Here is a 59446-nt window from a genome sequence, read left to right as displayed (position 1 = left end):
GCAAATGCCCTCGATCTTGGTTCCACTTGTCTCTTACCCATGACTTCAGTGGAAATTTCAGATTCAGGATCTGACACAGACTGATTCATGTCCTACACAGTTCTTACAAGTTCATAGAAATTTCTGTTCAATTAAAACCAAGTATTTGAGTTGATGATTGTAATTTTTATACAATGTTGTAATTTGTTTTTCAACAATTTTTTGATTAATGTTTTGTTTCCTTTACAATATTATACTTTAATGTATAATATTGTAAAGGAAACAAAACAGGAAACAAAACATCAATCAAAAAATTGCTCTCTTTTTTATTCGGGCTACTTACATTTATTTTGGGCTACCAAAAACTGAAGAGTCCCTGCCTGAAGGGCTACCAGGGATTTTGAAATTTTGCGAGCCCTGAGATATATTTATTTTTTTTAATTACTTTTGTTTCAGCAACATTAAATTTAAAAACTGTACTTTTGAGTTAAAATATATATTTATAATTTTAATAAATGACAAATTAAAAAGGCATGAACATTTTTTTGTATCGAAAAATTATCGAACTGTGACACCAAAGTATCGAACCGAACCGAACCGAACCGTGAATTTTGTGTATCGTTGCACCCCTAGTGTACAGGTAAGACCGTTTAAACGATTCTGTGGACAAGGCAGCAGCTTCCTAACACCACCTTCAGTCAGTGTATTTAGTGCAAGTGAATCTTCAAAATGTAAAAAATATTTTGGCCTTTTTTCGTTTCCTTCAGATTGCTTTTCATTTTGGAAAAATCTTCACCTGTAAACTGTAAATTGCGAATTCTAGAGCCTATTAAAAGTCAGCGAGTGTCAATAATATTAATGTGGTTATGTTAGTAATACACAGAGTGCTAATATAACAGCTTTAAGATGCATTTGTAGATATTATTACGTGTTTTGCCGTCTTTATGGTGCTAGCTTAAAGTTACGGTGTAAACGTTAGCTTATATTGGAGTAAAGCTGTTAATGTTTAAACGGTGTTAGCACAGAAATATTAGCTTCTGTCATGACTGATGAAGTTACTAGTTAATAAAGTTTCCAGTAAAGTGTTTAATCGCAGCCACAGATTGACAGCAAATATCTCGATTAGCTTCAGTGCATCTATAATAAATATGTGCAAGTTTCAGTGCTTCGTTTAAACTGTATGATACTTATACTGACCCAGGGTCCGTGTAAAATACAATCCTAGCTGTGTGAACAAAGCCTGGCTTCTTTAGTCCTGCATGACAAACCTCAGGATGCAGGCTATTATTACTCTTTCCTGCTGGCACACCTGTCACACCTGAGAGTCAGCTAGAAACGTACAGTGACGTGGACATCATGCAAAGACTGCCAGACTCTGTAATACTGCAAATGATCAGTGACTCAAGTTAACACTAAACTTTAAACGGCACCTCTGTGTCTCTGTGTGCTGAACATCTAGGATTGAGTCAGGCTGCATCAGCTGAAGCTGTTATTTGTATATATCAATATTTTTTTATTCAGGTGTGGGGAAAATACGTAAGACTGCAGTGAAGCGATGCACCAGATTAATCCCTGGCCAAAGGTATCGTACTCAAATCAGACTACTGATCCAGCCACATCAGCCTTTTGTGAGGTCTGTTTAAAGTAGACTTAAAGTGAACTGCAGGTTCCTGAGAGGTGGACTGTGAGCACAGAAACACATGTTCATACATACAGCTGCAGCAAACTTACATTAATTTTAAATAGATTTGTTACTCTGGTGTCTGTCTCTGTATTAGTCCTCTGACAGACTGGTGACCTGTCCAGGTGTGCTCTACCTATGACTACTGGGACAGGCTCTAGCTCCTGTAATAGAAATTTTCTGTTATTCTCATTTAAAGTATTTAAGTGCTTATGCATATGCTTAGTTGTGACACTGTTACTGTTCAGTGAAAGTTTCTAAAACTAGATGAACTTACTTCAGCGTCAGGAGTTTGAGAAAACAACTCCCTTTACAGGTGCTGATAAGGCCACAAAACAGCATAACCATTGATCCGTTGAAGTGTGGTAGGATCCGTTTGTAACTTCCTCCCTCTTCCTTGGAATGCATAAAGGAGTAGGAGCACCACTTCTGTGGCAGCGCTGACATGACTGAACTGTGATGTTTGATGTGTGTTGGCGCAGTAATAAATAGCTTGATCACAGCTCTTTCTGTGTTGCAGACTTTATTTAAAAAAATTCCACGACACCTCCCACCCTCCCACTGTGAACCTGAATTGAATATTCAGAAGACATTTGTTTAAATAGTTCTACAAATCTGAGCTGTTGGTGTGTCCTTGGATTGTGTGGTAATAATATTAGAGCCTGCAATCTTTCTTACTGAATCTCTACTATGAGTCATGTTACCTGTCATGTTATTCTATGTTTACCTGTCAGCCTGGACAAATGTGCTGTGTGAAGGAAATTAAATTAAATCAGATCTGAACTGCTGCTACTTTTTGTTATTTTAATTCTCTTCTCTGTTTTCCAGAACAGTTCTCCACAGTCGCTGTCCACATGGGTCAGTGGGACCAAGAAGCACTCTGCTAATGTGTGGACTCTGACCAGCAACATCCAGCAGGACCCAGACAGCATTTTCTATCTCCCAGCTGGAGTTTTTGTTTGTCTGTGTCTGGAGAATCAGATTTTTGTTGAGCTTCACACTTGCAGACCTAAGTCAGTTTGCAGAGATCCCTCCCACCCATGTCCTAGATTTCTTATCTGAAACAGTAATATTTCAGTGACTGCTGCTTGTACCACAGGTTAATACACGCTACTGATCCCTGATAGGAGAATCATCAATTTTGCCAGCAAAGAAGCCTGGTGGATGTTTGTTTACAGTCTGATGATGGGACATCATGCTCTGCATCTTTAAAGTTTGTCTCTTGATTATTATTCATACCCAGTAATGTGAAGTATGCTCATATCTACTATAACTGAACCAACCTGGTGCTCTTCATTTATGGAGGCTGTTGAGTCTGAATGTTGGATGTTGTGTATCTCGTGTTCTCTGGGCTTTGTTGTCCTCAGTCTTTTTGCAGAATCAGAAAACAAAACCAGGAGGCGCGTAAATGTTTCTTCTCCATGTTTCTTCAAATGTTTCTTCTGGATGATGATAAGACTGTGACACAGGATGCCACCTTTGGTCTTGTGATGAAGCAAAGCTCAGGAAGAAGTGGGATTAAATGGTACCCACATGTGTGCTGCTGAGAAGGATGTACAGGGGCACCTGCAGCCAAATCCAAGCTTCAGCTTAGTTGTAGTTGCAGAATGCTATAGGACTGAGACATCTAAGGCATCAAATGTTTGATTAAACGGATGAAAAAGAGAAGTTTCTTCCCTATAATTATCACTTCTTAAAATCTGTAGCAACTTCAAGTCTGTCAGCGTGCTGAGCATGCTCAGAATGTGACAATATATTTTTGTTCAATATTTAATTTCTTTCAGTTGCAATTGTTAAATGAAAAAAAATATATTCTTATAATTTAGCAAATGAATTTATCAAAAAAAAATATACATATATCTGTATTAGTTTTAATAAATTAATTTGACACCTGTATTGAAAATACCATATTGTATTCATACAGAATCAGTATGGTATCATTGTTTGTCTGTTCACTGATTGTTGAAACTAAGAGCTACTTTGATCTGTTTAGATCTAAAGTATCCAAAGTTGAGCTCTGATGTTTCTTCACCCCTGTGTGTGTGATATGTGATTTCCTACATGCTGGCAGAGCAGCAGTTTGTGCTCACAGATGGTGACGGTGTGGAGAGACGGTGGTGTTTCCTCAGAAGAACCAGCAGAGTCACTTGCTGACTGATGTTCGTCTGCACTGCACAGAGGAAATCAACTGACCGAGGTTTGTCCAGTGACGTGTTATGAATGTATATTTGTTTTATGCTTACAGATATGTTTTTCATGACAGAGGCTCTGCAGAGGTTAGACAAAGCAGAGAAAACATGTGCTTTACATTTTACTGTGATTTATTGAGATATTTGTTGCCTGATGTTCAGCAGGAATGGAGAAATAGAATCAAAGGGAGATGTTTTTGATGTTTTTGTAATGATGTAAGTAAATCTTCAATATTATTTATTTGCTTGGTTATATTAGGAGTGTTTCTGAGTGAGGGGGAGAGGAGTCATCATCCAGGTAAAGTGACGTAGATCAGTGGATACACTTGTCTCCCCTTTAAAGGAGACGATCCAAGTCATCCTTAAATGTTAGTGCTTTCAAATACACAAACATTTTTAAAGGACAAAAATGAACATCCAACTTTGACTGTAACACAAAATAAATCTTTGCATGTGTGTTTTCAAACTCTCAGATGGGCAGCATATCAGTCTTGGACTGTGTAACCTGCCGGAGCAGCACTGAATGACCACCGCACATAAGCATGTTCCTGCAACATTCAGCATCTGATCCTTCATCTGTGTGCTTCTGCTTTTGGTAAGTAGAGTTACCCAACTCCAGTAACTCTAAACACATGCCATCCATTTCTGACGGCCTGGTTACTTCCTGTCAGTTACTTTAGAAACCATGTGGTCACCTGACCTAACACTGTTTCTTCTTCTTCCCCTTAATGTTCAAGTGTCACATGTCAAACAGCTGGAGAGGAAACTACACCAGTGTACTGGGATGTTTCACCAACACGTGCCAAATGCTGTTCCTTCATGGTGACATCACCAGAGACAGCCCCACCCACCTCAGGACCTCGCCATTGATCATGATGATTATAATGATGACAGCAAGCGGAACTAAGACTGTAAAAATCCACGACCAGAATGTTTCTTTCTAATTATGAATGAATAGTGAGAGCCTCTTTCTGTGTTTTGTCTGTTTTGGTTGTTTTTTTTTTTTACCTCATTTGTTACTGACAAAGTTCACAAACTCACACAGTTTACATTCTGTATGTTTCCATCTTTACCAGCCACACTCTAACTGCATTTAAGAAAATAATCCTTAGAAATCGGCGTTTTTCTCTTTTGTAATTGATGATAATTCAGTGAATATACTGCGCTGCTTCTTTCTATTGCGTCACACATTGCTTTAAGTTTTTCAGTGTCCGGTTATTTTTTACTGCTGTTTGAATTCTCTGAATGTTTGACCCTGTAGACTGTTTGATGGACTGCTTGTCTTCCTGTTTGTAACCACCGCCTGTTTTTTAATAAAGATTTGGATTTCTGACTTCAACACAGCCTCTGCGTGTCCTCCCTTTGTGTCCTCTTCCTCTGTGAATGTGTTGCATGTGTCACAGATTCATTTTATTAACAGCTTTCCCACAGTGAGTTGCATCAGCATTCATTCACAGCACATTTCAGAAGGATTCAGATTAATACAGTGATCTTATAGTCAGAATGATCCTGACAGTGCCACTGTAAACTCTTTCATCAGGTAAACTTTAAAGTTCAGTATTTCAAAGCAGGAGTTATGAAGACTCATACTGGCATTAGGACTAATAATATGTACTTACAAAGTCAAAGTTTTTTAATTATGCTAGAATATTGGAAGACAATCAACTTTTAGTGTTTTCCACATATTAATTATTCTGAAATAGAGAAGGTGACCCTAACTGTACAGAAGCACTAAACAACTGACAATCTAACAGACATCATTGGCCTGAGCCGTCATGCACAGTGAGTCTGATCCTTTGCTGTGAGAGTCTGACAAGCATGTTTCTGGTCAGTTTGGAAGAAATAATATCACAATGTTGATCTTTTTTTCAATATTCCTTCTCTTTTACAACATAAACTGTGATCAAAGGTACTTATGTTCACAGCATGTAATAATACTGACAGTCCAGGGCATTGTGGTCTGTTGAGCTAGGGTTAGGGTTAGCAATTCAGACATATGTATTCAATATTAAACGTCTCTGACGTGGGCCACTGTCCACAGTGTTGGGAAATCCATACCAGGCTGGAATGAGTCAAGGTAGGTGAGCATCCACGAGAAGACACAGCAGATGCATCCTACTAATACTGACAGGACCAGGAGACTCCAGAAACCGAGCATCTTCTCTTCAGTGCCATCCTCTCCTGTCACCCTCTCTGCCCGCAGCTGAGTATGGAGTAGATAAGGGCGCAGAGAAACCCTTATTACTAATTTGTATTTTAATTCAATTTTCATGAAATATTCAAATTCAGTATTGGTCCTTTTATACTAATAACCACGTATCCACCCAGGCTCATGGTGGGGCAGGGCTCTGTCCTGGAATACTTGAGTACAAGGTAATGTACACCCTGACCAGGTATCCAGTCTGTCAGAATTGTTTTCAATATTTGGTGCAAAAACATGAGTGACAACAAAAATCCAACTAGGATTCTTGCATATGATGAATGAAGTCTGTCTTTGACTGTTGTCCAGCTGATCCATCAAACCCCCAGCAGGTGAACCTTATTCATGACATAACACCGCAACAATGTAAAAAATGAAACAGCAACAGTCTAAATGTAAAGTGCATTCTAAAGTCCTCTTCAATAAATCATATGCAAAGAGTCATTCAGGACTGTAAAACGTGAACTACAGAGTCTTCATCATTAAATCTCTGGTTGCTTCATTTTTCTATCCTATATCAGATATTTTAAAGGTTAGCTTAGGTAAAGTTCCATTCTCATGGTGAGGCAAAATGCTTTATGTGTGTGTGTGCGTGTCATGAACGGCTATAAAAGGCCTATAATTAAAGAACAAAGAGGGGTTTGAGTTCGAGTTGCGGCAGACTGTCACTACTTGTAAGTGGAACGCAGCCTTCCTGCGGCAGACAGCTAATAACAGGAATCGGACGCGGTCCACCCAAGTCCACAGCAACCACCATAGCAACCGCCTAGCATGACCTTAAAAACATATTCTGTCTTCATAACTATCAAAAACATGAAATGATTTGCAAAGTGTGAAAGTGTTACAGCTGCAGAGAGCTATGGCGGTATCTTTGGAAGCTGTTTACACAGCTAATAATATACGATGTAACCATGGAGACAGTCAGTCACGTGAGCTAGCGGTGCATGTTTACTACAGTGAATAAGGTGATTGTGTGCACAGCATCCACACTCTGCAGAGGGTAAAGACATTACTTCAATATTGTTTTATATTGATATATATTTGCCTTCTGTTGACCATCACCTCAGGTTCACCATTACAGTTTCAGCATACAGATGCACACTGTCTAAATATGAACACATTCAAAAACTCATGTCTCAGAAATAAGCACAGCTGTTCATGTTTGTCATTAGAGTTTTATTTGTAAGAAAATTATGAACTTCATATTGTGTATCAAATAAAAGAACATTTCACAACTCTGAGTCAACAGAAACAGGAAACAGAAATGTCTCTAATGTAGACATGTACAGTGTAGTGTAAGCATTAAAAGATCATAAAAGGAAACACTAACATTTATGTGAAACTAATTGTAATTAAAAAAAGGAACAGGAATCTGAAAACAACACTTTTTTGGTCTAAGTGATCAAAGTAGAAAACAGAACTGATGTTCAAAAACAAACCGTAGCTGCACTAATATTACACATCTCGATCGTTGTACTGAACAGACATGTTGCTTTTAAAACCACATGCAGTGTGTGACCATGACTGTTCACTGAGACCATGAACGCCACTTCGCTGAAAGCATTCTTCTTCTTCTTCTTCTTCTTCTTCTTCTTCTTCTAAATTGGAAGCAGAAGGAGCACGAGCTGCTTTGATCTACTGAAATGAAAAAGCAGAACATCTGAGCTGAAACCATTAAGACAGGAACAAATTCAATGCAGTGTCTCAAGTGCCTTAGCCTGTTACAACTGTTGATACAAGCTAAATACGGTTAACACACAGTATCAGGGAGCTCCAGTGTGGGAACTAGTGGCTTTAGGTTTGTAGTCATTTAACTTTCATCCATTCATTCATTTAATTCAGGAGGAAGAAATGCCAGGTTGGTGCAGGCTGGTTACATGCATTTGGTCCCATGCTGTCTTTAACTAAATGACTTGGTTCACTTTATGGCTGGGCTGTATGTGGGGTTATATCATGTTATTTGGGCAGGAGTACCTGTCCCCTGTTAGACTTAGAAAGTTTCTCCATAAGTAGAGTTTCTAACTCTTATAGCACATCTGTGGCTGACAGCTTTTTGGTGGCTCTTTTTACCCCACACTGGTTGTGAGTGTGTAAATAGCCCCACTAGTTCTTTTGGGTTGCAGTTAACTTGGGAGGAAGAGGTGGGTATGCCATGACTAGATGAATAACAATTATCTGGGATACATAAATTTCATAATGCATGCATATATCTCTATAAACCTGCCTGAGGGCTGCCATTTTTACATTCAGTTATTTCTTTGTTGAATCTAAATAATGAATGTGTTACAGTTAAAGTGGCACTGATCAGTGTAAATGGCTCATTGGGACACAGAAACCTTTAAATTAAACCCTATCACCTGATATCGAGTGTCAAACAATATCAAAGCTGTAAAAGATGTTTACAGTCAGAATTTATAAAACTATGATTGTAAATAAATTCAAACAAGTGAGCTTTTCTCTTTGTGCTGAACATCAACACTGTGATTTCTTAGTCTGTAAGCTTTACTTTAGTGCAACCAGTTGTAGAAGCTGCCACTCCAAATGTCTTTTGATAACAAGAAAAAAATACCTTTTCAGTACACGGCCTGAAGTTCTTCTCTGACATCTTCTGCAATCAGCTTTGTCTGCTGGTTTGAAGACAATAAACCACAAAAAAGATGATTTAGTCACTTTGTCTGTGTCATGCAGCTCGAACGTGTCGTGTAACGATGTTGAATAGCTGTCGTTATCCCTCTGCTGTGTCAGTAGGATTGTACTGTACAGCATCTCATTGATATGTGAGGAATGCTAATGTAACACGATAACAGACTTACATCATTAAAATATAAAGTGCAGGAGATATTTAGATATTTTTATATTTATATTACATTTTATAGCTTTTTTTTTTTTTTTTTTTTACCTTTTATTGTTCATTTTATTTTCACTTACTGAATACAGGACACACTTGACTGGGGGAAAGAAGGGTAGAAAGAAAGAGGGAAAGAGAAACAGCTGAGAAGAGGGACGGGGGAGAAGGGCAAAAGACAAAAACCAACAGAATGAGCAGAAAAAAAAAAAGAAGAAAAAAAAATGCATATATCAATCACCTGGGTCACCTGCTGAGAAAGAAAAAAGAAAACAAGCAGAAGAGAACAAGAGTAATAGAATAAACAACATCACAATGATATATGGGAATATGACAGTAAATACTAAATATTAAACATTATTGTGCAGCACATAAGATCAACAGAACACAGTGTGCTTTGAGGTAGGAGCCAAAAAGGGTGTAGTTTGTGGGTGTGATCACCCGTGTGTACGCCTGTGAGCATGGACGCGCTTGTTTTTTTTTTTTTTGTTTTTTTTAAAAGGTTCCTTCATGTAATGATCTGCTAGAGGGTGTGGGGGGGCCACAGCCCCGTCCTCCAGAGCATGAAGCAGGTATGGAGGAGATCAAAACTCCAGACATCCAGAGGCCCCCAGAACACAAGAGACCAAGGAAGACCAACAGAGGGGCAGCCACGCCACTGTCCCAGTAAGAGCTGAGGAGAGTCCCAGATGAGGGCTCACTCAGCAGCCGCGGAGCAGAAGCCAGGGGGAGTTGCAGTGACGCGCCCTTGAGCTCCGCCGGCAGCCAGCCGTGCCTGAGTGACCGAGCCCCAGGCCGAGAGGCCGGGGGCACCCCACCTCCGAAGTGGCCCGAGCAAGCCCCAGGCTCCAGGCCCCGATAAGCGGCCGCCAAGGAGTGAGCCGGTGTGTACCTGGACGCCCATCCCCGGACACAAAGAACCACCAACGCACCGATGTCTGAGGGAGTCCGCCACTGGCAGGGGAAGTGGTGGTAGGGGGAGATAGGTCTCCAAACCTTGGAGGGCCTAAGATGTCCCCAGAGAGGTGGCGCCTGACACCCAACCTGACATATAGACACAGAAATACAGGCACACACATATACAAACATCCATTCCCACCCTCATGCTCTCATATGCACTCACTCCACACTCAACCAACGTGGAGACAGACATAAAGAGACGCTGTACACACGATCACACTCCCCAAGCGTACTCTACACACCGGGTCTAGGTACCCTTGCCCCTGGAGGGGGGAACTGCGCCCAGACCCAGGTGGTGTTACCCTTTTCCCTGCGGTGGGGGGAGGCAGACCGCCCCGACTCCGCAGCAGCAGGGATATTTATATTACATTTTACATTTTATAGCTGACGGATATTACTAAATAGACAGAATTTACTAAATAGCTGGATGAATATGAAAAATATGTCTATAATAACAAATGACCATGAGAGCCAGTAGAATTAATTCAACTGGACACTCAAAAGACATCCTTAAATGCTCTTTAAGTGGCAGAACAAACGAACAAACAGTTAATCGCTTACTTGAGATGAAATCTAATCAGCTACTTTGAAAACAGCTAAGTGGTTCCTCCTTTAACAGGATGACGGCTCAGGGGTAAGGCCATCATGCAGTCCAGCAACCTTTATGGTTCTGCTTTGATTCACCAGGAACTATTAGGGAAACCTTCCAGCGCCTCCTGTGAAAGACACAGGCATAAACACACAAACATTTATTAACATGTTCCACAGTGTTCCAGTTTGATTTTCTCATCCTGTGGACAACAACGTACATGGATGCAGGTTTATTGTTAACTTTTGTAAGGTTTATTTAGTGAACATATCCAGCTGCAGCTCCACTGTGATCCTGAACTGGATAAGCACTTAAGAAAATGTGTCAATAAATGGACAAACATCAACTTACTATATTTATCCAAACAGACAGGACCAATAATGCTTCACTGAGTTAGAGACTTTAACAGACTCTTCTATGTAAGAATGTCTCGTGCTGCTAGACCTGCAAACTTGACAACAAAGGTTTTTCAGACTACATGTAGCTGTCCTCTATGTCAGCTCACACATTTACATTTATGTCATACTTATTTCTGCTTTCCCATTTTATAATTATTACTTACATTTTGATTAGATACCTTGAGTTTGTAAATGATCAGATTACATAATTGGAATACAATGTATCCAATTCAGGGTTGCGGGAGGATGAAGCCTATCCCAGCTGATACAGGACAAAGACAGGCTGCCAGTTTATCGCAGGGCTAACACAATATGTGTAACAGAAAATCCACTTAAATGTTTGATATTTCTTATAATAATCATAATTATGACTATTATTTAAAGGTTTCTTTATAAATACATTTTGATTTTTTATAACCCCTAAAATATAAACCTGAGCTGTTTCAGATTCTGACCTCTGACCTCACTGGAGCTCCCTCTTGGAAGTACATCTGCTTCTTGTCTACCCCCAGTGTTGACCGCCTGCCCTTGATATCACGTACTGTACCTGAGGAACAAAAAAGGACAAACACTTGCCTTCATTTAAGAAGTACATTCATACAGAGGTAATCTATGGAAACACACTAGTTCAACCTTTGGGAGGAATCAGTTCCTGTGAAACATTTCTGTAAATGAACATCATGTGGAGAATGAATGAAATGAGTTCTTCAGGTGACTCAGCAGTCCCACACTGACAAATGAAATCTAGTTAAACTATTAAGCATATTTGCTCTTCTGAAATCTGTGTTAAACAACAACAAACATAAATTAGTAACAAAAATACAGCTGAGTAGAGGCTTTACAAACCACCAGCAGCCATAATGCTAAATTTTAATCTTCAAATGTTTCTGAGCCGTCTTCAACCTGCTTTCAACACATTAAAGTCCCACAGTCAATGCAGCCTGACTCATTCCTAAATGTTCAGCACACAGAGACACAGAGGTGCCGTTTAAAGTTTAGTGTTAACCTGAGTCACTGATCATTTGCAGTATTACAGAGTCTGGCAGTCTGCTTCTAGCTGACTCTCAGGTGTGACAGGTGTGCCAGCAGGAAAGAGTAATAATAGCCTGCATCCTGAGGTTTTTCATGCAGGATTAAAGGAGCCAGGCTTTGTTCACACAGCTAGGATTGTATTTTACACTGACCCTGGGTCAGTTAAAGCAATGGCGACAGGGAATAGGTAGCTCGAGGACATTCAATAAAAATCAGGTATAATTATAGAATTATGAAAACAGTGTGAAATATGTAACGATTTACTTCTCCTTCACTATATGAGAATATTTTTCTTGGCAATACGAACAGCTGTACCTTGAATTTTTCAGTATGTAATCCAGCCACACATAAACCAGCGTAGTAAAAGTCTAAAGCCTGCTGGTATTATGAAGTAGTGTTTCTCAGTTTTGCGGCTACTGCAGTAAAGAGTTTGTAAAGGCTGCAACAGAGTATTCTGAGGAAAAAAGTATGTGATTTAAAATACAGGCACAATTTTTGTTTATTGAGGATATCAGTAAGCGACGTTAGTGATGGTGTTCCTCTCTCCTGGTGAGAAAATGATGTGCAGTAGCTGTAATGTCAGCAGTGCCTCTGTTTCCCTTATATGTCTTGTTTATTTCTGTCTGAACAGCATTTCCTGCCCATGTGATGGTGGATTTCCTGTTAACAATCCCTACACCCATTTCAAATAAAGCTCCAATGTTGCTGGTCTGAGAAAAAGAATCACTGGCTGCTATTTTAAGAAGAGAAAAACATGTTTAAATGAATTTTATCACTATGGTGCAATCAGGCACTTTCCGGAAAGCACAGATTTCTTTTCCATTGACTGCCTCCGTTGTTCAGTTTCTGTGTGGAAACTAATCTATAAACAAAAATGAAAGTATACTTTTGAGATAATGTAACATTAACACACAAAAAAGAATAAACAAACAGAAAATGAATCATGATAAGCATAATCGAGGAAGAGGCCCATCTTCTTGCAAAGATAACTCTGAGGCCCACTCCACACTGAAGTTCATACCAGAAAAGCCACCAGACCATATAAGGTCAGACATATCCAGGTTGTTTGGTTAATGCAGTGATGCAGTTTAAAGTTAATGATGTGATGACGAATGCTACAGCAGATCACGAGTGGGATTAGATCCCCTTTGTAAACACCCCACCCAGAAGATATCAAAGCCACTTTTCTGTATCTACTGTCTTTGAACATGAGCCCATCATCATCATCATCATCATCATCATCATCCTTTCAGCACCCTGCCCTCTAGTTCACCAACAATTCCCATATTAACTCCAGCTACACATACAAGAAAACCGACTTTAACCTTTGCTGATGTTAAAATTGTATTTGAACAATGAGGTTTGAGTAAATTCATTTATGTTAATAAAAGTCAAACCATTTAGCCACATAATGGTGTTTTACACTGCACCTTAAAAACCTTACAGTACTGACTGTATCCTTGTTGTTTGCTTCCAGCAGTTCTTGTAATTAGGTGTTACACTTCATTTTGGGCAGTGCTTAATGATAATGATACTTGTAGTGATAATAATTTCTTTTGGGATCAATAAAGTGTTCTGATAGTAATGGGTACCTTGAATAATTTCAATAAATGACCGATGACAGCCGTTCGTTGACCTCAGTGAATCGTTAATCCAGTTAGACACAGCTTTTCTTTGTGAGCTGGTGCATGTTACAGATAGTAATCTTTGCTCTTAGCTGACATCAGAGCCCGATGGTGTATTCTTTGATGTTTTTTGCTCATCACAAATGATTCCATCTGCTAACAACAACGAAGTCACCATCAAAATTGGTGTGCTCTGGCTTTCCTATATCTAAAGGATTTTCTACATGTTGGTCCTCGTGATAGGCTGATTAGATAATTGAATGAATAAACAGGCGTGTGCCTTTTCCTAAGAAATTGTATGTTTGCACAGCAATGCATATACATCATAGTTAGGACCCAACAGAAACTTACAGTGACATATCAGTGAAACTTTAAATACATATACTATATACAGTGGGGCAAAAAAGTATTTAGTCAGCCACCGATTGTGCAAGTTCCCCCACTTAAAATGATGACAGAGGTCAGTAATTTGCACCAGAGGTACACTTCAACTGTGAGAGACAGAATGTGAAAAAAAAATCCATGAATCCACATGGTAGGATTTGTAAAGAATTTATTCGTAAATCAGGGTGGAAAATAAGTATTTGGTCACCTCAAACAAGGAAAATCTCTGGCTCTCACAGACCTGTAACGTCTTCTGTAAGAAGCTTTTCTGTCCCCCACTCGTTACCTGTATGAATGGCACCTGTTTGAACTCATCATCTGTATAAAAGACACCTGTCCACAGCCTCAAACAGTCAGACTCCAAACGCCGCCATGGCCAAGACCAAAGAGCTTTCAAAGGACACCAGGAAAAGTATTGTAGACCTGCACCAGACTGGGAAGAGTGAATCTACAATAGGCAAGCAGCTTGGTGTGAAAAAATCAACTGTGGGAGCAATCATCAGAAAATGGAAAACATACAAGACCACTGATAATCTCCCTCGATCTGGGGCTCCACGCAAGATCTCATCCCGTGGGGTCAAAATGATCATGAAAACGGTGAGCAAAGATCCCAGAACCACACGGGGGGACCTGGTGAATGACCTGCAGAGAGCTGGGACCAAAGTAACAAAGGTCACCATCAGTAACACACTACAACGGCAGGGAATCAAATCCCGCAGTGCCAGACATGTTCCGCTGCTGAAGCCAGTGCATGTCCAGGCCCGTCTGAAGTTTGCCAGAGAGCACATGGATGATACAGCAGAGGATTGGGAGAATGTCATGTGGTCAGATGAAACCAAAGTAGAACTTTTTGGTATAAACTCAACTCGTTGTGTTTGGAGGAAGAAGAATACTGAGTTGCATCCCAAGAACACCATACCTACTGTGAAGCATGGGGGTGGAAACATCATGCTATGGGGCTGTTTTTCTGCCAAGGGGACAGGACGACTGATCCGTGTTAAGGACAGAATGAATGGGGCCATGTATCGTGAGATTTTGAGCCAAAACCTCCTTCCATCAGTGAGAACTTTGAAGATGAAACGAGGCTGGGTCTTCCAACATGACAATGATCCAAAACACACCGCCCGGGCAACAAAGGAGTGGCTCCGTAAGAAGCATTTGAAAGTCCTGGAGTGGCCTAGCCAGTCTCCAGACCTCAACCCCATAGAAAATCTGTGGCGGGAGTTGAAAGTCCGTGTTGCTCGGCGACAGCCCCAAAACATCACTGCTCTCGAGAAGATCTGCATGGAGGAATGGGCCAAAATACCAGCTACTGTGTGTGCAAACCTGGTAAAGACCTATAGTAAACGTTTGACCTCTGTTATTGCCAACAAAGGTTATGTTACAAAGTATTGAGTTGTATTTTTGTTTTTGGCCAAATACTTATTTTCCACCCTGATTTACGAATAAATTCTTTACAAATCTTACCATGTGGATTCATGGATTTTTTTTTTTTTCACATTCTGTCTCTCACAGTTGAAGTGTACCTCTGGTGCAAATTACTGACCTCTGTCATCGTTTTAAGTGGGGGAACTTGCATGATCAGTGACTGACTAAATACTTTTTTGCCCCACTGTATACTATATACTAGAGTAAACTAGATATAGTATATGTATTTATTCAGATTTATTTTAGAAGCCAGCACAAGAATTATTTACCATGACCTGTTCATCCCCTTTAGAACTCTACTTACAGCCATTAAAACATCAGCGTCTTTTGATCTCACTTTCTCATTAGCCCCCTCCCTTTGGTCGGTTGTTTGTGGTTAATTTCCTGTCACAGAGGAAGTGCCTCACCCAGCTGCCTGGCTCTTTATTGGCTCAAGCTCTGATGAACAGTGATTTTTGGGGGTGAGACAAAGTGACATGAGCACTCAGCCAGCACAGAAGATAGGCAGAGGGACTGGAATTTGGAGATTGAGACATGGGCACAAGAACTGGCTGAGGGGGTAGTGGTGCTTACAAAGTACTCATTCATACAGAGACAGATGAGTGCTGGACAGATTCACTGCAAGGGAGGAAATGGCTGCGTGTTGCAAGAGGTAAGTAAGCACAAAATGCAGACAAAGCAACTAAATGAGATTCAATAGAGCATGTTGGAAGAGCATATTCTCTGTTTTCTATTTTATTTTGTGTTTAAAGTGACTAATTACTGTAATTCTGAGTTCCATGTTTCCAATACAACTTACTGACAACATTTACTGTAATTACTGTTTTGGCTGTAGTGTGCAGACTTGACTTATTCTTTTATATTTCAAAGCACTGAAGCACTTTCCTTATATGTTTTGGGGGATTTTGGCAGTTGTGACATTATTATTTATCAAGTTTTGCAGTTTAATCTCACCATTACAATCTCCTGAAGTCCTGCATGCGTTCTTGGTCTGGTCACTCCCAATCCTTGTACCAGTGTCTTGACACCAGTGACGCTGGACGGGTTTTGGGGGGGCTGTGCTAAAGACTGTTCATCATTCCTATTGCCTGTGTTTTCATAACTAGTATAATTCTCATTTTGATGTTGTTTTTTCATTAGAATTCCGTCATCGTGATAAGTACCTTCCTAAATAAAATAGACGCCAATCTTGGCGCAAACATTTTTCTGTCATGATCTTTGTATTGTTGTATGCTTACTTGGTCAAGTGGGAGCAACACACATATCACAAATAAATAGCACAAATCTTCACGTATACAGACAATGTTCAATCCAAGGCGTTGTGTGGCACTCTGAGAAAACTGCTCAGAAATAGTGGTTGTGTCTCTTGCCCTCAGAAGATAATATATGTGGGAGATATAACTATACTGTATCATAATGACTTGTTTCACGGGGTATGAAAGATTTGGTGTAACGTCAACCCTAACCCAGTTAGAGAAAGTTCTCCACTGCCTGTCCAGTGGCACAGAGAGATTATCCATGATGAATAAAAGTATGTTTGTTGACCTTTCCACCACAGCTTCAAATGTGTATATTCATTTGATATCAAAAAACATTTAAAAAAAAGATTTACAATTTAAAAAAAGGAAAAATCTGTCTAAGGATGTGGAAAGACTGAAGTGTTTCCTAAGAAATAAATGATATTTATATGACATTAAGAATCACAACAACAACAAATAAAAGACTCATCAAACCAAAATATTTTTATTCTGTGGGGATGATCACATTTGATCAAAGGTAGCTCCATAAGCAAACACGTCACCACATTCTGATGCAAATGCTCTTCAGATTAACTCGTGTATGATAGTGCATGACATCACATTTTTCCAGCAATATCATGTCACATCTGGAGAGGATCTTTACTGTTTTGTGTCCTAAATTGTATTATGTTCAGAAGATTAGATGATGAATATCATGAATCTAGAATTAAAGTCAGGTCAGACTACAATCCCACACCTTTTCCCAAATTTAGTGTGCATCCTAAACGTTTCAAGCACTTGTGTTTACTTTTGTCACAGAAGAGTTATGAGAAAGCCAAACTCTTATTTTTCTGTTGCCAATTTTGGTACTGCAGTGTAGCAGTGTGTGGATCCATAAAACCTCAAGGCAAAATCTTTGCAGCTTTGCTGCAGCTCACACCAGAAAAGTCAAATACAGACATCTAGTGAAGTCATATACAAATAGCATGTGAAGAACCGCACTAGTGCAAGCTAAATTCAAAAAACTGTGTGAATAGTATTGTGGAGATCGAAATGTACACTGAGATTAAAAATGAGTGCAGTCCATACTGTGAGTAACCTACTGAAGTAGAGTTATATTGAAAGATGTGAGCCCATGGCATATTACCTTACAATCCCCATAGTAATCTCTTTAGCTTATATAGAACATCGTCATGGCTGGTATGGCAAATAGATTTAACGAACTCTTTTGTAATATTACTCACCATAAACTGCCAAAAAAGCATTCTGTTCACCTGGATTAGCGTTTTCAGTGGGAGAAATGTTTCTTCGCTCATCAAAGAGACTTCTTCAGTCTCAGCTGACTGCAGGTTCATAAAGTACTTACTTCAAAACCATGTTCTTATACACACAGACACTCACACTTGCTTCATTGAACATATACTCATACACTCCTGTACCACATGAGACCACCTCAACATACAGACTGGAGCAGGAAGCAAATCAGAAACCTTCCAATAAGTGGAAGACATCGACTTCCTCATTCTGCAGCAAGAAAACAGAAACATACAGATTGAACTCAAAAAATAGCTTTTACAAGCAGTCACAGATACATAGACTGATTTAGACAAATTTGAGTAATAAAAAGAGGGAGGAAAATGTCATGTCAGGAGACAGTTACTGGTGTATCTGGTGGAGAGGAGAATGAAATTGGTGGTGAGTGTGGGAAAATCAAACACTAATATCAACATCTTCTCTTGTGGACTCATAAGCAGGACTAGTAGTCCTGGAGCAGCTGGTGACAGTCTAGAAAGGCTCTGTACAACAATGGTGCTCAAGCAGTGTTGTCTGCAACAAGTGATAGAAAGAAACAGAGGAAAACTGACAGTGACAGCAACAGTATGGACAGAGGAAGGAAGAGGAGGAAGAATGGTGTTGAGTGTTGAATCAGAAAGCAAAGGAAGAGGAGTGGTACACAGCTAACTTACTGTGGTGGTGAGATCTGAGAAAGAGGGGTATGTGAAAAGATGGACCCAACAAAATTAACTGGAATTATCAGAGGACAATTGGGAGACGTAAAAATGCACATTCTGAGTTATGGAAATTTACTAATAGGCAGTAAATCTGAAATGGGGGTAAAGAAGGTTAAAAAATGTCAAAAGAGAGTAACTGGTGGAAAATCTACAAGTGAGAAACAAGTGAAGTAAATGAAGAAAATGCTTGGGAGAACATATAAAAAAAAGGGACTGCAGCTATGCTTTGAGGAGCAGGAACTATAATTTTGATATGACAAAACTGCTTATATGTACAGAGAATTTGCACCAAAGCCCATTAAATGTTTTAGCTCTTAAGAATTCAGACAGCTGTATGTAAAAGGAATCACAGGTGAGCTCATTGTGGAGGGGACAATAGAAGTGGCAAGTGTGCAGCAGGAGTTCCTCCAGAATCCTGCAGCCACAGAGGAAGCCACAATATAGCATTGTGGGGTTGCAAAGCAGTGAAAAGAGAGACAAAAGTACAGAAAATTAGAATTAAATTTACAAAAAAATTAAATAAAACTAGTGATAAATGCAACATATTGAATAAAACTGAAAGAATATAAATAATAGTGAACACTGCGGACCACCACTTCAGGATGACAGATTTAAAATGGGAGGAAATAAATGACAAACTTAAGATTCAGTCAAGCCGAGAAGCAATATGTATCAGATAGAGATGGCACGATACCACTTTTTTATGTCCGATACCGATACCGATATCATAAATTTGGATATCTGCCGATACCGATATGAATCCGATATAGTGTTTTTTAATCAACAAAACTGTTTTTTAAATATCTTGCTGCATTTTGTATAAGTTCATACTCAAGTTTAAAACAACAACTACACTAAAGCTATTCTGTTATACCTGTATGCAAAAAAAAATATTTCATAGTTCAGCAATACTGATCAATCTAATAAACTTAGACCTACACCATCCTCCCTATTCTGGTATTTTAAAGAGTACTTAGCGTAAATATTAAGCAACCTAACTAATAGGGTTCCAACTCCCAGCAACAACAAAAATAAATAAAGAAAAAATAGGGAACCACCCCTCACGCGCCACCTCATGATGCTTAATCGACGTAATCAACCTTAATTTGATGCAGTGTGAAAAAAAATGCACAGAAATCAATTATTTTTCAAGAAATATTAAATAGATTCAACATCTTTCTTCAACAAAATTGCAGACTGCACAGATGGTACCTTCCCAAAGGAAAAAGTACTATAGCTTACTAGGGTATATATATTAGACTTAATAGTCACTATATACAGTAATTGACTTCTATTCATTTTACATCAAATTAAAACTTTGTGTGTCAGATAATTATTTATTAAAAGCTAGACATTTTAAATGAGAATAAGAAAGAAAAGTATGTCTTTGTGCCCCCTTTTCCCAGTTAATGCCTATCGGCCCCCCTGGCTAAACTTTGCTAGATCCGCCCCTGCACAGTTACCAGCCGTCAGCTACATAGAAAAAGATCCTGGTGTAGAAAGTAATATTAAATACATTCTAACAACAGCTGATCAAGCTTAAACGTGCTGCTGTTGTTCACCCGCTGGTTTCCTCTTTCTGGTGCAAAGTGGGCCAAAAACAAAGACGGACTCGCGACAGAAAAGCCGATCAGCTGATCATTTAAGCAGTTTCACGATTGAAGTAGCAGCCGGAGAGCGAGAGGCAGTCGCTCGTTAAGCTTAATGCAGGAATGCTTTACAGACATTCAGAGATGGACTTACACACTTGCTTTACTTCTCTCGGGGATAACTTTGTCGGAGATGAAATGCCGGGTTGCTAGCGAAGCTCCAAATGCTATCCAGACCACAGGTCCCCATGCCACAGCCGCTCTATCACGTGATGCATACTGCTCCGACATGCTAACGTTCTGAGGTGAGTTATGGCGTGTTGCAAGTTTTGTGAGGTGCTTTCGTGATATTTAATGGATCGGATTACATTTTTTATTTTTCTCCGATATCCGATCCAGTCATTTAGGTCAGTATCGGACCGATACCGATACGTAATATCGGATCGGTCCATCTCTAGTATCAGATACTGTAATACTATTAACTACGCTCATTCTCCAATGGAATGCCAGAAGTTTCAATGCTAAGAGCCAGAAATTCAAGCAATTTATTTGAGATATGAAAGAAAAGTCCAAGATAATCCATATCCAGGCATCCTGGGTTAAATCTAATTCGGAATTCGTTCTATTTAACTATGCAACAGTTTACAGGGACAGAGAAGAAGGAGAAGGAGGAGGCTGTGCCACGCTTCTTAAGCAAGGCATCCCATATACAATACTCATATAGAATAGGGGAGTGCAAATGAGCAAGAATATGTTGTTAGAAATTGGGCTGAAAGACTATGTGATAATAAATTATTATAAGCCATGTGGACGGCTGTAGCTCAGGTGGTGGTGAGTATCCTTGGGCAAGATACTAACCCTAACATGTTGATCATCTCCAAATGTGTGTGGATGTTAATTAGGAAGCATTTAGAAACAGTAGAAAAAACTGCTGTTGTGAATGGGTGAATTGTCTAAAGCCCTTTGCATGCTTAAGATAAAGTAGAAAAGCACTTTATAAGTACCAGTCCATTTACCAAAATGTTGAAAAAAAAAATAATCCAGAGAAACAACAAAAACATGTCATGGTGGGGTTTACGTTCATATTTTACATTAAAAATGGTTAACCCACCTTGTCTATGGTCACTTTGCAGCACAGCTGTGTGACTCTATGGTTTTCATTTTGGAACACTGCATTAACACCCAATAATCCACCGCAATGAATATGAGGAAGAGAGGAGAAGATTAGTGACTTTATTTAAGAACAGCAAACAAAGCATTAAACTGTGGAATCTGTTAGTACACGGAAAGTAGGCAATCTTTAATTTGATTATGTTTGAACAACGGGATTAATGGTGGTGGCAGTAATGCACCTGTAAGTTGGGTGTGCCTACCGCATTTAAACTAGTAGTAGTTGAAGAAGAAGTGGAATCAAAAGGATCAGTGATGATTTATCAGTGTACACAGGTGAAATGGTTTCAATATTGTTAGCAGTCCACTGGATTGAAGAAACAAAACCACTAAGATCTGTGATATGTTCAGACTCGAACTCTTCACTGGCCAGTCTGCAAGACAGTCACTCAGAATGCAGACCTGGCATTCTGATAGAGATCCAGCAAACATTGTTCAGAATTGTTATGATGGGGCTTATGGTCACATTCTTATGGGTACCAGCGCATCATGGAGATAAAGGAAATGAAATGGCAGATAGGACAGCAAAAGTCGCAACAAGGAGACCGATAGTAGATATGGTTATTAGTGTGAGTAGGACGGAGCTCAAGAGTAGAATACGATACAAAATGATCGAAAGGTTGGCAGAAGCAATGGGAGGAAGAGAGGAAAGGGCGATGGTTTTATAAAATCCAAAGGAAGGTGGGGGAAATGAGAAGTACAGGCCGAAACAGGAGAGAGGAGACGATTATATCTCGACTGAGATTTGGACACACTGGTTTAAATACCACATTGTTTTTAATAGGTAAACACTGTACAGGGGAGTGTGACTGCAGTAGGGAACAGGAAACAATAGAACATGTTTTCTTGAATTGTCAGAGGTATGATATTGAATGCAGACAACTGATCAAAAAGCTGGACGATATGGAAGTGCAGTTGGACTTGATTGTTTTGTTTCGCACGACCTCTGTAAGTGAAAGTTATCGGGCTGCATTTTGGTTTTTAAGGCAGGCCCATTTGTTCGAGAGGCTTTGAAATTTTTTTTTTTTTTAACTTTTCATTTTTTTGTCATTTCGGTCCACACTCCACACCAGTTGGTGGCGGTAATGCGCTATTTTGCTGTTTGCCAACCGCCAGTAAACCCTATACAGAAGAAGAAGAAGAAGAAGACGTGGAAGCGGCAGAAGAAGACGATTACCACGGAGTTCAATGTAGCTGCGCAAGAAAACGGCAAAAACACTCTAAACCTCAATTCGGGTCTACTTCGACACGTCGAGACACACCTCGAGGTACAAAGTTTTTATTGTATATATAAGTTTGTCTCAGTCTAGCATGTATTTACCTTTCGTAAAAGTTAGTGAAATATTCTTTGAACTCGAGTCATCAATACCGCGGAAAAGTTCTGTCCCTGGTCGGTCGGGCGATTACTGTTCTTAATTCACGTATTCTTTGATTAAAATGAATTGAGCTAAAGTTTTTAAACGATATTAAAGAGTACCTTGGCAGAGGTATCTCATAGATGAGGGTCGTCGTAAATTTTGTTTTTTTGGAGGGGGGTTATAAAAAGTGTGTAAGGCGGTGTTTTGTTAGGTGGTGTAAGGAATGAATGGAATGGAACTATTAGAATCACTTGTTTGTTTCTGTTTCTCTTTCAAGCTGTTTCGAACCTGTTAACAACAACAGAGAGTTCGCAAAAGAATCGATTGGGCGGAACGTAGAGAACGTATACACAATCAAACGTCACTTGAATATTATCTAGAAAAAAAATTATTTAATTGAAACATGTAAATAAGCAGTCAATTCTATAGCTCCATGGGGTTTTTCCATGTCATTTTTGTCTCTTATGTTGAGCAAATTTGTTCCTTAGGGAAAAAAACAAAAAAAACTGAGTTACTAGCATAAGAAAGTACATGAGTATACATATTATAAGGAACAGCTCTTTATACTACCATCAAATAAGGAAAAGCACTGGGGGATAACTTCGCAATACGTCAGAATCAGAGAAACGTTACTAATTCCAGAGAGAATTTGTGCAGCACACATACATACAGTGCAGTGAAGTATGTTTAGTCTGGTTCAGTTTGTGTTGGTCTAACCCAAGTTGATGAACTAAACACTCTCATAGCACCAGAAATTAAAATAAAGCAAAAAAAACATGCATAACGACAGTCGATTGTAAGTGCTAGTTTCAATCATTGGATCATGAAGTCAGTTCCATGATAACTAGACGAAAATCAGCCACAATAAACAATTTGCTGATCAACTCTGTGGATAGATCAAGTTCACCAGGGAGGATATGAAAAATGGCAGACTGGCTTTGTTGGTCTGCAAAATTTTCCTCAGTAATGGAGGACATTTGAAAGTCACTGTGTATTTTAAACATATGGATTAGTATTTAAGGTTTGTTTTAGTTATATTATTAGTTGTATTATTATTACATTTTTGCATCTTGGAGCAAAGGAAAGGAGATTTAAAGATTAAAATATCAGAATTTCCTAATGCAGGACATTATCCAGTCATTTGATTTAAACTGCTGGACTGTCTTAAAGACATAAAGACCTGGATGGCTGCTAACTTTCTGCTTCTTAATTCAGATAAAACTGAGGTTGTTGTACTCTGCCCTGAAAATCTTAGAAATATGGTATCTAACCAGATTCTTACTCTGGATGGCATTACCTTGGCCTCCAGTAACACTGTGAGGAACCTTGGAGTCATTTTTGACCAGGACATGTCCTTCAATGCACATATTAAACAAATATGTAAGACTGCTTTCTTCCATTTGCACAACATCTCTAAAATGAGAAATATCCTGTCTCAGAGTGATGCTGAAAAACTAGTTCATGCATTTATTACTTCCAGGCTGCACTAATGTAATTCATTATTATCAGGATGTCCTAAAAACTCCCTTCAGTTAATCCAAAATGCTGCAGCAAGAGTCCTGACAGGGACTAGAAAGGGAGAGCAGATTTTACCTGTATTGGCTTCCCTTCATTGGCTCCCTGTTAAATCCAGAATTCAAAATCCTGCTCCTCACATACAAGGTCGTAAATAATCAGGCCCCATCTTAGAAACCCAAATCAGAAAAAGTTGGGACAGTATGGAAAATGCAAAAAAAGAAAGAAAGAAAGGAGTGATTTCTAAATTTGACTTATATGTCATTGCAGACAATATGAACACAAAATATTTCATGTTTTGTCTGGTCAACTTTATTTCATTTGTAAATAGACATCCTTTGCTGTCATTCAGACCTGCAACATATTCCGTAAAAGGTTGGGATAGGAGCAATGTAGTGCTAGCAATCAGGTGAATTTGTTAAATAATGACGTGATTTGAAACACGTGATGTCAACAGGTGATTGTAATTATGATTTGGTACAAAAAATTAAAAATTGTCTTTACATATTTCAATAATTTTCAAAAAAATTAATGTTCCTCAAATAAAGATAGAAAGAGATTTGGATAGTTTAACTTCAACAGTGCATAAGATAATTAAAAGATTGAAATTCCATCAATGTATTATTGTAGGGTCTACCTTAGAATATAAAGTGCCTTGAGGTAGGGCTGGGCGATATGGCCTAAAATCCATATCACGATATAATTTGAAGCATGTGCGGTAACGATATATATATCGCGATATATTATTTTCTTTTGTATAACGTATTCTACACACTAAGGCACGCTTAAAATCCTTTAATTCTCTCAAAAATCGACAGTGTGCCTGGTTCTGGGTGTGCTTACTGACCTCAAACAGATTTTATGTGGTACACGGCTCTCAAAAATCTGTCAAATGTTTGTCGGAGCATTACGGTTACCGTAGTCAGGAGCCTCGCGGAGTAATCTGGGTCCAAAACTCCATCTGCTTTCAGGTCCCAAAGTCAAACGAACACTGCAGCATCACTGAAAGTTAAAAACTGTCTAAATTCTTTCATCTTTAATAAAATGATCAGCGTTGCTGCTTTACCAGGTGCAACAATTAAGTTTAACATCCAGGCATCCATGAAAACAGAATTTATTCAATTCAACGGAGTTAGAAGTTAGCTAGCTAGTTTCCACCTAAACATGATGTGCCATGTTCTGACTGAGAGATATCTGAAAAAATTAAAACGTACAGCTCTGCTATCACTTCCAACATAAATGAAGACAGAAAACTAAACAGCAGTGACGTTTGTAGGGTTACTGAAGTTGGACTAGCTGGTATATAGTGATGTCCTAAGTCACAGGTGTCGAACTCCAGGCCTCGAGGGCCGGTGTCCTGCATGTTTTAGATGTGTCCTTGATCCAACACAGCTGATTTAAGATAAGATAAGATAAGATAAGATAACCTTTATTAGTCCCACACGTGGGAAATTTGTTTTGTCACAGCAGGAAGTGGACAGTGCAAAAGTTATGACGCAAAAATTAGAATACAATAAGAATAAATACAGTACACAGCTGTACAGAATAGAATAAAATAATATACTATATACAGTAGAATAAAATAGAATAAAAATATACAATAAGATAAAAAATAGAATACGAATGCTATATACAACTGAGTAAAAATACAACGATGCCAGAAAAGATTATTGCACTTAGTGTTATTGCACATGTGTGGATGTGTGTGTTTGTTCAGTTAAAGTTTAATGGCTTTAATTTAAATGGCTAAATTATCACCAACATGTCTTGAAGTTCTCCAGAAGCCTGTTAATGAACTAATAATTTGATTCAGGTGTGTTGAAACAGGGTGATATCTAAAACCTGCGGGACACCGGCCCTCGAGGCCTGGAGTTCGACACCCCTGTCCTAAGTGATTGCTAGCAAAACAGCTACATTGGCATAACATTAGCACAGTGAAGCTGAAGGATGAACGCTAACCTTTTTCCACTCAATAAAAGATAACGTGAGGGTTTCTGGTGGTTAGGGACAAATGCAATTGCATAACAGGATGCTATAAACGGACTAAACTTCAGTCAGGAAAACTACTGAGATAATCCATCCACAATACGAGGTTGGTCATTAATATACTGCAACAACATAGGAATAGAGCGGCTGCGAGAGAATTCGGCATTAGTGAATCAATGATAGGGAAGTGGAGGAAGCACAGTTTTTGGCTTTCCTCATATTCCAAAAGTGCTTCATCTTTTTGCTATTACTGTTGCCCAGCATAATTTGCAGATGATGTTGTTTGCAGCTGCTGCAATGCTTTCGACCAAAACAGGTGCAGCTTGATGATGACACCATCAACATGTGCTATTGCGGTAGAGCAGTATAGTAAAAATCTCTACCGTTGGTCAAATTTATATCGTTTCTATTATTTACCGTTTATACCGCCCACCCCTACCTTGAGGCGACTGTTGTTGTGATTTGGTGCTGTATAAATGCAGTTGAATTGAACTATTTCACACAGGGCCATGTAGGTTTGGATTTTTTTTCCCCTTAACCCTTTAGAGCCGGTCGGAGCGGGCACGCTTTGTTTTGTGTAACTATTTTTAAATCCCGGTAGCTCTGCAACCACGTAAGCTAGCGCAATAATTTTTTTTGCATATGAAACTGGAGGAGTTGTACTTACATCTTATGCCATCAGCTTGTCCTAGGTCACGGTTTCCTTCCACATAAAGCTTTGCAAAAACTGCATAAAAAGCACTTGCAGCAACAAAAACATAATATTACGGAAACACGCTTTGCCGATCCGTCAGCGCGAACTTTTGAATGTCCGCCATTACCTGCCCGAAACCGGAAGTGATGTCATTTTCGCGGAAATGTAGTTTTTTTTGGTTTTTTTTTTTTTTTTTACCATCAGGGCCTCAGGGTCTATACTGGTGTTTTTAAAAGTTATCTTTGACTTTATGACTTTCTGTGTCGTTTCTGGGATGCTTAGGACTCATATTGCACTGCTGGAAATAGTTTATTTTGATGCATATGCTGCTTTTTTGCAAATTTGTAGTATAATATTTATTTTCGTTTTTCCTGCAGTATATAAAAATTGGTGTATTCAAAAATAAAACTATGAAGACACTCAAAATAAATTTCCTGTGGTAGGAAACTATTTTGTGCAACTTTTTTGTATTTACAGTTTTGAGGGATAAGCCTCTTAAATTTCTCTAACTAGAAATATATGTTAAAAAAGCAAAAACGATTTTCAATTTTTTTGTAGTTTATTGCACGGTTTTGCAATTTATGTAATTACTATGCACTTAATGAATACATATTATTAAAATCTGGGCTATAATTGCTGTATTGATGTATAGCAACTTGAAATGCTCCCAAAAATGGCACCACACGATGTAAAAATATACTATAAGCTCTGGCGGACTTGGTTCTATGGTAGGTCTTAAAGGGTTAATAATAAACACCTTCATTTAGAAACTGCATTTTATGTTTACTTGTATCATCTTTTTCTAATATTTAAATTTGTTTGATGAAACATTTAAGTGTGACAAACATGCATAAAAAGAGGAAATTAGGGGGTCAAACACTTTTTCACTCTATTGTAGCTTATTTTTTGAGGATTTTATAACATGACTTAAGTTTTTTTTTTCTTCTGTAAACTGCAGTGATGTCAGACTCTGAAGGACGCCGCTCATCTGTGTCCTCCATCTCTTTGATTGAGATTAAGAGTGAGACTCATTTAGTGCTCCAAGCTTTTCTACATCGCTCCCTTTTAATTCCTCTGAAAGAGAGGCCTGGGAGGGTAGGAGGGGCCTACAACGATCACCACAAGTACAGGTAATATAACTCACTACTATTCTATTTTTTGCTTGTTTGTCTTTGTGTTTGTATCTTTTTTTTAAAAATTGTAGCTCAAGACACAACATTCTGGATAATAACTCACTGACTTGTGCCGTTTGTGACCTTTACCAGTGAGTAGCAATGATTAAAGGGTAGATAGTTTTAGGACTTACTACATTTTAATCAATCTAAAGGTTTAAGTAAGTAATTATTTTAAATATAGTAATTGAATATTTGCAATATTATTTATGTGACCATTTATTTTTAATGAATTGTCTTGTTTTCCCATGCTAGTTCCAACCCAAAACCAAAAACAAAGGATGAGCGGAATCCTCAGGTTGTCACTTCAGGAGATGAAAAAAAGACTGGATTCAAAGACCTCATAAAGCAACTGCCACATCGTAACAGCACACAACGTCCTGCCAAAGACCCTGAAGGCTCATTGGGCAGGAAGAGCAAAGCAAAACCTGCACACCTCAAAGACAAAAGCGAAGTAAGTGTGTTGTATTGTTTTGAGCTGGAACACATGAAAGACCATGAGTGATGTTGGACACAAACCTGTAGTGTAGTGTCTACATGGTATTGTTATACATTAGTACTATGATACATTAAGACCATGGAGGCTAGAAAAGAGTACTAAATGGGAAAAATTTATAATTTTCACTTCAGTGTCTGAGACTGGTTCTTTTTTTTTTTTTTTTTCCTTTTTTCTCATCATAATTATCAGTACTTAACTAAAATTTAATAGTTTAAATACTTCAACTGTTTCCACAGGATGACACCTCCTGTACATCAGAAGAGGATGAAAGTGAAAAGAAACTAAAGAAAAAGCTCAGCCAAAAAAACATCAAACAGAAGCTCTCCAAGATCTTCAGTTTAAGGTTACAGAAGGATAAGGACAAACAGGAGCGTCCGTCTCATCCGCAGCGACCTGACACATTACCAATTAACAAAAAACCGGAGCCTACACCAAATGTCATCTCTCCCAGTAAGCTCTCTGACTGTTACATTTTCCAAAAGAAGAAATATCAGTCGTATTTAATCACCTGGACACACAAAATTCGCTCGTCTTGTGTACATTTGTAATATTAAAGATGTATAAAAATTGCATAAATGTATTCATCTAAATGTAATTTTCACCTGTTGTGTGGTGAACTATTCATGCCGATTGATGTCAGCAATACTTCCTGACCATTTAATTTAGTAGGGCAAGGAATTTTTTTCCATTACAGCACCTTTTCATCTGACTTTTACTCAGGAACCTCTTCTCACTTTTTGCTAAAGAATTTTATTTGATGATCTTGTTGACAAAGATAATCTACATAAGGTTCTTGCACTCAAAGGAGGTAACTTCTATGGTACAACTTTTATTTGATATTAATATTTAAGATCATGGGGGACTTATATGGCAACTAAAAATGGATGAGATTGACATTTTTTTTTTTTTTAGTTGAATGAACTGAGTGAGGTGGGAGAGATAAGATTTAAATTATTTTGAAGGGTATCTCAGTGAGTCGAATAGAAGCTAGCCTGAGAAGGAGAATGCTGCAATGAGCTATAGTGCCAAAGGCAGCACTCACACTGAGGAGGAAGACAGTGGTTAATAAACCAGAGTCAGCCATTGCTTTCTTGGAAGATACTAGTGAACATAGTTCTCCTGCAATAACTCAAATTAAACACTTGACTGCATTTGAGTGGCAAAAGTCTTTTTATTGTTCATGGATATTTCATATACATTTGTCCATACAGATCACCCTCCTGAGTTCTACAGTAATGTGGCAGAGAAGCTGGAAAAGATTGCCCAGAAGTCTACCAGTATAAAGAGAAATAGTCCCAAAACACAGCCACCAACAGGTAATTGCATGCACAGCCACGCATATACATTAATTCACTTTAAAATGGTATATTGACCCAAACTAGAATTCACAGAACGGTAAAGTAACTAATAAATGTAAGTAAAATGTATTTATAAAGCAGATTTACCGTGTTTTCACACTTACAAGGTCCTGTAGGGTAGCAACTAACCACAAAATGAACATAAATTTTTCATGTTCTTCAATAGTGCAGAGCACCTTCTTTGTGTTTTACTTTGCTACCACCCCAGATGCATCAAAACGTTAAAAATGACAACAACCACCAGAGGACAGGAGGGGATGCATGAGTTAGACATGCAGCAAATGAGACATTAGTTTGTTAGCAAGGGAATATTAACAGGGACAAAGGTGGGTTTTGAGTCTAGACTCAGAAGCAAAGATGTGGGTCTCCTCCCCCCCCCCCCCATTTCAGGTGATAAGATCATTCAATACACATGGAGCAGTGACCACAAAGGCTGCATCACCTTTTTGTTTGAGGCATCAACTTGTATGTAAAGATCTGTAAAGAGCTTTGATTCTACAAAAGATCAGTGATATAAGCTGACCCCTGCCCATTAAGAGTCTTAAAAATAATGAGTAAGCTCTTAAATGAATTCTAATGTGGCAAGGACAAGACTGTAATGATGTGCCAGTCAGCAGTCTTGCTGAAAGGACAAAAGATTTCAAAGAGGTGATGACGCTTAGCTGGTTTTTGACAACGGAGCAAATTTGTTTGTCAGAGTAAAGCTCTGAGTCACAAAGTTATATTTTGCAAGAGATGTAAAATATAGGATACAATAATCTAACACGCTGGCAAAGGAGCTTGTATGGAGATTTGGATGGACAAAAGATGATGAAAATCTGTTTCGTTCTTGTTCAACTGGACGAAATTGCTATTCTTCCAGCCTTTTAATATATATTTTAGTGGAAGATATAACTCAAAGTCATCAGTGTACAAATGAAAGGAGATGTTATCTTCTAATAATATTACCAAGTGGAAGCAGATCCAAACAGAAGAAGATTGATCCTGAGATGAACAGTTACTGAAAAACTCTTCTTCTTAAGCTCTACATTGGCTCAAGAGCCAATGTAGAGCTGCACCCTTAATGCCAAGCCAGTCTGCAAGGGGTGGCAAAAAATTTTTATCCACAGAATAAAATGCATCACTGAGGTCCTGCAGACTCGGGGCTGCAATATCACTTTAATCTAATGTGACTGGTAAACTACTGGTCACTGTCAGCAAAACTGTTTCTGTACTATGAAAGGCTTTGATGCCCATCTAAAATGCTCCAGAAAGGCAGCACTTGTGACATGGTAGTTTAGAGCAAGGATAATGGTTTTTGGTCAGTTTGCATCCAAGTTTTGTTTGTTTAAGTATTTTTATTTTATTTATTTATTTGACCTGGACTACAGCATGCTTAAAATATGCAGCAATATTTTCCAAGGTTAGGCGTATTGTTAGGTATTAATTATAACTTGGAAACTAGGACTGAGTGTATCAAATTAGTTACCTATGCTGTAACACAGGAAACATCATAGAAGGGGCTCCTGTGAAATGTTACATGAAAAAGTATTTGCCCCTTGCCTGATTTTGTTTTTTTGCATATGATTGTGTCCAAAAAATAAATATAAAATATAGTCATTTTTTTATTATTTCCTTTATGGGGAAAAAAGCTGCCCAAATCTCCTTGGCACTATTTGAAACCTCCCCCCTTGTCAACTCATGAATTAACTGTGATTAACCACGTTTTTGGAAATGGTGAGTTTAATTTCACTAGCCACACCCAGAACTTACTCATCACTGCCAGACCTGAAATAGAACCTGATAAGATAAAACCAGCACATCATTCCACAATAAAAAGAAACTCAAGAACAAATGACTTGAACTTGGTTCAGGTCACTAACATCAGAATAGGTATATCTATAATCCAGTTTTGAGTTCCCTCCCAGACGCCTTAACGCCCACTCACATCTTGGGCCATCTGACCTCAGGAAATCGCATGATAAGGTGGGGCTAGGTTTCACAATGAGCTCACCTGAAAACCCTGGCTGATTGGGACCCACACCCGTTTTCACACCTTCGCTCAGGCGATTAGAGGATCATCAGGGGGTCCTTTTGTCCCTCTTTGAGGGGATACTCCCACTGGGTTTAAATCTGGGACTCTCCGCCATTTAACCTTAGAACTGAAGAAGCTTCTCGGATGAGAGGTGAAACGTCTTCAAGCAACTTAAAGAAGTCCAGATGCTTTTCTTTGCAAGCTCCTTTGACTACGGTGACCTGGATGACTGAGAACCTTCACAGACATCAGAATAGGTTACAAAGCCATTTCTAAGGCTTTGGGACTCTGGACTGTCTCTCAGCTAAAGAAACCTTATTGAATTGGTTGAAGGTGACTGATAACACCGGAAAAACACTTGAGCAACTGGTGATTGATTAAAAAAAATTGATAGATCAGAAATACATGCAGTACATTATGTGAAGTTAGAAAAACTGATCAAGAACTATAATATCTTCATCTTCAGTAAAGCTGATGTTTCTTTCTCAGCAGTATGTGATAAAGAAACAATAGTGCAGGAACTTGTCAAGGTGCTCTCTTCGGAAGGAGACTCTATCAATACTGTGGTAAGTAGTGGTTCATTATACTGTCTGTAAAGGTCCTTTATTCATTTGTCAAATGTTTTGGGAATAATAATAATAATAATAATAATAATTACAATAAATTAATCAATTCAGGTAAACATAAAGCTGAAGACGGTGTAAATTTTCCTCATGTGTTTGCGTGCGCACTCAAAGCAAATGTGCATCATTTAACAGATCCAATCGGACCGTTTTCTTCGCTCCAGTTTGACCCGTCTTTCATATGCATCGTTTTCCAAACTCCTGGATGCTGTGAGCAGCAGTCATGTAGCTGAAACTCTTTCTCAGCAACCAACAGCCAGTCCTACACTGCAACGGATGGCTGTCAGCATGGAAGTATCACGGCGAATAGTGACAGCCACGGGAACTCAGCGGATGCAAGGCTATGCAGAGTGCTACATGGAGAACTTCGCCCCATGGCTGAAAAGCAATGGAGGATGGGTAAGTGATTTCATTTTTGCATTGACTGTGATTATGTTTTTTACAGACGGGCCTCGGCTGTTATGAACTCTAATTTTTCCTCTGTATAATTAATCATACAGACTTTTTCATCTGCAGGAGAATGCAGTAACTTTGGATGCGCATCTAGAATATGACTGAGCAGTTTTGTTTTTTTTGGGTTTTTTTTCAACTAAACACCAACTGCTGGACCTGACGGGAAAGTGAAGAGGAATAGAGAAACCTTCTCTGCTTTAATATGTGACTTACTTTTTCTTCCATGGCCTTATGTAAACACTCAGTAATTCTTGAAGCCTTTTGAATTCTGCTGACATTAGAAAGACTCTCCAGGTTTTTGATTTGCACAAGTCATTTGTTGTTACTAATATAGATTATTTTATAAAAAAAAAAGGCCTGTCAGTTAAATTGAGAATACCTCTAACATCAGTTTTCTGTTCTGTAGTGACTGGGCAATTTTTGCCTTCTTCCTTTCTGTTCAGTGAATTGGTAAAAACTCCTACTTGTTTCTGTGTCCTTAAGACTGAGTCTAAACACTTTATTTGTATTAAAAAAACCTGTAAATACCACCAGCCACCCAGTACCCTTTTAAGATTGAATCTCACTGAAAAATCTAATTAACAATCACCCTTATAGTTTAGTTTCACAACTATCCAGTGAGCTAAAGCAGACCAAGATTTTATGTCTTCTTTAGTCAATTTCCAAATATTTACATTTGCATTTTATTCTAAAGTTTGATTTGTTAGTTCCTGCACTGCATGCCTTACTACTGGTATTGTTCTTTCTGTGGATCTAATTTACATGGGATCACAAGATGTGGATTTGTGTATGTTAGCAAAAGCTATATAGAGAGAGTATAATGTTTAGAGATTAGTGACTGATATTTCTATTGCTATCGTTTGATTGACAGGTCTTTAATCCACAAAAGGTAAACACTAAAGTTTTTGATTTTTTTGTTTTTGCTATTTTTCCAGTTTTTTTAATTGAGTTGGAACAGTCTGTGTTTTTGCATGATCCAAAGTGTTTTTGTGTGTCTATTTTCTATTTGAGTAGGAGCATTTAAACGCCTCCTGTCTGTAAGTTATGAGGAGAGATTCTACATGTTTGAATTGCACTAGGTGTAATAGGGACTGTCCCTTTTTGTTGTTGTTTTTTGTTTGTTTGGTTTGGTTTCACACCAAGATGATCCTGGGTTCAAACCCACCAGGAGGAGCCTTTCTGTGTGGAGCATATTGTCCCTGTGCTCATCTGTTCACTCCAGGCAATCTAGGCTTCCTTAGCCACAGTTGTAAATCTGTCTCTCTATATAACTTGTGTGTGTGTGTGTGTGTGTGTGTGTGTGTGTGTGTGTGTGTGTGTGTGTGTGTGTGTGTGTAATATTTTATTATTTTTATTGTAAATAATAACCGTTTCCTGTTGAAAGTGGACAAATTCCTTAAGGATGTAAGTATTAACATGAATGGACATAATGTAATATTCAACCTAAAACCTTAGTAAAGCCACAGTCTTTACACTGTATGTATGTAATTGTGAGTTTACCTTTTATGTTTTTATTGATTTTTTTTTTTTTTTTTTTGCAAAGGCACTTTACATTATTTTGACATGAAACATCCATCTCTGTTCTCTTAAGGTTTTAATAGTTCACTGTTTTTGTTAATTAATTACACCAATTTACAAGCAAAACACTGATATATGCCACACAGGGGATGTAATGTCTAAAGGATAAATTACTGGTTTTATGTGAAGTCCTTTCTGTGTGGAGTTTGCATCTTCTCCTCCTGTTTGCGTGGGTTGTTCTCTCCGGGTACTTCGGCTTCCTCCCACAGTCCAAAGACATTGAGCGACCAAGCGAGAGGGAACAGATGGATGGAGTTGAAACTGAGCTGCACGTCTTACAGGGAATCACCTGAATCAAGTCTTCATGTACTTTATCTTACTTTCTGCTAGTCTCACAAAGCTTACTCAGTTTGTTACTCAAACTTTTGTCAAATAGGACATTTTTTATTTATTTATTTTTACTGTTTTTCATTTTTAGGTGAACTTACTCTAATGTTAAGACATTGGAGTCATGTTGAGTATGTTGAGACTAATGTCTCAACATACTCAAATTCTTGTGCATGTTGTGACCTTTAAGCAGGGTGGATATCAGTGATCCTCACATCTAATAAATTTTACCAGTACTACCCTTGCCTGCATCTGTACTTTAAATTTTGCCCTGTATCAGTTAGAATATATAGGCTATAAAGGAATACCAAGAGTTACATTCTGAGTGACTATGAGGATATTTGAAAATTGTTGCGGTAAAATAAGTGAAGCAGATGTATATCCAGTATGCCTACATTTTACAGGCTAGAAATTTAGAATTAAACGTCAAATAAAAATCTATTTTCCAGGGTCCATGTGTCAAATATATTTTCTGCTACTACCGTGCTGGACTAAATACACAAACTGAACCAGCAGTTTGTGTATTTAGCCCCTTGCAGCAGTTCGTGCTTACAGCCATACCACCCTGAGCACGCCCGATCTCATCTGGGCTTGGAAGCTAAGCAGTGTTGGGCTTGGTTAATACTTGGATGGGAGACTGCCTGGGAATACCAGGTGCTCTAAGCTTACTAATCTAAGATACTAACCTCCACTTGGTCTCCAATGCATCCATTGGAGTATGAGTTAAAGCACTGACAAAGGTTGGTGCTGGTGTGTATGGGTGAATGCGGTGTGTTGTATAGAGCGCTTTGAGTACTTCAAGACAGTAGAAAAGCGCTATATAAGAAGTCCATTAAGAGTGCTCCTCTGTGCTTTTTTTTACATCTTAGATAAATGACATCCAAAGGCTAAAAATATAGTATATACTAAATAAATATTTGTCAAATTGTATCTACAATGAAGGAAATGATAGTCATTACTAGGTTAATTAATATATCCCAGTTAACAGATGTCTTTGTACAGCGCGGTGTGGAAGAACTAAGTAAATCGGTGTTAACAGTAATTGCCATGTAATAATGTAATGACTGAAAATCTGAACCAAAATTAATCAGTGGAATGTTCCAGGCTGGATTATGGATTTTAGAAATTCAGTTCATGAGTTTGATAGGCGTCACGTGACATCTGTTGAACAGCTTTTCTGCAGTTAGTCCAAGTGTTTCTCGACCGAAAGAATTTGACAATACATGAGCATGGAGAACACCAGGGCCAAAATCTGACAAAACAAGAGGAGACGTACAGGTCATTAATTAACAAGTCATTAACGCTACATATGACAGGAACTACACAGAAATGCACCAACTATGCACTCAGACTCCAGGTGGACTAGGATGTATAACAAGAACTACTTGTCTGCACTGTCCTCAGCTGCCCATGTTCACATCCACAGTGTATAAGCGAATGCAAGTGATTTCGACCAGTTAAAAGCAATCAGCATGAATAACTGAATCAAGAAATTCAGACTAAACACAAGTATTCCTAATAGCTGATATATGATCTAAGATTTTGGAATCTATACCACCTTTCATTGTAAATGTACAAATAACTGAGCTACAGCTTACAACACATAATTACCAAAAGATACGTTATTTCAAGTTTTATGAGCCTAAAGGGTAGGCAAACAGTTACTAAGTTTAAATGTACATTTTGTTTATGAACAGTATGTATGTATAGTATATAGAAAACATTAATATTGTCTACCTGCACAACACCAATACACACTCCAAACACCAGGACAGAGGTGATGTTTTTTATCAGCCACTTTCTTGCTTTCTGGTAGCATGGCTGCAAACGACATGGGGAAACAGTTGAGGCAGAGTAGTTATAGATAGAAAGAAAAGCGAAGAAGAATGCCAGGGCTATATTCCAGTATGCAGGTTTAGCTAGCAGCTCTGAGTTCCTAAACCCTGAGATGTGTGAAACTCCTGTTTTATGCTCCAGAGAGTTAACGTCAACTCTGAGTCAGTTATCAGGGTAAAAGACACTATGTTAGATGCAAATTTGTCCACAGATTAGAATTCGGTCATTAAATATCAAACAACATGTTGGAAAGAATGGTGGCTGAATTCAGAAACATATTGTCCACTTAAAAATCACCTAAATAGTCTCAGTTATTTGACCAGATCAACCAGAAGATATCACAGGCTCTGTTATGGATCAGAACCTATGCTGCCATTTGAACCGCAAGTCAAATCCAAACCGTGATCCGTTTTTAATTAAGGCAAGATCAGGCACAAATTCTGTTCAGCTCCAGGTAGACCCTGGCTATTGTAAGGTAGACCCTACAATGATACATACAGAGGAAAAACCCAGCAATCAATTTGGCGACAGTGGGAAGGAAAAACTCCATTATAACAGGAAGAAACCTCCAACAGAACCAGGCTCATGCTCTGTGTTGGTACAGGCCATTGAAGATGATAACAGTGGGTGGATTATATTCTTAAATGTAAACAGTTTCTATGCCGTATGTTAAAACAAGATCTAGAGTGTCATTAAAGTGGTGGGTGGGTTCTTTTACATTTTTAGAGAAGCCAGTTGAGTTTTCAATTACTTGAAAACTTTGAAGAACCTGCTATTCTTCCTGCAGAGGTCCAAGGGATCTTCCAGCAATTGTGATGCTTTTTTCTGGAGAATTGCTTAGGGTGATTTCATATCTTTTGATCTTGAATCTGGAACCTAAGCTGGAGCAGAGCTGGTTAGATCTACCGCATTATAGTGATCTACCCTGGTAAGAAGTGAACCAACTTTGTAGTTGACCACAGAAAACCATGGGCCAACCCTAAAGTTACCCAGACAAGCCAAAATCTTGCTTCATAGCCTCAGGTTTAGTTCACAGAGTCTGTTACCCTGGTAACTGACTCAGAGTTGAAGTCTACACAATTCCTGAAACATAAATCTTGTAGTTACCAAACTAAGATTTGTTAGCAAATTCTGCTCTGAAAAATGCAAAGACTTTAGTATGCAGTTGCCCAAGCAGTATGTGTGACACATACATTCATTGATCTGTAGGAAAATTCTGTTTCATTTGAGAGGTTTATCCCCCCAAAAAATAAAAATTAAAAAGCAACAAACCTCAGTCCATCCTTCAACACACGTCTGTGTCCCAACTGAGCAACATGATAAGGGTAGCTTTCCCTGCAGCACGTTATACCAGTCTGTTTTGTTGGTTACGCCACAGCACTTGAACTGGAAGAGCAGATGACAGGATGCAAAGAGGACAGTAATACCAAATATTTAATCTACGTTTAACATTTGCACGTGTAAACTCATGTAGATCCTTTTGACTTGACAGTTTTCTCTTGGGTTATTAGGGTGCCTATACTCTTGTCATGTACTCTCATCACTTATTTTGAATCTGTGTTTTTTTAATGTTCATAATTTGTGGCTGTAAAGTTCATTAAACTGACAAACGTCCACCACAAGGTGGCACCATCACCAAGAACAGTAGTTACTTCTAGATTTTGCCAACTGCATCTTGGTCTATGGTTTTGTCAGGTTTATTTTGAATTGGGGTTGCGTTTGGACTGCACCAAGCTGGAGATGTATCGCAGACTGTGGTGCGAAATTGCTTCATGCAGTCCTTGGCAAATATGACTGTAATGTGTTGAGACTTTATTGTGTCAATACTTTAAAATTTTTAAGGCAATATTTAACAAGACTGTGCATGTGTTTGTAGCTGTTGTTGGTGATCAGTACCTTCCGCACGGACTAGAAACCTCCATGAACTTATATGTGTAGCAAGATGCAGAGTCTGCAATCTCCAGTGTGTCCAGACATGAAGCTAGTGAAACTGTAGTGTAAGTGCCTACGGTCATTTTGCAATCATTTGGTGGTTTTGGCTTGGTATTAATTTGTTCCTTCGTTTGTTTTTGTCTGTAGACAGAGCCACTGTTGTATTTTCAGTGCATATTTTTTTATTGGATGTTTTGTGATTTTTCCTTTTTGTTTATTATCTGTATGCCATTAAAATGCTGCAAGAACCCCTGTTATTGTGTCCCATGTGGCAACTAATTTCCCAGGCTACACAGTATATCCGTTATTCTGTTGAAAAGAGGATTATTGTATTTTCATGTGCTGTTCAGTAAAAATGCTCACCATTTTCTGGACATTGTCCCAGGAATTCTTAAGGCCAGGATCTGATTCATACATCTTCATATCTTCCTTTAAATCTTTTTGTGCTTTTGAATCCAGCTGACAAAAAGACAGTGAACGAAACAAGGATATACAATTAATCATAAAAAAATCAATTGTATATATATAATATATAATATAGACAGACTGGCGCGTCCATCCATCCATCCATCCATCCATCCATCCAGATAGATAGATAGATAGATAGATAGATAGATAGATAGATAGATAGATAGATAGATAGATAGATAGATATGGAGCCCATTCCAGCAGGGCTAAGTATCTCACAAAAGTGTGTACACCCCTTACTTTGATATAATGTAAAGTAGTCAGTTTACAGATTGTATAACAGTGTAAGTTTGCGGTCCCTTCTAAATAACTCAACACACAGCCATTATTGCCTACTTGGCGATGGCAACAAAAGTGAGTACACCCCGAGGTGAAAATGTCCAAATTGTGCCCAATTAGCCATTTTCTCTTCCTGGTGTCATGTGACTCATTAGCGTTACGAGGTCTCAGGTGCAAGCATGTCTTCAGACTTAAACCCTATTGAGCAACTGTGGCGCATCCTCAAATAGAAGGTGGAGGAGTGCAAAGTCTCTAACATCCACCAGCTCCATGATTTCATCATGGAGGAGTGGAAGAAGTTTCCAGTGGCACCTTGTGAAGCTCTAGTGAACTCCATGGCCAACAGGGTTAAGGCAGTGTTGGAAAATAATGGTGGCCACACAAAATATTGACACTTTGGGCACAGTTTGGACATTTTCAATTAGGGGTGTACTCGCTTTTGTTGCTAGTGATTTAGACATCAGTGGTTGCATGTTGAGTTTTTTTGAGGTGACAACAAATTTACACTGAGCGAGGAGGCTCTAAAAGACTGTTTTGACTCTACTGTGTGGGAGATGCTTTGTGACGACCACGGGAAGGACAGTGACAGACTTGTGACCTTCGTTACAGCCTACATTAACTTATCTAGGACCTCGTGTTGCTTCTCCAACAACAAACCATGGATTACCCAAGAAATAAAAGCTGTCCTCAAGCAGAAGAGGAGGGCTTTCAAATTTGGAGACAGGGAGGAGCTGAAAGGGGTGCAGAGAGAGCTGAAAGGACTGATCAGTTCAGCTTCAGCAGAATGATGTTAAAGAAGTCTGGAGATGCCTTGGAATCATCTTGGGGCACAAAGATTAACACCTTCTGCCCATGGGGGATGCGAGGTGGGCAAATGAACTGAATTATTTCTTTAACAGGTTTGATTACCAACTGTACCCTCATACACACAATAACATGGACTGAACCACCAATTACAACCACTAGCACTTTATATAACTACTGTAGAAATTATCCACATATCTCACTGATCTAAACTACACTACTGTAAATGTTGTATAGACAATCATTCTGTACAATACAATAATTATAGTTTTACAACTGTTTACAACTGTTTATTAATACTCACAATTGTATATCTACAATCTGTATAATTTCATATTTCTGTATAGTTTTCATATTTTTAACCATATTTATATCCTGTTCATAACCTGTTCATAGCTTGTACACTCACTACAGCCTGTGCATACTTATAGTTATAGCATATTCATAACATACCTTCATACCATGTACATTGTAACATACCTTTAATAGATCCATATTTTGTAATATATCTATATTATTTCCAAAGCACTTTCTGGATGGATGCAAACTGCATTTCGTTGCCTTGTACTTGTGACATGAGTTGAATTCTATTCTATTCATCCAGGATGCAGTCTTCAACATCGGCTGCAGACTCACCCACCCCCCACTGATGCTGTTCCACCTTTGACACCCCAGACACTTCACACCTCCCCCACACACCCTGGTCACTACTCCCCACCCCCAACCACAGCATCCAGTACACATCCAGCACACATCTCCAGCATGTCTCTCACTCAACCACCCGGGTTAGAAGGCAAATGAGGAGGATTAAAGCCAGGAAGGAAGTGGGTCCAGATGGCATCAGGTTGTCAGGTCCTGCGCAGATCAACTGTCTGAGGTGATGGAGCGCATCTTCAACCTGAGCCTGAGGCTGGGGAGAGTTCCACAGCTCTGGAAAACCAATTGTGTGGTACCAGTGCCAAAGACTCCACGTCCAAAGGACCTCAACAGCTAAAGGCCGGTGGCTCTGACATCCCACCTGATGAAGACCCTGGAGCGGCTGGTCCTGGCTCAGCTTCAGCCCCTGGTGAACTCATCACTGGACTCACTTAAGTTTGCCTACCAGCAAGAGCTGGAGTGGATGATGCCATCATTCACCTCCTACATTGTTCCCTCTCTCACCTGGAGACCGCTGGGAGCACTGTGAGAATCATGTTCTTTGATTTCTCCAGTGCCTTTAACACCATTATTCCCACAGTCCTGAAGGACAAGCTGGAGAACTCAGGAGTGGACCATCACCTCACAACATAGATACTGGACTACCTCACCAACGGACCACACGGACCAGAACTCAGGACTGTGTGTCGGACAGGGTCTTCTGCAGAGCAGGGGCCCCACAGGGAACGGTTATGGCTCCATTCCTCTTCACCATCTACACTTCTCCCACAACTTCACCCAGTGCTTCCTGCAGAAGTTCTCTAAGGACTCTGCAATAGTTGGCCTCATCACTGATGGGGACGACAGGGAGTACAGAGAACTGACCCAAGGCTTTGTGGACTGGTGCCAGCAGATCAACACTAGAAAAACGAAGGAGCTGGTGGTAGACTTCTGCAGGCACAAACATTCTCCACTGCAACCACTGAACATCCAAGGTATGGACATTGAGGCTGTGGACAGCTACGGGTACCTTAGTTTTCATCTGAACAATAAACTGGACTGGATTCACAATTCAGATGCTCTCTACAGGAAAGGGAAGAGCAGGCTGTACCTGCTGAGGAGGCTCAGGTCTTTTGGAGTGAAGGGCCCACTCCTGAAGACCTTCTGTGACTCTGTGGTGGCCTCAGACATTTTTTTACGATGTGGTCTGCTGGGGCACCAGCATCTCTGCTGGGGATAGGAAGCGACTGAACAGGCTGATCCGGAGGGCCAGCTGTGGTCTAGGATGATCCCTGGACCCAGTGGAGGTGGTGAGTGACAGGAGAATGGTGGCTAAGCTGTCATCCCTGTTGGACAACATCTTCCACCCCATGCAGGAGACTCTAACAGCACTGATCAGCTCCTTCAGTGGCAGAGATTCCTTTCAGCGGCTGTCAGACTGTCAGAAGTATTTTATTGTATATATATGTATATATGTATATATATACATATATATATACATATATATATATATATATATATATATATATGTATATATATATATATATATACATATATATATATATATATACCGGTATATATATTATGCTTTATGATGTTTTGAATATATTATTTTCTAAGATATTTAACTTTTAGAGAAATATCCCTTTTTTAAAAGATTTTTTTTTTTAAACTAAAATATGCTGGTTTGATTCTTAGAAGTGCTAATTCCCAATTGTTCATTTTTCTTCTTTTTTTTCTTCCTAATTTAGCCTTTTCTAATGAGTCTTCTCAAATTTAACTATGGGATCGTTACATATTTTCACATTCCTTACTGTGTACATTGCACTGCAGCAACTCTGCTTCTTTTTCTTCTTTCAACTGCTCCTTTTAGTGGTCTCCAAAACAGAACATTTGCCCCCATCTCACCCTGTCTCTATGATCCTCATCTGTCCAACTAAACCTGTTCATGGCCTTGCACAACTGACACTTTTTTTTTTTTTTATTGTTCTGGAGCACCTCAAAATGAAAATAAAGAAAAATTAATGAAAATTTGAACCTTGTAGAGAGTGAGCTTACCTGGTCATGAAAAATGTGGATAACTAAAACGAGAGTCACTTCTGTCAGGACCAGGAGTAACAGGATCAAAAAGAACTGCAGAGACAATAAGAGCAGTTGGAGGGTGAAGCGATTCATTCAAGGGTGGCTTACCCCACTAATATGTTTTCACACTAAGATTAGAATTTCTCAACATAAGGTACCTTTATTACATGTGGATGAAGTCTTACCGTAAACAATAGACAACGCTGCTCCTTAAGCGCTCCAAGACAACCCAGAAAGCCTGTTATCATAGTAATACCACCAGCAACTAGCAGCAGATTGGCAGCTGAGAGAGACGGAAATGAAAGTGGAAGAGAAGAAAACTCTGACTGCGTGAAGGACAGCCAGACTCCAACTCCAAACAGGCCACATCCTCCTAGCTTCTCAGAAAATGTAATGTTAACACAGCCAAAATTTAGTACAGAGTGGAACACAGTGTGAGTGAATGAATGCAGCTTACAACACTAAATTGGTAGAGACCACAAAGAAATCTTAAATTAAACACAAAGCCAACTTAGAAATCAAATAAAAATTCTGCAAATACTAACCCAGAAGATGAGATTAAAGACAAACATCAAATACTTGACAACACATAAACAGCCCTGTGACACTGGCATCCTGGAAAAGAGAGAGGGAAATAGGACAAAGAGAGATCTTTTAACAATATTTGTCCGATCAATTTTAGTTATTTGTTTTTTTTAGCCTTTGTGAAATATCCAGTACATTGTTTTGTTCTGAAAAACACAGTTAAATATAAATTAATAATCTTTCATGGTTTGTTGTGCTGTGCTTTGGGTGTCTTATAAAATGTTGAGGGATCTGTGTCAAAAGAGTAAGTTAAGTTTGGCACACTTTCTATGTCTAACCAACAGTGCTGAAGCCATTCAGAATACTATCCTTAAAAAGCAAAATATTTTGTGAAAGCCTGTTCCACCTCTGCTAACTTTCTATCATAGAGTTCTGCTCAGACCACTTGCACTCATCCGTCTCCCAAAAAGAAACAAAAATCTAATGCATTATTGGGGGAAAAAGCTGAAGTAAAAAGAGTTGAAGAGTGAAAGATTGTGAATGTGTATTTAAAAATCTGTTTCTTTTTCACTACACTATCAACATACCCAGGTAGAAAAATTTGCTTAATAAATTATGAGCCCTACTCCGGCCCACCAAAAAGTACTCGAAGATCCCATCACAACATCTAAAGAACCTGCCTCATTTAAGATCAGTGTTTAGGACTCGGTTAACAGCTGGGCAAAATGTGGCCTCCACGAGAGAGTTCCTATGGCAAAAACTACTGATGGTAAAGGACCAAAAAAGGCTTGTCTCACATTTGCCAAAAAATCTCTCTCTATATATAAAATCTCTTTAAATATCTGTCTTTTTAATGACTCACTTCAATTTTATTTTTCCAAATCACAACAGTTGCTTGAAGGGTCTTTGTATTGTAAGCCAAGGCCTCTACAGTAATACAGAGAACAGAGAGTATCAGATGGCCCCCTATGAGCAAGTACTTTGGCAATAGTGGGAACAGGTGAGGGGAGGAAGACAGGACAAAGGACACTCTGCAGAAGAGACCCGGAGATTAATAACTTTCCATCCATCCTCTTATCTAAGGATTATAATTTTGCTATATGGTTTTGATCATTTTGTCTACTTATCCATTCAGACAAGGCACAGGGGTGGTAGTGGGAACCTGTAACAACTGTCCGTCGATGTAACAGTTATCCATGACAAGAGAGGCGTGTTTGCCCTTCTGTCTGTGTCGTTTTAGAATGGGCAAAATTGCTTTACGTCCGTTGTTGATTTCCCTAGGAAACTAGCCGTTCATACCATAAGACATTCCTTTTAATTCACACCGTTTGCTTTTAACAAGTTCTTTAAACTGGAAATGTTCAAACTTAGCAATGATAAGATCAGGCTCTGAGACGAGACTGCATGAAGTTTCTAATCCACGTTTCAGCCGGGATTCCAGAGAAAATCAATGTCTCGCATACGTCTTGTTTACATGTCGTGAATGTGTTTTAGGGATTTATTGTCTGCGTTTAGAGTTAATAGCTTTTGTTTGTGGACTCGCGTATCTGAATGTTGGTTGTCAGTAGGTCCTCTGTATCTGTTATATTTATGTTGGTCCGGGGGATTTCTCCGTGACGTGCTGCTCAAAATATCCGTGGAGGAACCTTCGAGTTCCTCCATTCTGCGTGGTGATATCGTTAGTGGTTGTATGTTTGATTTAAATTTGCTGACAGATGTTTGTTTAAATTAAAGTCATAATTTCACTAGTTTAGAGTATAATCTGGCAGCCGGCGCAGCAGTTTTGTAAATCTCAAACCTCGCAATTTCACAGCATCACGCACTCTTTATCTTATCTTATTTGCTCCCCTCCCCTAACTTCTACTTATGCCATAATGGCTCACCGTAGCAGGTAGTTTTGATTTGGCAGGGTTTACCACTGGATGCTTTTTCTGACGGAACCTCAGAGGGGACTTGCGTTTCTGGCTGGTATCGAGCATACCAGAGCATTGGAACACTTTTTAACAATACTTGAAAGGTTCTTGAATTTGACTTGCTTGAACCAACTTTAGTGGGAAAGTCTTCATTTATAAACACTTAGATTGTGCCATGGACTACTGACTCCACACAGGAAGTTTCCGACAGGAAGGAAGTTCCCTCCCCTACTCACTAGACCCAGTTACAATACTCAAGTTATTTTACATGCCTTTGTGAGTCACAGAGCCCAAGGCCCAGATTTGGTTTTTATTTTATAACAACACAAAATTCCGAGGAAACCATGTTTCAGTGATTAGTGTGGGGAATGAGCTGGAAAACAGACTAACCCAAAGTTATCTGAAAAAAATATCCAGGATGCCTCAAATGTAGCTATGGTACTTAGGAATTCAAACTGTCAAAGAAATTTATATGAAGTAATATAAGATTTTTTGTTAATAAGTAGCTAATATGACATAAGCAATGACTCAAGACTATTTCTTTGTCCCTTGAGTGTTGCATGTTTACTTGTGTGTGCAAACTGAAAATTAGTAGGTCTTCTTTTATTGCTGATTTATTGTGATTTCTGATTTTAATTAATTTGTCACCACTGATCCACACCCACTGCATTATCATTATTAATAATGATATATTAAATCTTGCAACACAAATTTGCAAAATGTGGGTCAAATATTTATAACAGTATCTTACATTCCTGACTGCATTTCTTACCTTTGTTTTAGCACCTGATTTTCCCGGGTCACAACAGTCTGATCAACGGATCATTAATTTGTGTGTAGGAGATTTGGGGAAATCTGCACATAATTTATTTTTGCAAGTTCACAGAACAGACATAAAAACGTGTGATGGAAGATGAAGCCCTCAAACTTAATCATAAGATTTAAATAAAAAATACAGAGAAATTATTATCTCAGATAATGAGATTTTCATTCAGTACAATTTGTTTAGTCTGCCAAAACTTATGCATATTAATAAAAGTAATACCTTCATATAAGGCACTTGACACATTATGTAATTTTTCTTGTCAGGCTAGTCCCACCCTGGCCTATTTTCAGCAAAAATGTTGCAAAGAAGTATATCCATCTGATAGAAAAAGTGGTTTCTACCAATTTTCTATTGGTAGAACACAGAAACATATCTCTCTGTTTTTTTTTTTTTTTTTTAGAGTTTAAGAGTTACCAGCTGTGTCCAAAAGCAGAATAGCTTCATGAAAGCAAAATGTTTGGCACATTTATTTTAAACATATTTTAAACATTATCAAGATCCAAAAATACAGTTCAATTTTCTCATTTATCCTCGAGCTCTTCACTCCTATCCTCAACACAGCCATCTTTATCCCTTTATGTCTTTAAATAAGTGAAAATCTTGAAGGTAAGAGGGGGAAGCAAACACCAAAATAGAGTTTTAAAATATAGGGAGGGACATACTGTATCTAACTAATACTTCTGATAGTGTAGCATTTCTGTACATACTTTACCTTAGCATGTGGTTCAAATCTTCAAAGTCTCTGGTCTTTGTGACGCTCCTGTTCCAGGCTCCTTCAGCTCCTGACTTGGATCTTTACTTGGTTTTCCTTTTCAGATGTCTTTCCTAGAGCAAACAGCCTTTTCAGTTTGTTTTCTGGATCTTCTCTTCTCTTCTCTAGACCATGTTAATGTTCATTTTTCATGCTCCTCTGTAGGACTTTAAAATTTTCATATTAAAGTTCTTTATACCGCTCTTTTGTTCCTTTTTTTCTAACAGACCTTCGTCTATGTCTGTCCTACTCTTTCACTTCCTCTCTGTTTCTCCCTTCCTCTCTCCCTGTTTCCAGATGGTTGTGGACTGCGCTCTGTGTCCCTCCCCCTTCACAGTTTATCACATTACTTACCCCTCCTCCAGGCCACAGCCTCTAAAGTCTAATGTGGCCTGCTTATTCTGTCTTTTTTTTTCTCAGTTTAAGAAATTTTTGGTCACTACACATTTAAGAACACTTAGGTACAAACACAAGCATACAAAATATCCTGAGCAAGTTGCTTTACTTCAGATAACTGCAGACATGTCTAAACATAAAGGATTTCTGACAAAAGATCCATTTTCTTTGTTTTTCGCATGTCACTCCTGAGTATTTCGGTTCCTCTGTTGCTCTTCAGGTGATATTACATATTTCTTGTTATTGTCAAGCTATGAACAGTAAATAATGTACTTGCATTTATATAGTGCTTTTCTCATCTTACTGTCTCAAAACATACAAATCACATGTTTACCATACATTTATACAACAGTTTGTTCTATAGTCTAGCACAGAATAATAAATAAAAAAATAAATATATATGTTTTGGAATGTGGGGAAAAGCTGGAGTACCCGGAGGAAATGGACACTAGAATCCATCCAGTCCCCAGTCAAGTTATGAATCAGGACCTTCTTGCTGTGAGGTCGGGGCAATGCTAAAATCCTGAGTCTGCAGACTCAGCAAAATGAATGACATATTTACTGCAGAGATAGACATATACACAAGACCAACTAATCATCACATGATTCAGTAAAAGCACTAGCTGTTAGAATCCCTGACAATGCATTGCTTTAAATGGAGAAAATCTTGGGGGATGGCTGTTATGAGGAAAAGCAGCCCAGAAACTACCAGCGGCACACAACGTTGTGTGCCTTAACTTTTGTTCTTTTACTCAAGCTAATCTGTCATTTTTCCTTGGTTAGGTTTAGGGATTAAAGATCTAATCTAAATGATAATATTAAAATTTGGGACATATCGTCAGTAGTGGACCTTGGATTCATCGGATGTTTCGGCCATTATCACTAGACACCCTAATCCTAGGAGGCCCTCCCAGGGTTGATCAGAAGTGTGTCACTGGTTTATGTTAAAATTGTCATTTCTCCTCTCCTTTCTGCTGTTTAGTTTTCTACAGTTTATTCTATCTATTCACTGCACCTGAGAAATGCTTACCTCTTTAACATTTATGGAGCCTCATTTTTTTAAAGGGACAGAAAAGGTGATAGAGAGAAGTAAGACAAGTAAGTAAGATATGCTTCCAACACCTCGCCAGATTGGGCTGTACGCTCTACCTCCCCACTGCCTCCCAGAAGAGGGAAGAAGAGCAGCGGGAAGAAGAGCAGTGGGAAGAAGAGCAGCGGGGAGAAGAGCGGAATACTTTTCTATTATTATTATTATTTCATTCCTCCTTTTAGTTTCACTACCATGAGATTAACTGCACAGTCTCCAGGAGGCTCTGAGACAGCTCTAGAGGCTTCAACAGTACACCAGGGCCGCACTGGCTTGCTGAGGATATCTTGACCACAACAAGAGCCTGTGTTGCAGCAGCTGTGCTGTTGGATAAGGCCATCTCCATCACACCAGGACCTGTGCTGCTGGCTGAGGCCATCTACATTACACTAGGGCCTGTGGTGCTGGCTTAGGCCATCTAAGATAAGATAAGATAAGACTTTATTGATCCCACAACAGGGAAATTTTTGCGTCACCTCAGCTCAGGTACAGATATCAGAAGGAAATACAAAAATACAAATAAGTACAATCAATGAAAAAAGTAAGATAATACATTATATACAATGGTAGCATACACAGTATGTGATTATGGATATGGTTGGAAATATGGAAGACATAAACTATATAGCTTAGCATAACTATTGTACCACTACTATTCCTGTTTATAGACATGTACACACACACATGTACACACTAAATATACATACGTATACATATACATACATATATACCTGCACATGTCCATACACATGGAAGGTCCATTATGCATGAAGTGGTGACCGTGGATGTTCACAGTGTCCAGTGACTTATGACATCGTGATTGAGGAGTTATAGAGTCTAACTGCTGTTGGGATGAATGATCTGCGAAAGCGCTCCTTCCTGCAGCGAGGGTGTTTCAGTCTCTGACTAAAGGAGCTGCTCAGCCCACTCACATACTCATGCAGTGGGTGATGTGGGTTGTTCATGATGGATGTCAGCTTTACTAACATCCTCCCCTCACCAACCACCTCCACAGACTCCAGGGGACATCCCAGCACGGAGCTAGACCTCCGCACCAGTTTGTCAATCCTGCTCCTGTCCCTGTCCATGCATCCACTCCCCCAGCAGGCCACTGCATAGAAAAGAGCAGATGCTACCACAGTGTCATAGAATAACAGAGTCCTGCAGACTCTGAAGGACCTCAGTCTCCTCAGCAGGTGGAGTCAACTCTGGCCCTTCTTATACAGGACGTCTGTATTTGTAGTCCAGTCCAGTTTATTGTTGAGGTGAACACCCAGGTACTTATAAGAGTCCACTATCCCAATGTCTTTCCCTTGGATGGTGTTGTAGGGGGTGACTTCCTCCTGAAGTCTATGATCATCTCCTTTGTCTTGCCGGCGTTGATTTGGAGTACGTTGGTCTCACACCAGCCAACAAAGTCACTGATGACCCCCCTGTATTCCTGATCATTCCTGTCTGATACGCATCCAATGATGGCTGTATCATCTGAGAACTTCTGTATATGGCAATCGTCCGAATTATAACAGAAGTCTGAAGTGTAAAGGCTGAACAGGAAAGGTGAGAGAACTGTGCCCTGTGGTGCCCCCGTGCTGCAGATTACCACCTCGGACACACAGTCATGGAGCCTCACATACTGTGGTCTGTTGGTAAGGTAGTCGATGGTCCATGCAGTCAGCTGTTTGCCTACTCCGGCTCCCTCCAGCTTCCCTCTCAGTAGAGCAGGTTGGATGGTGTTGAAAGCACTGGAGAAGTCAAAAAACATGATCCTCACAGTGCTCCCCGCCTGCTCTAAGTGAGAGAGGGATCGGTGTACCAGGTAGATTCAATTCAATTCAATTCAATTCAATTTTACTTATATAGCGCCAAATCACAACAAAAGTCGCCTCAAGGTGCTTCATAGATACAGAGAAAAACCCAACAATCATATGACCCCTTATGAGCAAGCACTTTGGCAACAGTGGGAAGGAAAAACTCAGTTTTAACAGGAAGAAACCTCTGGCAGAACCAGGCTCAGGGAGGGGCGGCCATCTGCTGCGACCGGTTGGGGTGAGAGAAGGAAGACAGGATAAAAGACATGCTGTGGAAGAGAGACAGAGTGTCATGGTCTCCGCTCCTCGTCAGCTGACAGCCGTCAGGTGCTTTGTTTTTGTTTCCCTTTCTCTCTCGCCCTCTTCCATTCTCTCTTTCTCCTGCCGGAGTGGAGCTCAGTATGGGCTCCTGCCCCTGGCCCACGCACCTGGAGGTGATCAGCACATCTGTCGCTGATCATGAGAGATTGGAACCCTTCTTAAGAGGGCGAGTCTGCTCTACTCGTCGCTGGATCGTTGAGCCATCAGCGTCAGTCGTCCTGTATTTTGTAAAGTGAGTTTGTGAGCCTGTCTGAACCAGGAAACTAATGGTTTTTTTCTGCCTGTGTATAGATTGCCTCTGGACCTGTTCTTTCCCTGTGCATGGCGACTGAACAGAAGCAAGAGAGATAGAGGAAAGGAGAGGAGATGTGCGAGGGCTGAATGGAAACCTTCCCTTCCTGGACTCCTGCCTCTTTCACTCCTGGACCCTGGAACCCCGGCCCCTTTTCCCTTGACACCATTATGTGTATATATGAATTCCACTGTAGAGGAACACTGTAAATCAGTTGTTCTTAACCTTTTTGGTGGTACCGAACCCCACCAGCTTTATATGCGCATTCACTGAACCCCTCTTTAGTGAAAAATAAAATGTGATTTTTTTTACTGGTGCACAAAATGAGCCATGCATGTCATGGCGGAGGCTCTGCCGAACCCCTGAGACCGACTCACCGAACCCCTAGGGTTCGATCGAACCCAGGTTAAGAACCACTGCTGTAAATAAATGCACCTTTTGAAGACACTAGTGGTCTGCGCGTGAGTCCGATCTACGAAACCTGACACAGAGGTTAATAACAGATATGATTCAATGCAGAGAGGTCTATTAACACATAGTGAGTGAGAAAGGTGACTGGAAAGGAAAAACTCAATGCATCATGGGAATCCCCCGGCAGCCTACGTCTATTGCAGCATAACTAAGGGAGGATTCAGGGTCACCCGGTCCAGCCCTAACTATATGCTTTAGCAAAAAAGGAAAGTTTTAAGCCTAATCTTAAAAGTAGAGATAGTGTCTGTCTCCCGAATCCAAACTGGAAGCTCCTCTGTCCTCTCTGTCCAAAATGTGAACATTGGCATCCTCGAAAGAGTGTCCTTTGTCCTTAAGATGCAGATGGACTGCTGAGTCTTGTCCTGTGGAGGTGGCTCTTCTGTGTTGTGCCATGCGCTTGTGAAGTGGCTGTTTGGTCTCTCCAATGTAGAGGTCTGGGCATTCCTCGCTGCACTGTACAGCATACACCACATTGTTAAGTTTGTGTTTTGGCGTTTTGTCTTTCGGGTGAACCAGTTTTTGTCTGAGCGTGTTGCTGGGTCTGAAATGCACCGGGATGTCATGCTTGGAGAAAACTCTCCAGAGTTTTTCTGATACACCGGCTACATAGGGGATGACAATGTTGTTGCGTCTGTCTTTCTTATCCTCCCTCGCTGGTGTCTGGTCTTCTTTTCTGTGCCTCTTTGCTGACTTTAAGAACGCCCATTTAGGATAGCCGCACGTTTTGAGTGCTTCCTTTACATGTGTGTGTTCCTTCTTTTTTTCCTTCAGGCTTAGAGGGAACATGTTCTGCCCGGTGGTGTAGGGTCCTAATTACTCCAAGTTTGTGTTCCAGAGGGTGATGGGAGTCAAAGAGGAGGTACTGGTCTGTGTTTCTGGGCTTCCGGTAAACTTCGATGTTGAGGTTGCCATTCTCTTCAATGTGCACGGCGCAGTCTGTTGTAACTTTATGCAGAGTTGTACCAACTGCTGGTTTGACGTGGGTTGCGGTCAAAGTCAACTTTAGATCAAGCACAGAGGACTGAGACGAGGCTATGGTGGAGGTCAGGTCTTTTTCTCAGCTCCCTTTCAATCACATACAATACCACAGTACCACCTACTGGTGGGAGGTAGTAATAGCTGCTGCTTATTACAATATACCACATCCCTCTTTTCCGAGATAAAGATACTACCTCTTAACTCCAATATTTTGTTACATAAATGCACCTTTTAAATCGTAGGAACATTAACAATATTATATTCTTGAGACATTAAGTAAAGCACACCTTAGATTGCCTATCACTTGAACAATGCAAATACATATCAGTGCAGTGTTTTGAAACAGATGAACACATGACAAATTGGATGAGACATGTCAAAATGAACATATGAAACATGACATATTTTCTCTCTTTTCCAACAAGACAGTTATCTAACTTGTACAGAACAACTCAGGTACAGGATAGAGTGACTTTAAGTTTCCCAATCACTTAGTCTCTATATCTGGCAGGGGGTATTATTGCTCGGCCACTGCGTGTGTAGCATGTGGGTGTATTGTCCATACTTGCAGGAAGAGAGTGTTGTGGGGTGTCACTTTCTGGTGGCACAACTGGCTCTTGGGCGTGAACAGACAGTTCATCTGGGTCCATGGATGTGTCCTTGAACAGACTTGGGTGTATTTTCCTCAGATGTCTCCTGTTCCTCCTGAGCACCTCACCCTCTGGTGTTTGCACAGTGTAGGAGCGTGGTTCCTCTCGCCGATGAGCTACAACAGCTCGCTCCCAACCGCGCCGTGTTTGCATGTGCACAGTATCGCCTGAGGTCAAAACAGGCAGTGGTCTTGCATGCTGATCAAAGTGGTATTTCCGCTTTGACTGCAGTCCACGCACTTTATTGTGAATGTTCTGTGGGGTTGACTGTCTCAACACAGCACTGGCGCATGGCAGCGTGCTGCGGAGAACCCTTCCCATCAACATTTGTGCAGGTGACACATTCAGTCCTGTGACTGGAGTGTTCCTCAGAGATAACAGCACTAGATGTGGATCTGTTCCAGTTCGTATTGCTTTTTTAAGTGCATGCTTAACAGTCTTTATGGCTCGCTCCGCCATTCCATTTGAAGAAGGAAAACCGGGACTGGAAAAAGTTAGCTTTATCTCCCAAGATGCTGCAAACGATCTCATCTCGTAGCTGGCAAATGGAACATGATCGCTCACCATCTCTTTGGGAATCCCGTGTCTTGCAAAGACTGATTTCATCTTCTGAATCACAGAGTGTGCCGTTTTGTCAGGTAAGTTAAGAACTTCTGGGTATTTGGATAAATAGTCAACTAACAAAAGATATGGCTGACCGTTCAGTTCGAAGATGTCTGCTCCGATTTTCATCCATGGCAGCTCTGGAATCTGATGTGGAATAAGCGGCTCAGCCTGGTTCTTTGGCTGCATTTGCTGGCATTGTTCACACTTTTCAAGCATAGTCTCTATATCGTGTGACATGCCAGGCCAGTACAGTACTCTTCTTGCTCTGGCTTTTGTGCGCTGTACACCTTGGTGAGCGAAATGCAACTTCTCCAGGATCACTTGTCTGAAGCTTTGGGGTATTACAATCTTGTCCCCTATCATAATAATGTCATCATGGATACCGATATTGTGTCTCATAGGCCAGTAGCTGTGGAGTGTTCTGTCTAAACTCTTCCTTTTAGCTGGCCATCCGTTGAAGTGTCTTCCACGCACAGCTTGTAGCACGCTGTCTGCTGCAACTGCCGTTCTCAGGTCACTCAGTGTTTTCTCACTCAATGCTGCTGTGGCCTCCAGAGCATACACAACTCTTTCATCATTTGTGTTTTCACTCACATTTTCATTGTCACTGGTGGTTGTGGCACGTGAAAGTGCATCGGCTATGAACATGTCTCTGCCGGGGGTGAATGTGACGGTGAGATCATATCTCTGTAGTTGCAGCAGCATTCCTTGTAACCTTGCTGGTGCCTTGCATAGCGGCTTACGCATTATCGCCTCCAGGGGTTTATGATCAGACTGCACGGTCACTGGTCTTCCATAGACATACTGGTGGAATCGTTTAGTGGCAAACACAATGGCTAGCAACTCTTTTTCTATTTGTGCATACCTTTTTTCTGTGTCTGTGAGTGCTCGTGACGCATAGCACACAGGTTGCCCTTCTTGTAATAGGCATGCACCCAGCCCATCTTTTGAAGAATCAGCCTGCAATGTTAATGGTTTCTTGTGGTCATAAAATCTCAACACTGGTGCTTGTGTGAGCGTCGCCTTGAGCATCTGCAACGCTGCTGTGTGGTGTGGCTGCCACTGCCACGCTGTGTCCTTTTTGAGTAGCTGTCTTAAAGGTGCTGTGAGTGATGCTTCATTTTGAATATACTGTGCCAAAAACTTCGTCATTCCCAGCAGACGCTGAAGGCTTTGTTTGTCTTCTGGAGTCGGCATGTCGACAATAGCTTTGATCTTTGAAACATCTGCTTTCTGCCCTGCTGCTGTGATAATATGGCCCATGTATTTCACTGTGTCAACTTTGAACTGAATTTTGTCCTTGTTAAACTTCACGTTAGCTGCTCTTGCTTTCTCCATGACCTTCTGCAGGATTTCATCGTGTTCGTGCTCTGATGTAGCTGCAATTATCATATCATCTGCAATGATAAATACACCAGGAATGTTGCCAAAAGTCTCACAATTCTTTTGTTGAAAAACCTCGCTGGCGGATTTGATCCCGAATGGGAGCCGGAGGAAGCGATACCAGCCCCAAGGTGTGTTAAAGGTACAAAGCTTTGATGACGGCTCGTCCAGCTTGATCTGCCAGTATCCATCTTTTTCATCCAATATGGTGAAGATGGATTTTCCTGCTAGCTTGCTGCGAACGTCCTCGTGTGTGGGGATGGAGTAGTGCTGGCGTTTAACTGCTTGGTTCAGATCACAAGGGTCCAAACACACCCTTAGTGTTCCGTTCTTCTTCTGTGTGGTGACAAGACTGTTGACCCAATCTGTAGGCTCATTGACAGGTGTTATGACATCTCTGTTTTGTAAGTCCTTGTGACGGAGTGACCCGTCTCAAGGCAGAGTCCGCTGAGTATGGCACCGCCACCATTAGATCACCACCATTAGTTCGATTTGGCACCCGGGGCGGCGTATCTTTCTGACGACCGAGTAGAGGAATAAAAGGGGTGAGGAGCAAGTTGTCAGCCGCATCGGGGGTGGCTAGATTTTGGTTCCCACTTACTTGTTAAGGGCGTCGGTCGGGGAGACGTGCGGGGGGATCGCCAATCGTGCAGGGTGACGCAAGCCGATGGTATGGGGGTGTGGGGTTTAAATAATGAGTTCACGTGTGTCTGGACCGTCATGAGAATGGCCTCATTACGTGGGCCGTTAATGTGTATATGAAGTCGGGTAGACTTCTGGGAAATAGTTGAGAGCCTGTATCAAGGTATATGTTTTGTGAGTGTATAATGAAAAAGAAATTCTGGGGGAGGGAGACGGGGATTAAAGTTAGAATAAAGAATTGGTGGTGACGCCAAGGGGGAGGGGTTACGGGATATAAGAGACGACGCCGGATATGAAGGGGGGAGTGTGTTGTAACATACAGGCTGTGTAGCGTGGCTCTCAGTTTTATGTCTTTGCAACCATCTTTTTATGCACTGGGGAGGCCGCTTCAAATAAAGTATCCACACTAATACCTTACCGACTACGCCTGTGTTTGTCCGGGAGAGGTCTGGAAGGGGACCCCGTGACATATGGTGTCAGGAGTGGGATGGCTAGTCGGAAGAGGAAAACGCGCCTCCCAGCGAAGCGCACAGGGCTGCGGTCCCAGCAGCATGAGCTTCCGGGGGAGAAGACAGCAGAGGAGCTGGCGTGGGACACAGTGCCGGCGTCATCTTCTTCAGCAGAGGAGGAGGAGATTTCCGGCAGGATTGGTCCGGAGTTGCCTACAACCTCGACCGCAGCACGTGATGGAGAACTGATTGCGATGATGAGGGACTTCCTGGCGGGACAGCAAAGGAGAGAGACGGTGTTATTGGCAGAACTCAGGGGGCTGAGGACCGTTCCCTCTCCTAATGCGCTGTTGCCGGCGGATTCAGCTAGTCAGCAGAGCTCAGGGCAAGTGTTAGCGGGAGCTAGCACTACGGCCGCTACGGCTACACCGAGCACGGTAACAGCGAGTAGCCCCAGGATGGTGCTGCCTACCCCGGCCCGGCAGCGAGAATACCGGCCGTCGTTGCTGGAGGAACCGGCTCGCCAGTCCCTGGCAACGACAAGCAGCTTCGACCAGACGGGCGGAGAGTGGAGGCGATCGGAGGGGCCAAAGATTCCACCGTACCAGATGGGGGAAGATATTGAGAACTATTTGTTGCGCTTTGAGCGAGTGGCCAGAACCTGGAGATGGCCGGAGAATGAATGGGCCTGTCGGCTAGTTCCGTTGCTAGCGGGGAAGGCGTTGGAGGCCTATACCGCAATGGATGAAGAAAGAGCCCACTGTTATGAGGATTTAAAAGCTGCCTTGTTAGTTAAATTTGACATTTCCCCGGAGACGTATCGGCAGCGGTTTCGCTCTAATATTATTCCACCTGGGGAGAGCCCCACCGAGACGTACTACCGGCTGAAAGGACTGTACCGGCGCTGGCTTCGACCAGAGCAGCATACGAAGGACGAGATGGGAGAAGCGATTATTTTGGAGCAGCTAATTCGAGTTCTTCCAGGGGAGGTGAGGACCTGGGTGAGGGAGCATGAGCCCGCGGACGGACTGGCCGCAGCCAAGTTGGTGACGCAGTATTTCAATGCGCGGAGAGGAGCGGCCCCGGTCCGCTCAGCTGGGACGCCACAGCGATCGTCCCCGCAATCCGCGGGTCTGCCGAAGCGGGAGAGTAACCCCGAGCCATCCGGGGCCCCCAAGGTATCCACTCTACGAGGAGCGGGTAAGGACTTTCTTTGTTATTACTGCCAGCAGCCCGGCCATAAAGCCTCGGTGTGCCCCATCCGGAAGGCCAAAGTCACTGGGGCCTGCTATGCACCTCGGCTGGAGGCGGAACCAACAAAGGTCCAGCCAGCTGAGGGGCAACGCTATAAAACTGTAAGGGTAAATGGGCAGCAGGTTACTGCTTTGCTGGACACTGGTAGTTTTATGTCATTAATTAAGCAAAGCTTGGTACCAGTGAACTGTGTGGACTATAGTCGACAAGAAGAAGTGTTATGTGTGCATGGTGACAAACATCCCTACCCAAAGGTGGAAATAACAGTGACTATTAATGACCAGCCATATTTATTGTCTGTTGGGGTGGTACAGAATTTGCCGGTAGAGGTTATTCTGGGGATGGATGTGCCTGTGCTTATGGATTTGTTGCAAGAAAAAGAAGAGCGGGACACAGAGACAAAAGGGAGGGAAACGGGGAATGTTCAAATGAAGGTGTTAGGCCCAGTGGTCACTAGGGCCCAGGCGAAGGCGGGATGCCAACCCCTGCCAGACTTGGACAGTAGTCTGTGCGAGGGTGGCACGAAAGGGCCGAGAAAATCTCGTCGCCAACGCCGCTTTGAGAAGCAGCTATGGTCCCAGGGACCGGGCAATAAGAACATGAAATGGGATGTACCTGAAAATATTTCTGTGTTGCAAAGGGAGGATGAGACGTTGGAAGTGTTGTTTGCTAATGTGCCTGAAGGGGGAACAGGGAAATGGGGAGGAAAAGAGAAGTTTGTGGTTGAGAAAAATGTGTTGTATGCAGTTGATGGGGACCACCAGCGGCTTGTGATCCCTGCTAGTTGTAGACCTCTCATTCTGCATTTAGCTCATACCCTCCCCTGGGCAGGCCATTTGGGTCGCCAAAAAACCTATTTACGGGTTAGTACGCGTTTCTTTTGGCCGTCAATGTATACGGATGTACAGAAGTACTGTCGTGCATGCCCTGTGTGTCAGAAAACTTGCCCAGCGCGCAAATCGGATCGGGCTCTGCTACAACCCTTGCCGGTCATCTCTATCCCCTTCCGTAGGGTAGCTATGGACATTGTGGGTCCGTTAGTAAAAAGTGGTCGGGGTTATCAGTACATATTGGTGGTGTGTGATTACGCGACCCGTTTCCCAGAGGCGTTTCCGTTGCGAGCGATCACAGCCCCTAATGTTCTGCGCGCACTGATACAGTTGTTTTCTCGGGTGGGGATACCTGATGAGATTTTGACCGACCAAGGGACTAACTTTACGTCGAAGTTAATGCAGCTCTTCCACACTCAGTTAGGCGTTTCGGCCATCAAGACGTCACCGTACCATCCACAGACAGATGGGTTGGTGGAGAGGTTTAATCAGACTCTCAAACGGATGTTACAGAAGTTTGTGTCAGACACGGGAAAAGATTGGGACCAGTGGTTACCCTTTCTTTTGTTCGCGTATAGAGAGGTTCCACAGGCGTCCACGGGGTTCTCCCCCTTTGAGTTACTCTATGGGTGGGAGGTACAGGGGCCGCTTGATCTCGTTCGAAAGGGGTGGGAGTCTTCGACCGTGGCTCCAAATGAGAAAGGGGTGGTGCAGTTTGTGCTGGAGATGAGAGAGCGGTTGGAGCGGTACCAGGCCGAGGCCGAAGCCAATCTGCGGGATGCTCAACGAAGCCAGAAGATCTGGTATGACCAACAGGCCCGGCAACGTGAGTTTCAGCCCGGACAAAAGGTGCTGTTACTTCTCCCTTCTTCCAACAGTAAACTGCTGGCGAAATGGCAAGGGCCCTATATCGTGCTTCGCCGAATGGGACCAGTGACGTATGAGATCCATCATCCGGGAAAAAAGAAACCGAAACAAACCTACCATGTGAACCTCCTGAAGGAATGGGTGGAGCAGCCCCGTCCGGCTCCGAGGGAGGCACTGATGGCCAGGGTGGTGCAAGGAGGAGGACAGAGTGAACTTGAGCAGGCTACGAATCCAAGGTCTCCGGTATTGACTCATCTGACCTCACCGCAGGCTGCGGAGCTACTGAAAATTCTGCAGGAGACGCCTTCGCTGTGTTCCGTTAACCCAGGTCGGACTACCTTGGTTGAACACGTGATCCGGCTAAAAGAGGGACAGCCCATCCGGCAACGGCCCTATCGGGTTCCGCAACACTTGGTGGAGAAGCTGCGACAGGAGGTGGAGAAGATGCTGGAGCTTGGAGTGAT

General features: G+C 40.7%; 2 protein-coding genes, 2 long non-coding RNA genes and 1 pseudogene across 6 annotated transcripts; 3 read left to right on the top strand and 2 right to left on the bottom strand.

The window, feature by feature from the left end:
* Positions 1 to 1599: 1599 nt before the first annotated feature.
* LOC113020075 (uncharacterized) lies at positions 1600 to 5188 on the top strand. Its single transcript, XR_003272151.2, has 4 exons — positions 1600 to 3857; positions 4109 to 4217; positions 4323 to 4444; positions 4587 to 5188. It is a non-coding gene; the product is annotated as an uncharacterized LOC113020075 (long non-coding RNA).
* A 2016-nt stretch (positions 5189 to 7204) lies between these two features.
* LOC145428598 (uncharacterized) lies at positions 7205 to 8756 on the bottom strand. The gene is made up of 2 exons (XR_013908898.1): positions 8619 to 8756; positions 7205 to 7687 (listed from the first exon to the last, which is right to left on the bottom strand). It is a non-coding gene; the product is annotated as an uncharacterized LOC145428598 (long non-coding RNA).
* A 13068-nt stretch (positions 8757 to 21824) lies between these two features.
* Positions 21825 to 35135, top strand: bcl2l12 (BCL2 like 12). Of its 3 annotated transcripts, XM_026165891.2 has the most exons (8): positions 21831 to 22587; positions 27831 to 28002; positions 28300 to 28498; positions 28780 to 28993; positions 29755 to 29859; positions 32405 to 32481; positions 32674 to 32937; positions 33055 to 35135. In XM_026165891.2, exons 2-8 carry the CDS (start codon positions 27833 to 27835, stop codon positions 33094 to 33096), a joined length of 1071 nt encoding a protein of 356 aa, XP_026021676.1. In that variant the 5' UTR covers positions 21831 to 22587; positions 27831 to 27832; the 3' UTR covers positions 33097 to 35135. The 3 variants fall into 3 exon arrangements, with proteins under 3 accessions (XP_080157144.1, XP_080157143.1, XP_026021676.1); XM_080301018.1 differs by having other exon boundaries at positions 21825 to 22587; positions 32408 to 32481; positions 32674 to 35135; XM_080301017.1 differs by having other exon boundaries at positions 21826 to 22587; positions 32674 to 35135.
* Positions 34567 to 47264, bottom strand: tspan4b (tetraspanin 4b). The gene is made up of 8 exons (XM_026165893.2): positions 46910 to 47264; positions 43479 to 43548; positions 43119 to 43310; positions 42910 to 42984; positions 39028 to 39123; positions 38005 to 38118; positions 36634 to 36717; positions 34567 to 36148 (listed from the first exon to the last, which is right to left on the bottom strand). Exons 1-8 carry the CDS (start codon positions 46915 to 46917, stop codon positions 36080 to 36082), a joined length of 708 nt encoding a protein of 235 aa, XP_026021678.1. The 5' UTR covers positions 46918 to 47264; the 3' UTR covers positions 34567 to 36079.
* LOC113021587 (5S ribosomal RNA) lies at positions 35444 to 35562 on the top strand (annotated as a pseudogene).
* Positions 47265 to 59446: the final 12182 nt, after the last annotated feature.

This window comes from Astatotilapia calliptera, chromosome 4, assembly GCF_964374335.1.
Source record: "Astatotilapia calliptera chromosome 4, fAstCal68.1, whole genome shotgun sequence".
Classification (NCBI taxonomy): domain Eukaryota; kingdom Metazoa; phylum Chordata; class Actinopteri; order Cichliformes; family Cichlidae; genus Astatotilapia; species Astatotilapia calliptera.
This window is presented reverse-complemented; position numbering and strand designations above follow the sequence as displayed.

Bases quoted from the DNA above. Each gene is read 5' to 3' on its own strand.
- bcl2l12 (XM_080301017.1), top strand. From the start codon at position 27,833: ATGTCAGACTCTGAAGGACGCCGCTCATCTGTGTCCTCCATCTCTTTG. The intron at 28,003-28,299 runs GTAATATAACTC...TTCCCATGCTAG, and splicing joins AACGATCACCACAAGTACAG to TTCCAACCCAAAACCAAAAA. The intron at 28,499-28,779 runs GTAAGTGTGTTG...CTGTTTCCACAG, and splicing joins ACCTCAAAGACAAAAGCGAA to GATGACACCTCCTGTACATC.
- tspan4b (XM_026165893.2), bottom strand. The intron at 43,311-43,478 runs GTTAGTATTTGC...TTTTCTGAGAAG, and splicing joins TCTTTAATCTCATCTTCTGG to CTAGGAGGATGTGGCCTGTT. The intron at 36,149-36,633 runs GTAGACAATATT...TTGTTTTGTCAG, and splicing joins TGTGTATTGGTGTTGTGCAG to ATTTTGGCCCTGGTGTTCTC.